Consider the following 67906-nt stretch of genomic DNA (forward strand, 5'->3'; position numbering starts at 1 on the left):
ACTTGCCCACGTAGCCCAAGATGAGGCAGGTGTAAAGGGGGATACGGGACAAATCCTTCACACAACACATCAAAAACCTGAGCTCCTGGCAGTCCTTGGACAGCTGAGTTTTGTTTGCAGAAAGGGTTTTCCCCTCTCAGGTCTAAATCCATTTGCGCTGTCATTATTTGGGATGCTGACTTCCCTGTCTTCTTAAATCGAATAAAAATGTTTGGGCTCCAAGACCTAGGGCCTTTCACCAGCTCAAAGGCCACCTCCTCTGGGAAGTCTGCCTTTTGTCTTCTGGGAGTTGCTCCCTCCTCTGTGTTCTTCAAGGCCCAGTTCATACCACCAGGACTTCACTTGTCTCTTGCCTTAGAATCAACTAGACTGTGAGCTCCTTGAGGGCAGAGATCATAACTTATTCCTAGACTGAAAAATTTTGAAAGCTGAGACAACATCTGCCTTGTTCACTGCTATATTCCCAGAGCCTGGCATAGAATACAGCCTTGGGCAAACATTCGATATATGATTAAAAAAAAAAAAAAAAAAAACATGATTAGGAATGAATAAATAAAGTTACTTAGTATAATTTAAACTTTTTTTTTTTTAAACCAGCATCACTGGGTGTCATGGATTGAATTATGTCCCCAAAAAATGTGTGTTAGCAGTTTGGCTGGGCCATGATTCCCAGTATTGTGTGATTTTCCTATATATTGTAAATCCTGCCTCTATGATGTTAATGAGGGAGGATGGGCAGCAGTTGTGTTAGTGAGGCAGGACTCAATCTATAAGATCTGATTGTGCCTTGAGACAATCTCTTGAGATATAAAAGAAAGAAGCTAGCCAAGAGACAGGGGGACCTCATACCAAAAAGAAAGCAGTGCTGGGAGCAGAGCACGTCCTTTGGACCCAGGGTCCCTGTGCAGAGAAGCCCCTAGTCCGGGGAAAGATTGGTGAGAAGGCCAACAGAGAGAAAGCCTTCCCCTGAAGCTGATGCCCGGAATTTGGACTTTTAGTCTACTTTACTGTGAGGAAATAAACTTTTTTTTTTGTTAAAGCCATCCACTTGTGGTATTTCTGTTATAGCAACACTAGATGACTAAGACACTTGTTGTGGGCAACTGGTTTATCATAAGAAAGGATTTGTTTTTAAGAAACTGAGTTCCCAATATTCTCATTTCTTGGTGGAGGGTTGTCATGGATTGAATTGTGTCCCCCAAAAATATCTGTCTATTTAGCTGGGCGGTGGGTCCCAGTATTGTGTGATTGTCCACCATTTTATGTGATTTCCTTTTGTATTGTAAATCCTATCACTATGATGAAATGAGATGGATTAGTGGCAGTTATATTGATGAGATATACTAGATTAGATAGCGTCTTAAGCCAATCTCTTTGAGATATAAAAGAGAGAGTCGAGCAGAGAGACAGGGGAACCTCATACTACCAAGAAAGCAGAGCTGGGAGCAGAGTGCGTCCTCTGGACCTGAGGTTCCTGTACTGAGATGCTCCCAGACCAAGGGACCATTGATGACAAGGACCTTCCTCCAGAGTCGACACAGAGAGAAAGCTTTCCCCTGGAGCTGACGCCCTGAATTTGGACTTGTAGCCTACTAGACAGTGAAAGAATAAATTTCTCTTTGTTAAAACCACCCATTGTGGTATTTCTGTTACAGCAGCACTAGATTACCAAGACAAGGGTGGAGGTAAGAAAGTTATTTTTAGCCTAGGTTTGTGACTGAGAGTTGAGAAAAGTAGAACATGAGATAGGACATAGCCTTTTTTGATGATATTAAGGGCAGCAGTTTTCCTGCCACCCTTTAATACAGTGGCTATGTTTAGGTGTGTAGGCCTAAGCATCTGTCATGGCTTGAATTGTGTCCCCCCAAAATATCTGTCAACTTGGCTAGGTCATGATTCCCTGTATTGTATGATTGTCTATCATTTTGTCATCTGATGTGATCTCCCTATGTGTAGTAAATCCCATCACTATGATGTAATAAGATGGATTGGAGGAAGTTATATTGATGAGATCTACAAGATTAGATAGTGTCGTAAGCCAATCTCTTCTGAGATATAAAAGAGAGAAGCGAGCAGAGAGACAGGGGAACCTCCTACCACCAAGGGAGCAGTGCTGGGAGCAGAGCATGTCCTTTGAACCTGAGGTTCCTGCGCAGAGAAGCTCCTAGACCAATGGAAGATTGAGGACATGGACCTTCTTTCAGAGTTGACAGAGAGAAAAAGACTTCCCCTGGAGCTGATGATGCCTTGAATTTGGACTTGTGAGAGAATAAATTTCCCTTTGTTAAAGCCATCCACTTGTAGTATTTCTGTTATGGCGGCACTAGATGACTAAGACAACATCCCTAGACTAAATATTCTCAAATTACCATATTCTTTGAGTCTTCAGATTTTTCTAAAAATTTTGAAACTTAAAGAAAAGTTGTTAATCCAGTACAAAGAACTCTTTCCCCCAAACTGCATGAGAAAAACTTGCTGTCCTCATGCAACATTACCCTGAATACTTTAGTGTGCATTTCCTATAAACAAGGCCATTCTCCTATATAACCACACACACAAAAAAAAAAAAAAAATCAAAACCAGGAAATTAACTGCCACCAGAACATCACACGCTACTCAAGTTTGGCAATAAACCCAAAATGTCCTTCGCAGAAAAGGGATCTAATTCAGAACCATACATTGCATTTACCTATCATGTCTCTTTAGTCTTCACTATTCTAGAGCAGTTCCTCAGCGTTTTCTTGATGTTAATTACCGTATTACTTTTTTATTATTGAGGCGACACTGCTTCAAGGCCCTCCAGATCTAGGGAATGTATGGACATATATACACATGTGCATGCATCTACATATTTATAAAATTACATTTATGTTCATTTCTATATATAGCCATAAAACCCACTGCCGTGCATTTATTGAAATCCACAAGTTCACTTCAATACCTCCAATTCCAATCTAAAATCCCAGTTTTCTCCCTTTCCGTAATTGTGTTTCTCTTCTCTGACTGTGAGAAACCTGGCTCTCATTATCCTTAATATATGTACTTATTTGATCAATACCCAGCTGTTATGAATTGAATTGTGTCCTTCCAAAATATGTGTCAACTTGGCTAGGCCATGATTCCCAGTATTTTGTGACTATCCACCATTTTGTCATCCGATGTGATTTTTCTTTGTGTTGTAAACCCTGCCTCTATGATGTTAACGAGGCAGGATTAGAGGCAGTTACATTAACAAGGCAGGACTCAATCTACAAGATTAGGTTGTATTTTGAGCTAATCTCTTTTCAGATATTAAAGAGAGAAGCGAGCAGAGAGGGGCAGGCAGCCTCCTACCACCAAGAAAGCAAAGCCAAAAGCATAGCACGTCCTCTGGATGTGGGGTCCCTACGCTGAGAAGCTCCTCAACCAGGGGAAGATTGATGACAAGGATCTTCCCTCAGGGCTGACAGAGAAAGCCTTCCCCTAGAGCTTGCACCCTGAATGTGAACTTCTAGCTTCCTAAACTGTGAGAGAACAAATTTCTCTTTGTTAAAGCCATCCGCTTGTGGTATTTGTTATAGCAGCACTAGATAACTAAGATACCAGTGGAACGAGGCTCCTGTCTCCTCTTCCATCTCCTTTTTCTCATGGATGCCCTCCTAACCTTGTCAGGGTCTGACTCCCTGTGCTGTGTGTGCTAGGACACGCTCTCACATGGATGAATTCCTCACCCTGCAGGGCTCTGACACATTGCTCTGGTCTACTGTGTCTCACTCCCCTCCCCCACCAGGAGATTCCTACCTTATGCTGTCTCCTATAAAGTCTTAAAGACTTAATTTTTCAGGAAGGGGCAGAAAGGAAATGGGGAGTGGAAGGTGAAGAGCATCTTTGAAGAATTTTTCTTTTTCTTTCCTTTTTCCTTTCTTGCTTATTCCTTGGAAACCCTGGTGGTGTAGCGGTTAAGTGCTACAGCTGCTAACTAAAAGGTCAGCAGTTTGAATCCACCACATGCTCCTTGGAAACTCTTTGGGGCAGTTCTACTCTGTCCTATAGGGTTGCCAGGAGTCAGAATTGACTTGATGGCACTGGGTTTTGGGTAATCCTAGCAACATTCTTTCCTTCTTCTAATTTGCTGTTTCTAGTAAGTCACTGGCTTAGAAACCAGCATCATTAATTCATTCATTTACTCTTTCATGATACAAGGCTTTTTGTTATTCAGTAAACTTAGAAGCCCTAGGTTCTGAGAGAGGCCTTTCCTGTGAGTTGAGTGCATGAGCTTTGGTGCATATGAAATCACCAATCAACACTCCTTTCCCTCCTTTCTTTGTCTTGCCAACCATGAGCTTGTTTTGAGAAACATTTTTCAGGAAGTCGCAGCAGGTAGTGGCTCTGTCCACTAAACTGGCCTGAGGTAGACCTTGGAGCATGCACAGATTGAGGAGATCGTGACCTTCACTGGACCTCAGACTCATTTGCCACTGGAAAGAAAGATACTTCCCAGCCCACAGTTTCACCTGAGCCCATTTGAAAAGCAAGGGGTCCCACCACACAGACATCCAACAGAAGATGATTCAACATCCGGACCTTCAAATGTGGATATGGGAGGGCTAAGGGTAGAGGGTTCTGGGTACCAAACCCAACCGTCTGGAAGCCACTGGAAATATAAAGCTCCCAACCCCCTTAGACGGGGAGCACATGGTCTTATGGTCACCAGACCCTGAGTTGTTCCTTGTCTGTGCAGACAGTAAACTTGCCTGGCAATTAGAGTCCGTCTTATTTAGATCAGCTAACAGGACAAGACAAGAACTGGAGCGGCGTTCAGTTACACGTGGATTTGGAGATATCTGTTTTCAACTCCCAGAGGTCCTCGTTACTTTACTCCTAGAACTCAGCTGGATTCTGAATGGGGGAGATAGGCAAGCCTAGGAAGGGTCACATGTGGCAAACATAATGTTGGTCCCTCTCTTTATCCCATCATTCCAGAAGAACCTAGGATCAGTCTCAGAGAGTCTGTGGTTAGATGGCACTGGTGGAGAGTGGTAGATGATCTGCTGGGTGTGAGCCCTGTGGTGCAGGAGAGAAGCCTGGCATTCTCTGGTGGCAGGTGTCCTCCACTAAGGATGCTGAAATACTAATCTTGGCTTCTTCCAGCCAACCCTGGGGGAATACATTATACAAATCTGGGTCAGAATTTTTGCTTGGAGATGATAACTGGAGTTCCTTCTCCTCCATCATGATTAATGAAACTTCTCCATCCCAGAATTTCTCACAGTCACAGCCCCAGATGGAGCCTCTGTCTCCTCCCTCCTCCCTTCCAATTCTTAGTAGTGGCAGCACAGGGGATGAGCAGGTCTAGGGTCAATAGAGGTGAGAAGCAGCATGTCCATGACTTGGAACAGTGTGTGGGGGGAGCCAGGGTGCAAGCCATGGAAGAAGGGAAGGACAGAGACTCCATAAGTATTTCCCAGGACTCAGGGATTCTTAAGCCAGGATCTAGTTTGGATGTTCCCAGAGATCTTTGCATCCCTGGAATCAAAGCTGGCCAGAAGACAGGTTGGGGAGGAGAGTGTCCCATTATGCTAGAAGGGGTTGTCATACTCCTGGATCTTTTGCCCCTTCTCCCCAGCACTGGGCAAAAAGTCAGCAAGCCCTACTGTGACACCCCAAAGTCCATTGGTAGCCAAGGTCAGGGAATCCGAGCCCTCCCTTTTGCAGACTTTGATCTGGCCAAATATCCCTCTACCATCTGACTCCCAAATGGCCCCTTAGTCTTTGTTCCTATTCAGGGATTCACCCTCAGAAGTTAACAGCCCTGGGACCTTCAGCCCCGCAGCTGGGCTGGGATGGGGGAGGGGAGGGAACAGAAAGTGGGCAGGTTTGCCCAGAGCTGGCCTACCCTCCTCAGCCCTTCCTGTGACAATCTCTCCTTCTTCTCTGGGTCCACCCAAGGGTGTGGACCCTTAGGCATGAACCCCGTGGGAAACTGTCACCCAGGCAGTGAATGGACCTTCCTCAAAGCTTTCTGTGCCTGTCCTGTGTCGGATACTGGGGACTCAGCAGGAACAGTGCATTGTCCCTATCTTTCTGGAAGATGCCTATGTGGATGTCCGGAAAAAAGAAGGGACCTCAGCTGGGGGGAAGGGGCTTTTCCAGTAGCCCCATGTCTCTCCCAAAGCACCTGTTACACCACAGTGCGAGCTTACAGGTAGCCAAGACTCCACTTCCCAAATCATAGCCATAGCCACTGAGCAGCGCCAGCCTGTGCATGGCTATCAGGCTTGGTGGGGTGGAAGGCCGTGTCCCTGGGCTGGGTGAGATCAGTGATAAAACGGCCTGTATTGGAATCAGTCTCATGTACATAACTAGGCAGGAGGAGGGCTTGCCCAAGGGAGACAATATTACCCACCCCCAACCCCTCCTTAGTGTTTTACAAAGCACTTCTACATTTGCTTGCTCCCATGTTTGATCCAATAGCCCTTTGAGGAATGTATACCGGGGACTGTCTCGAGGCCCACAGAGGCAGGGCCCCAACACTCTGACTTCGGCTTATGGTACACAGAGGATTGCCTTCCCTAGCTGGGCCTGTACGCTCTGCCTTCACACCCTTTGGCAGGAGAAGCTGCTTCAAAATTAAGGGATGATATCTAGGTGGGGGAAACCCTGGTGGCATAGCGGTTAAGCAGTTGAAACCCACCAGGCGCTCCTTGGAAACCCTACGGTGCAGTTCTACTCTGTCCTATAGGGTCACTGAGTCGGAATCCACTCAACGGGAACGTATTTCTTTTTTTTTAATCTAGGTGGGGAGTAGAGGCAGGCAGGCTCAGGGAGGGAGGCAGGTCTGTCACTGGGAAGGGGAAGGCAAATAACAGGCTAGGGGGCAGGAAGGGGCAAGGGGAAATTGGGGACACTTGGGCTCCACTGTATGGAGGGGTAGCATCTCAGTCCATAGCCCCCAGTGTAGTACTGAGGGGTGAGGGCTCCACCCAGTTGCGCTGTCTGGAATACCCACTCATTTCCTCACCAGCCTAGCTCATGTTCATCTGGTAAGGTCCAACCTAAGGATCCACTCTTTCAGGCAGCCTCCCCTGGCCCCAGGGTGGGCTTCTACAGTCCCCCCATCACAGCCTCTCCCCTACCAGCCCTGCCCCTTCAGGTCAGCAGCTGGGTCTGAATTCCCAATGACCCTAAGTGCTAGAAGGACTGGACCCAGAAAAGGCCTCAAGACTTTATGAATGAATGAAATGAGGAAGGTGCTCCTTCCTTTAGGTCAGCACAGACTTGGAAAGGCATAGTCTAAATGCTACAGGAAGCATGCCTTTCTCACAAACACCCACAGGGATAGGGGCAGCTGAAGGAACCAGAGAAAAACAACCCTCATCAGCTGAGGGATACAGACCCCCAGGGTAAAGGATTTCTAAGCAGAGCCATTCTGGTGAGTAGTCTCTGCACCACTGATACTGGAATGTTCGGAGTCCTGTGTCCCAGTGACCTCTTAGAGGTCAAAGCCATTTTCCTGGATGGATCAAGCCCAAAGTTGGCTGAGACTTACCTGGTGAGGTGCTGGCAGAGTCACGTGTGCCTGATCTTAAGTCCTTCCATCCTCCTGACTGAGCTTAGGGGGAGACTGAGGGAGAATCATCTAATCATCTCCCTACTCCACCACTTCCCACCGCATTTAACAATTCTGACGGTGTGTCAGATTAGCACATATCGCCCTACAGCAAGATGGTCCTTCTCACCCATGGCAGTGTAGGATCGGATTGTAACCCCAAATACCTTTCTGTAGGTATCAGGCAAGTAACAGAAATGAAACATGCTGAGTCAGGGATACAACAGGGTGATGGGGACTGTACAGGTCAGGGGCAGCCAGTATTCAGTTCTGGTCAACAAGGTGTTGCTATAAAGATCCAGTGTTGTTAAACCCTCTAATTAAAAAAAAAAAAATCTGGAAATCCAGATTGTGATGCGAAACCTCCCAATATGAATGCTGGCTCAATTGTTTAAACACACACACACCACGAGGGCCAAGCAGATGTGTTTGCAACCTCTGGCCTAAGCTCTGGTCACGCGCTTGGACAGTGAGGTTGTCTCTCCTCCCAGCTCAGGGCACAGTGAAGGCTGGAAAAACACCTGCTGCATTAAACCCACCTCTCCTGCTTCCACCGTCTGGCCTGCCCTTCTGCTCTGGGGAGGACCGGTTTCTGCAGTTTGGGAGAAAATGGGTATTTGCCTTAATGTGAGAAATTAGCTTCCAGCCCTCTGCAAAGGACAGTGCAAACAAATCCTCCTTCCACCCCCATCTCCACCATGGACCCACCATCTGTACACGGTTTCAGATTTTTCAGAGTACGTTTGTAACATGTGACATTCAGTGCAGCTGTGCAGGGGAGGGAGAGCAAGAATTATCCTCTAATGAAGAAACCGAGGCCCAAAGGCCACTAGTAAGCACTATAATCAGGACCGGATCACAACAATTATTTATTGAGTGCCTACTATGTGCTAGGCTCAGGCCTACAATTTCAAAACCCTGGTTTGTGTTATTTGAAGTGCTGTTGATGGGGAACATGGTATGAACCCTTTCCTCCACGGCTGATTTCCTGCCCAGGGATGTTTGTTGTGCCCCAGCTTGAGTAGACAAGTGCTATCCATTGGATGGTACCTCCAAACTCGCTCCAGGTGAGGCGAGCATTGCTCCACTGCCAGCATTGCTCTCTCTGTGCTGTTATTATTAGTCCTGAGTCCATCTCCTCCACAAGACCAGGCCTCTGTCTTGCTCATTTCTGTAATCTCAGGCAGGAGCTGGTGTGTGAGCTGACATAATAATTCTTGACTGACAGCAGCAGCCAGGGCTGTAGACTTGAAGGAGGAAAAGAGGGCAAGTGAGGTTTAGAGTTGCTCCCCTGACACAGATGATCCTGTGGAATTTTCACCATAACCTTGTGAGGTAGCTTATCATCATTCCTGTTTTACAGATGAAGAAACTGAAGCTCAGAAGAGGTAGACCTGTCCAAGGTCACACAGTTAGGAAGAGAGAAATCCAGGTATTGTACTAAAAACCGAGGAAGGGGTTACTTCACATTCCTTCCCTCTAGCTCCTACCCTATGTGGATACAGGCCTTTAAACCTGTAAAAGGTTGCAAAACTTGGGGGTACGGGACCAGACGCGTGGGGCTAATGGTGGAAGGACAGTCGTCCAAGGGTGATAATTAGGCCCTGGAAACAGACAGGTCCCTCTCCTGGCACCAAAAAGGCTACATGGCCTGTGTCTCTCCCAGGTACACAGAAAGCCGTGGGGAGGAAAGGAGAGGGCCCCACAGCTTGTACTCTCTGCTCTAGGCACAGATTATGAAGTCGTTTGGGAAGGCTCTCTCTGGCCCCCATATACCCTATGTTTTACCAGTAGAAATTCATTGTTTGGGGTGCACACACACCCCCAGGCCAAGCAAACAGGACATGATCAGTCCCCAGTGTCCTGGCGTGAATTAAACTTTTTTTCCCCTTTTGACACAGAAGCAGAGAAAAGGCCTAGGGAACCTGCAAGAAACAGGGCAAAGGAAGGGGATGACAAACCTTAGACCTTTTGGCTCAGCCTAGGAATGCCATAAAGCACCTCCTGAACTCAACAGACAGGTCTCCTGGTCCTTTGCTTTGGCTCTGGGCACCATGAGCCCTAGTAGCTTTATCCCATAAAGACAGTCCTCACGTGGGGAAAGGTCTTCCAAAGAGACCACACAGCCCAGAGCTCCCATAATGGTCCATGTTTAAATTCTCTAGTCCCTCTGTCAAACCACAGCCTTCCCTATGGTCCCTTCTGGAGATTAGGGATACCTTTTCTCACTGCATTTCTCAGGGGTTTGCCTAGCCTCTGGTCCCACTCCTCTGGGATGAGACAGTTGTTGCTTCTGGTACGATGACCCCATCACTCTTAGGCCTGTGAAGAGAACCTAGCCAGCAAGCTGTTGGAGGTGCCCTGCAGCTAGAGGTAGCTGGGCCAGCACATTGGAAAACTCCCCCTCCCACTGGTGGACTCACAGATCTAAACCCTCCCATCTGGGAAGGCTCTTTGAAGGCAGCGATCAACAGCTCTAGTGTTCCAATTTCTCCAGCCTGGAGTTCCTTCACTCAGCCCAGAGAAGGCCTAGGAAAGGATGTGGAAGCCCTCTCAAATACCCTTGTCAACTCACAGATCAACAGCCATAGAGGAGCAGAAAGGAGATTTGCTTAGAGAACACTAGTCCCCTCAGGCTTTCCAAGAACTGGGCCAATTCAGAGCTATAAAGTTTGGGCTGAAACTGAAGCCAAGGACATTTGCAAGGGCTACCACCCTAGAGCATCCGCTGGTGCTGCCCGAGGTTGGAGCTGCAGGCAAAGGCCCTGGCACACTGCAAGCAGACATAAGGCTTCTCGCCGCTGTGGGCCACCTGGTGGATGAGCAGGTAAGAGCTCTGGCTGAAGCTTTTGCTGCACTTGCTGCAAGTGTGAAGGCTTCTGGCCCATGTGAGTGTGTCAGTGCTGCAGCAGATTTGAGCTGTCCACAAAACTCTTGCTGCAATCAAGGCACTTACAGGGCGTCTTACCCTTTGTGAGTGTTGGTGTTTAAGGAGCTTAGAAGCTTAGAACCGTGCTAGAAGCTTTTGCCACATTCTAGACAGACATAAGGTCACTCACTTGAGTGAATGTGCTGGTGCTCAGTGAACTGAGTGGGCTCACTAAAACCGAGGCTGCATTCAGACATTTGAAGGGCCGCTCCCCTTGTGGGTGCGATGGTGCCATGGGCAGTCTGAGCTGTTGGTGAAGTTCTTGCCACACTCACAGCAACTGTGGGGTTCTCGCCAGTGAGCGAACACTAGTGCTTGAGCAGATAGGAGCCTCACCCAAAGCTGTCACCACACCAGGCGCAGCAGTAGGGCTTCTCACCGGTGTGACTACAGGTGCTGCAACAGGTCAGAGCTGAGGCTGAAGTTCTTGCTGCAGTCCCAACAATGGTAGGGGACTGAACGCTGAAAGTCTTGCCACACTCATCCCAGGTGTAGGGTTTTTCATCCATGTGCACCGGTTGGAGTTTAGCCAGGTCCAAGCTGCGTCCAAAGGCCTCTCCACACTCTGGGCACTTGTGAGGCCGATGGCCTGAGTGGGAAAGACGGTGTTGGATGAGATTGGGGCTGAAGCAGCCGCCACAGTTGTGCGGGAGTACGTTTCTTGCCAGTGCGTTTCCAGTGGTGCTTAATCAGATCTGGGCCACGTCGGATGTCTTTACCACACTCCGGACAACAGTAAGGTTCGTCATCTGCGTAGCCTGCTTTGGTGGTGAATAAGATCAAGGAGGCAGGCTGCGGTCAGCCCACACTCCCAGCACCCGAAAGCTTTGAAGAGTGAGGACAGCAGGTCTTGGCAAGAGCTTCTTCCTCCCCAGGGCCAGAGCCTTACCTGCACCGGCACTGCGGCCGGCTGCCCCAGCCACACCAGGAAGGGCCGCTCCGGCGGAACAACCCCGCAATGGAAGGGACACGGTAGGGTTCCCCGGGATCCTGATGTCCGGTTCTTCCGCCGCTCCGCTCCGTCCGGGCTCTCCTTCAACATCTTCTGGAGCCACCCACGCCATTGCGAGCGAAGAGCGCCCTGCTTCCGGGACATAAGTCACTCCACAAGCACCAAGCAGAAAAGCAACCACCACCCAGACCCGGGAGTCAGTACCGGAAACGGAAACGCCCAAACGCCCGTGCCGCTCTAGGAAGCGGCGGCAAACGGTCTCGGTAGGCTTAACCCTCTCATTCACCTAGCCGAGCGAGAGCACCCCATCTGCGGCCTGTCAGGACCTTGACACTGTCAGCCTAGGTCGGGGTTCTCAGAGTCCATCACGCTGAATATCTGGGCAAGGGCACCGATGGGGATCGGAGAAGTGATCCTGGAAGAGGAAAGGCGGTCGCTGCCGGGGACACACCAGAGGCGGAGTAGTCGAATCACCTGGAGCAGCACCGTAGGGAGACTTCATGGTCGTATGTCTGGGTTCTCCAGGGGCACCAGCCCATTTGGAGGCCTCTAGGAGAGTTTCCCATTCGTCCTAAACTAGGCGTGTTAAGCTTGGCATGGACGACATATCCTAGCACGCACCGCGCGCCCCTCTTGGACTCGCACAACGCTTAGTGAACCACGACGTGCTCCCTGCGACTGTGCAAGAATCAGAGTTCCGGCATCGAGAACTACAAATTCCGACTTGCTTGATAATCGCGGCGACGCTATTTAAAAAGCGTCAGAGAGGAGGTGCCTGGCCACGCCCTCTCTTTCAGTCTCGCTCTTCAGATGAGCGGCGGAGGGGGGCGGAGCCTCGGCCCGAGCCAAGATGGCGGCTGCAAGGCCAGCCCCCACGGACTCGCTCTCGTTCTGCCTCGCGCAGCTCACGGCGGCGGCCGGGGAGGGTCTGGGTGGGGGAAAGGACACGGCTACCAACGAGACACCCTTAGGCCGTGCGCTTTTAGCCCTCCGCACGCGCCACGTCAAGGCAGCAGGGGGAATCGAACGCTTCCGGGCACGCGGCGGGCTCCGCCCCCTTCTTGCGCTGCTACGGCGAGCGGCTACGGCGGACCCCGCCCCGCCCCAGGCAAGCCCTGGCTCCGCCCCTTCGGCGATTTCTGCTGGTCCCGCCTCCCCGTCGGGCTCCGCCCCTTCTGCGTCCTCATCGACGTCTTCACTGCCAGCGCGCCTGCGCAAGACGCTGGACTTGGGCCTCAGCATCCTAGCCAACTGCTGTACGGAAGGGGCGTGCCGGACGGAAGTGCGCAGACTCGGAGGCATTCTCCCTTTGGGTAAGTGCTCTGCTTCCACTTCCTAGAACGGCCTTACCCGCCCTCCGCTCCCTCTCTGAGCCTGGGCGGGGCCTTGAGTCCTTTGTGTGCCAGGGAGAACTTGCTTTGTGACGTGGCAGTGCTCCAGCTCTCACGCTGTCATGCCCCTTGGCGTCACGCTCACTCTGTTACACCCGACCCTCCCAGACCTCAAAAAATCCCAGACCCCGACCGCTTAATTATCTGGATATGGTTTGTTGAGCTTCTCTCGCATCTGGGCTAGTGGAGACCAGAGGATAACTTGGTGACTTTTTCAGATGATTCCTATTCTCCATTTATGATGTTCGTTCGTAAGCAGACACGGAGTGCTTACTGTGTGTACGACCCTGTGCTGGGCTTTGACACCCCACTTGATGAGCTAGAGGCTAGAGGATGTAGCGGTTCAGAAAGGTGGGCTCTGCAGCCAGCCGGACATGGGTTGCCTTGCCTCCACCTGGCCAACTCACCTAGCCCCTCCGATGCTAGGATTCCTTGTTGTAAAATGAAATAGTAATAATTACCTCTCAAAATTGGAGTGGGGAGAAAATGGAATACAAACACAGAACACAGGTACTCTTAAGCGTGAGCTGGGTGCCTCGAGTTATTAAGAACTAGCGCAGAAGAACAAATCCTAACAATAAGCGTTTTTTTTTCTGTTTACCAGCTTAATTGGCGCCTCCTAGTGGCAACGATGGAAACCCTGGTGGTAGAGTGGTTAAGTGCTAAGGCTGCTAACCAAGAGGTCGGCAGCTGGAATCTGCCAGGCGCTCCTTGGAAACGATGTGGGGCAGTTGTCTGTCCTGTAGAGTCGCTGTAAGTCGGAATTGACTCGGCGGCATTGGGTTTTTTTTTTTTTTTTTTTTTTTTGGTGGAGTGGCAACGATGCAGACACAATACACATCATTGCCGTATGCCCGTTTCGAGAAAATTTTAATGTTTTGGATAAAGTGAAGTACTAATATATTTCAAATTTGCATAAAATGCATCTGGATCCTAATTTGTTTGACAAGGGGCCTAGCACATTAATTAAAACCAGTTGTCCAATTGATTGCAACTCATGGTGACCCATATGTGTCACAGTAGAACTGTGCTCCATAGAGCTTTCAATGCCTGATTTTTCAGAACTAGATTGCCAGGCCTTTCTTCCGAGGCACCTCTGGGTGGACTCAAACTTGCATGTTAACCGTTTGCCCCCCGCAGGGATTCTGGCACATTAATTAACAAAAAAACGAAACCCACTGCTGTTGAATCAATTCCGACTCACAGCAACCCTATAGTACAAAGTAGAACTGCCCCACAGGGTTTCCAAGGAGTGCCTGGTGGATTCGAAATGACGACCTTTTGGTTAGCACCTGAACTCTTAACCACTACACCACCAGGGCTTCGAGCACATTAATTAGTCCTCGATAAATTATAGGTTTTGTTACTACACTATAACCCCCACATCATTCAGTTTATCTGTTCTGCATTTTAAATATCTGCTGAATCCATCTACTTTTTTCTATCGCCACTTCCACCATATGCCCAGGAACTGGTACCAGTGTGCTGAGAGTGCTGGTAGCTGACTTGGTTCGGGCTGTTGTCATTTCTCACCTGGACTAGTACAGCAGCCTCCTCACTGCTCCCCCCCACCACCCCCCGCCACCCCTATTCCTTTCTCCACATGGCTGCTGGATTGTATCATGCCACTCCTCATCTGAAAACCTTGTGTACCTCCCAGTGTCCTCACCTGACCCCTTGGCCTGGCATATGAGGCCCTAGCACAGACACTAGCCTCACCTCTGGGCCTTTTCGTAGACTGCTTCCAAGCCTGAAATGTCTTGTAACACGCCACCCCTCCAATGTTTCTAGCAAATTCTTACCTATTTAGCCTTCCAGACCTAGCTCAAGTATTATTGTCTTCTGGAGGCCTTCCCTGAGCCTCTCAGGCTACGTTCCTGAGGTGATTGATGAGAGAGAAAATAGGTGGCCACACTCTCCTTGCAGTGACCATTCTTCAGTGTGTGAAGACAGACAGCATCCAGAACCGAACAGCCCGTGCTCTGGGGAACTTAGCCATGGAACCTGAGAGCTGTAGGGACATCCACTCTGCTGGTGAGAAGGCTGAGAGGATGGGGTTAGGGCTGGGGCTTGGGGTAGGAGAAGGGCTTGGGTGCCTGGCCTTGCTGACCCTCTCACTTCCCCTTTCCCTCTCTAGGTGCTGTTCCCCTGCTCCTTGAGAGCCTGACGGCCTGCCAGGACTCTCAGTGCTTGCAGAGCGTGGTGCGTGCCCTCCGCAACCTTGCAGACTCCCCCCAGCACCGCTTGGCCCTGGCACAGCAGGGAGCAGTGCGTCCACTGGCTGAGCTCTTGGCCGCTGCCCCAGACCCTGCACTGACTTCAGCCCTAGTCCGTGCCCTCCTGGAGCTGAGCCGAGGCTGTTCCCGGGCCTGTGCTGAGCAGCTAAGTCTGGGCGGCGGGCTGGGCCCACTTGTCAGCCTGGCCTCTCACCCCAAACGAGCCGTGCGTGAGGCAACCATCCTGACCCTTGCCAACCTGTGTGCCCAGGGCCTGGTCCGGCCTGCACTGGGCAATGCTGGTGGCGTGGAGGTGCTGCTAGGAGAGCTCCGGCGGCGCCGGGGCCCTAATGGGGCCAATCCGGCCTCCCAGCAGCCCCTGGTGCGGGCTGTCTGCCTGCTGTGCAGGGAGGCCATCAACCGGGCCCGGCTGCGCGACGCTGGTGGTCTGGAGCTGCTGATGGGCCTGCTTCGTGACTCTCGTGCCAGAGCCTGGCACCCTCGTGTTGTTGCTGCCCTCGTGGGCTTCCTCTATGATACTGGGGCCCTGGGCCGGCTGCAGGCTCTGGGACTTGTTCCCCTCCTGGCTGGGCAGCTGTGTGGTGAGGCTGGTGATGAAGAAGAAGAGGGTAGAGAAGCTGCTTCCTGGGACTTCCCTGAGGAGCGGACCCCCGAGCGGACAGAGGCTGGAAGCTTCCGAAGCCTCAGGTGAGCCCTACCTCAGGGCTTGGGAGGGTGGGCCATGCTGGGGGGTGTGGTTTTGCATCTGCCCTGGTCCCCTTCACTATTCCCACGCACACCCAATTTTGCCTAGTATGACTTTTATTTATTTATTTTTTAAAATACCTTTCTGTGTTTTGGGGGAAAGTTTATGACTTTTATTGGCTGTCGGCTAATTCATTATTCTCTGACATGACTTCTTTTCAGTCTCCATTAAATATGTCCCCTTTCCCATGGATTCATCTTTTGTCCTTGGTCCTACCCCAGTACCTCGAACTTTGGGCCCCAGACAGGTTCACTGGAAGGCAGTATGTTCACCGGCTCTGAGTCCAAGTTCTTACTGTGGATTCTCAAGCTGAGACATTATGGGAAAGTTAATTCACTTTTCTGAGCCTTTTAATTTCTCATCTGTAAAATGGAGTCTGTAACATATCTACCCCACAGGGTGGTTGTAAGGATTAAATGAGGGTATTTTGCACCTTGCCTGGCACTTAGTAGTGCTCAGTGAACGTCAGCCTTCTTGTCAGCTCTGACTTCATCTCCCACCGCTCTCCCCAGTGACCACGACATTCTTCTGCACTGGTCTCCTGGCTAGTTTATAAACGGAACAGGTTGGTTACCACGTCAGGGCCTCTTTGCTTGTTGTTCCCTCCACCTAGAACACTGTTTCTCCTACATACCTTGGTCTCTTACATCCCTGTATGACTTGATCCTTTTCCGTGGGAGCTACCATTACCACCCTATTTACAATTTTAGATCCCTCTTCCCTTTAAACCAAAAAAAACCAAACCCATTGCCGTGGAGTCGATTCCCGCTCATAGCAGCCCCGTAGGACAGAGTAGAATTGCCCCATAGCGTTTCCAAGGCTGTGATCTTTACGGAAGTAGGTTGCCACATCTTTCTCTTGGCTGGTGGATTCGAACTGCTCACCTTTCAGTTATCAGCTGAGCACTTAAACACTGTGCCACCAGGGCTCCTTTCCCCTCCCCTAGCTCTTTCTGTTCCTCATTTTTCTCCATGTCGTTTTATGCCACCTAAACCAAACCAAAACCTCATGCTGTCGAGTCGATTCCAACTCATAGCGACCCTAGAGGACAGAGTAGAACTGCCCCATAGGGTTTCCAAGGAGCGCCTGGTGGATTCAAACTGCTGACCTTTTGGTTAGCAGCTGTAGCTCTTAATCACTATGCCACCAGGGTTTCCTTATTCTATCTAACATGTTATATAATTTCCTTACATATTTTGTTGTCTGTTTTCCCTCACTAGACTGTAGCTGCTTATAAGCTCCAGGTGGAGTTCTGCTCAGCACCTAGAATAGGGCTTGGCACATAATGTTGTTAGAGGTATTTATTTTGCTAACTCTCTTTCTCCCCTGCCCCTGTGGGCCCACCTCCTCTCCCTTGGCTTCACCTCCTTTCTACTGCTCTATTGATTGAGCTCTGGACCCATCTCCTCTTTTCCCTATTTTCTCACCCTCTGCAGGTCATGGCTCATTTCAGAGGGCTATGCTGCTGGCCCTGGAGACATCTCTCCCGACTGGTCCCCTGAGCGCTGCCCGCCACTGGAGCCCTCTGAGCCATCCAGCCCTACCCCAGGCCCGACCCAACTGCAGACACCACGTGTAGTGTGCACCCCCAGACGCAGCTCTGCCACCAGCACAGAGGAGCCTTGGGGTCGTGAGGGGCCAGCGCTTCTGCTGCTGTCACGCTTCTCCCAGGTGCCCGACCCAAGTGGGGCGCTTGTGACAGGCCCAGCGCTGTGCGGCCTGCTAGCCTACGTGACAGGTGCACCTGGCCCACCAAACCCGCGCGCCCTGCGCATCCTGGCGCGCCTCACCTGCAACCCTGCTTGCCTGGAGGCCTTTGTGCGTAGCTATGGTGCAGCGCTACTGCGAGCCTGGCTTGTGCTCGGTGTCGCTCCTGATGACTGGCCTGCACCGTGTGCCCGGCCTGCCCTCCGCAGTCAGCACCGGGAACTAGGTGTGTCCTTACTCCTCCCCATCCACACTTGAGGCCCCTCAGCCCAGAACCTTGCTTTACCACTCACAGGCATTCTCACTGTCTTCTCCAGCCCACTATTCCCACAGCCCCAGCCACAGGGGGTGGGGGGAAGGAAAGGCTTCACACTCCCTACTGCTCTGTGGCCCCAGCATGCAGAATTCTGCCCCTTCTTCTCCTCCAGCCATGGAGTCCACATACCCTGACTCCAGGCTTGGACCCCACGACTAGAATCTTGCCTGTCTGTACTTCTTTTCACACTCTGACTCTTGGTCGTGCATTGTCCTGACTACCCTCTCCATAGGCACATTGTGAACCCAGGTGCAGGAACCATGTTGTCCCCACTGTTCCCCTTCCAATGCTTCAGGGACTTCCCCGTCTTCTGTGCTCTAACCACAGACCTTTCAGGCCTGAGGTCCCAGACTTGTACCCTGACTACCCACTTTCTATTCTTGCCTTTGACCTCTAGTTCCTAGCATCCTAACTCTACCCCTCCAGAACCTGCAGTCAGCTCCCTCTTCTGCACCATGATTTCTTGCCCTGAAGTTTTGCTTTCCTTCCTTTCGGGGGTTTGGAGTTCTGTCCTGCCCATCCCACCCCAATCTTGCCCTGGACACCAGCTCCCAACCTGACCTGCTCTACCCATCCCTGCAGGCGAGATGCTGCTGCAGAACCTGACCGTACAGGCCGAATCTCCCTTTGGAGTGGGTGCCCTCACCCATCTGCTGCTCTCTGGGAGCCCTGAGGACCGTGTGGCCTGCGCACTGACCCTCCCCTTCATCTGCCGGTGAGGGGGATGGGCCTGCCTTGTGGGCGTCAGGGTAGCAACATTGCCGTTTCCCAATCCCATCCCTTTTGCCCTCCTGAAAGGCACTCCTTCTCCCTGTAGGAAACCCTCTCTGTGGCGTCGGCTACTTCTGGACCAGGGCGGCCTCCGTCTCCTCCTCGCAGCACTGACTCGGCCGGCCCCACACCCACTCTTCCTCTTCTTTGCCGCGGACTCTCTTTCCTGCCTCCAAGGCCTGTTGTCTCCCACTGTGAGCCCAGTCCTCCCACCTGCAATCCCTGTGGACCTAGACCTGCCCTCCCCTTGCCTCTATGAATCTCTGCTGGGTCCGGCCCCTGTCCCAGCCCCTGACTTGCACTTCCTACTGGACTCAGGCCTACGACTCCCTGCCCAGCGGGCCACCTCAGCTACCGCCTCCCCATTCTTCCGGGCCCTGCTTGCTGGCAGCTTTGTTGAAGCTCAGATGGACCTGGTGCCACTTCGAGGCCTGTCACCCAGTGCAGCCTGGCCTGTCCTGCATCATTTGCATGGCTGCCGGGGCTGCGGGGCTGCTCTAGGGCCTGTGCCCTCACTGGGCCAGCCCTTGCTCGGCTCAGAGGCTGAGGAGGCCCTGGAGGCTGCTGGTCGTTTCCTGCTGCCCGGGCTGGAGGAGGAGCTGGAAGAGGCTGTGGGCCGTATTCACCTGGGGCCCCAGGGTGGCCCAGAGTCGGTGGGTGAGGTGTTCCGCCTGGGACGGCCCCGGCTGGCTGCCCACTGTGCTCGCTGGACACTGGGGCCGGGCCAGTGCCCACGGAAGCGGGCTCTGGCCCTGGTGGGGCTTGTGGAGGCAGCGGGTGAGGAGGCAGGGCCTCTGACTGAGGCTTTACTGGCTGTGGTGATGGGGGCTGAGGCAGGGGGCAAGAGTCCCGGTGTAGACTATTGATGCCCCCTGGGAGGGGATCTGCAGCTGGATCAGCTGGGAGGGAGGCCTCCCTCTGTGGTGACATTGAAGGGCTCCTGGCATGGGAGGAGGTTGAGCAGAAGGAGTCACCATCAAGGACCAAGGAGAGGATGGAACCAGACACCAGGATATGAAGACCCAGGAGTGAGAAGCATGGCCAGAGCCTGGTAATGGGGCCCAAGAGATGAAGAGTGGCCCAGGGCCCCAGAAACCTGGCCTGACCCAACCCTCTAGAGTTGAGATTAAAAGACTCTGGAGTTGGTCACCCCCATTGTGTGATGTCTCTGCTTACTTTCCTGTGGGAGTCCCTCCACCCTTTAACCATCAAGCAGGGTCTTGTCCTGGTCTCTTGTGGTTGGACATAGTCCATTCTTGACATGTAGAAGTTTAATAAGTAATTGTCCGTTGGTTCCTTGAGTCCTGGGATAGGATACAGTTCACAGGCATCTCCCAAGGATATGGTTTTGAGCCCCGGGCAAGTCTGCTTCCTGCTCATGGGACTTCATTGCTCAGACACAGCTACCAGAGGATACAGCCATTGGTCAGGACTGAGACGGTCATGCAGAAGAGATGCTGAGAGTGTGTAGGCATGTGTGTCTGAGACCTTGGTATTAACATTTCCTGACTGTACTTTGTCCTTGGGCATTCAAGTGTCTAGGTCTATTTCCATCTCTTGGGCCAAGTGTTCTGGCATCTGCCAGAGGGGAGACCTGCTGTGCTCCTGGTGTCTCTAATGCCCTGTCTTGGTCATGCTCAGAGAGAGCCAAAGCTCTGGGCTGGTACTCAGATGAGGGAGGACTCACAATGCTTTGATTTCCAAGGTAGGGTCTCCATCACCCGGTTCCCACATCCCCTTGAACCCTCAAGGGACAATCTCTGACTTTCAGAATGCTGGACTGCACTGGCTGGGCTTTGCCTCTAGGGGGCTAAGGTTGGCACTTGCTATCTCTATGCTTCTGTGGGTATTTGTCTAGGTCTCTGGTTTTCAGGTTGTACATTAGAACCACCCAGAGAACTTTGAAAAATTACAAATGCACTTAACAAAAAGACAACCTAATCATAAGGTGGGCAAAGAACTTGAGTAGACATTTCACCAAAGAGGACATTCAAATGGCCACCAAACACATGAAAAGATGCTCAATGTCATTGGTCATCAGCGAGATGTAAACCAAAACCACAAAGAGAAACCATTTCACTCCCACTAGGATGGCTAAGATAAAAAAAAAAAAAATGCTGGCAAGGATGTAGGGAAATTGGAAACTTTATCCATGGCTGGTGGAAATGCACAGTGATACAGTCTTTGTGGAAAATAGTGTGATGATTTCTCAAAAACCTAAAAATAGAACTACCATATGTCCCAGCAATTCCACTCCTAGGTATATACCCAAAAGACTTGAAAGAGACTCAAACAGATACTTGTACACCAATGTTTATTGCAGCACTATTCACAATAGCCAAAAGATGAAAACTGCCTTAATGCCCATCAACAGATGAATGGATAAACAAAATGTGGTATATACATGCAATGGAATACTAGGTAGCCAGTAAGAGAAACAAAGTCTTGATACATGCTACAATGTGTGGAGGTTGACTACATTATGCTGAGTGAGGGAAGTCAATCACAAAAGACAAATATTGCATGTCCTCACATTTAAAAAGAACAGGCAAGCATATAGAGACCAAAGTTTCTTGGTTACCAGGGGCAGGAGGGAGGGGGAAGGAGGGGTTATTGCTTACAGAGTACTGCGGTTCAGTTTACAGTGATGGAAAAATGGCATTTATCAAGGCTAGGGTTGCACAGCTGATGAATGTAATTGTTGTTAAGAAGTACACCTGTAAAAAGTTGAATTGGCAAATTTTGTGTGGTAGACATATTTACAATGACAAAAAAAAAAGTTGCTGAGGCTGCTTATGTACAAACACACCTCATGGGATTCGGTTCCTTGTTTTGGAGGTTTAGGGTCATGGTTTCATGGGACATCCCAGTTAATTGGCCTGATAACATATTGAGTGCTTCTATTCTACCTCCTAAAGCTTGCTGGTGGCCATCCAAGACACAGTAATTCTCTCTATTCACCTTGAGCATCAGAGGAAAAAAGAGAATGAGGAACAGGAAGAGAAAACAGAACATGTGACTAATTCCCTCCATGAACAACTGCTTCCTTTGCCATGAGACCAGAAGAACTGGATGGTGCCCAGCTACCATCACCAAACGTTTTGATTAAAGATCCTGTGGAAGACTCATGATCAAAAGGGGGAAGATGTAGAACAGAATTTCAAATTTTCATGGACTCCAGACTTTCTAGAGCCATGGAGGCTGGATGTATCCCTGAAACTACTGCCCTGAGATAATCTTTAAACCTTAAACCAAAAATATCCCCTGAAGTCTTCTTAAGACCAAAAATAGTTTAACTTATCTACTAGAGTACAAGGTCAGCGGAAAAGAGGAAGACCCTCAAGAGGCAGATTGACACAGTAGCTGCAACAATGGGCTCAAGCATAACGATTATAAGGATGGTGCAGGACTGGGCAGTCTCATTCTGTTGTGCATAGGGTCTCTCTGAGTCAGTACCAACTCGACAGCACCCACCAACAACAAAACTACTAAAGAATGTCTGCCTTGAGCATTGTCTTTTAAGATGTATCTATATGGGATCAAACTGACAACAGCAATTCAAAAGATTAGCTAGGAAACTTAGGGAGCAGTGAGTTTATGTTAATGGAGGAGGAAAAACTCACAGGAGTGTGAGAATGGTTGCACAACTCGAAGAATTTAATCAATGTAACTGAATTATAGAAACTTGAATTGGTGTAGGTTCTGCTGTGTATACTCTCAACAACCCACAGTCCAGCGCTCAGGACTATCTGACAGACTGACTACAGCACAACCGTGTGTATCCAAAAAAAAAAAAAAATACCTATCCCTAAAAAAAATTTCCACTTTGTTTCTCAGGGTTTGAGTCCAGGAGGCCCTCTTTTGCCTGGCGTCTGTGTCTGGCTTTCTTCACTGTGTTCAGGATCTTGGGAAAGAGCTGGAATGGGTCTGGGTCACCTCAGTGTTGGGAAAGCGCTTTGCCTTGAAGACTGCCTGGGACTTGGGTCTGGGTTTCAGTTTACCTGTGTCTGTATGCCTGTTTCCAAGTCTTGGAAGAAAGGTCCCAGCTTAGAGTCTGTGGGTGGGTTTACTCAGTCTGTCTGGGTCTCTGAGAGACTTCTTTGTATCCAGTATGTGTGCTTTTTGAGATCTGTGTTTACACATGGTTGTCTGTCAGGGTCTCTGAGGGAAGGTCTCTGAACCTGGGATCTGACTGCTCCTTAGAACATCACTCCTGCCCTGCACCTAAAAATTGTCTCTGGGACAGATCTCTCAGGAGTGATCTGGGTGGCAGGAGGCTCTTTCTAGGTGCTGGCTTTGGGGTGGTGTCTGCTCAGGCATCTCTGTGTCTATGAGTCTCACAGGGCAGGGGCTTCGAGGCTTGTCTGGAAGAGCCGCTTCTCTGACTTCTCCGACTCCGGCCGGTCGCCTGGGGCTCCCCGCAGCTGAGGCCAAGGCTGGGGTGTGGCCGCCTCTCTTGGCAGGCCAAGGCTGGGTCTGGGTGGGCCGCGGCCGCCCCTTCCTTCCACGCCCCCACCCCGGGTTCCCCCGTTCATGCCCCCCCCTTCATCCCTATCCCAGCGGGTCCCCACTTCCTTACATGGTCACAGCCGGGCCTCCAGCTCCCGGACGTCCCCCCGCCCCCGCCCCCACCGGACACGGCCCCCGCCCTGCTCGCCCCGCGCCGCCGGCCCGCGCCCCGCCATGGAGGACCTGGGTGAGTGGGGCCCGGGTCCCCGCGTCCCCAGTTTCTCACCCTCCGCCTGGACCCGCTTCCCCACCCCAGAGCCCCCTTGCATCCCCCGTATCTCCCCATCACGGCTTCTAGTCTTCTCACTCCTGCTCTGGTCTCTGCTCGCGCCTCCTTCCCGACTCCACGTCTCCCTTCCTGCCTCTCCTTTCCTGCCTTTCGCGGCCGGCCGCTCCCTCCCTCCTTTCCTCGCTCTGCTCCTCCACCCTTGGCTGCAGGCGAATGGGCAGGGAGGTGCACCGCCCCGTGGGCGCCTCCGCTTGAGGTCTCTGGGATGGGAGTGTTCACAAGGGTCTGGGTCTGGGGACTGGGAAAGTGGAGGAGGGAGGGATGGAAGAGTATGACATCGAGTTCTATAGGACTTGGGGAAGGGAAGAGTTAAGGGCTCCTAAGTATGGGTAGGGGTCAAGTCCTTCAGGCAAGAACCCAGTGCAACCAAACCCAGTGCCGTCGAGTCGATTCCGAGAAAGAGAATAATAAAGACTGCCAAGATGCCAGAGAGAGGTTCGGGGTTTCACCATGGTGAAGTTTCACCATGGTGACCGGAGATGAAGAGTCAAGGGTGTGGACTTCTAGGCTCTGGAAGGGAAATGGTTAAAAGAACTCAGCTCTGGGGTAAGGAGGAGGAGGTCTTGGGGCCTGAAAGAGGGCCGGGGCATCTTGTCCTCCTTGTCTGATGGGGCTGGGGCTGGAACGCTGTGCCCTCTGTGGAAGGGGTTCCGATACCCGCCAATAGAGGGCGCGCCTCTGTAAGGGTAATGGGCAATGGCATTGTGGAGCAGTAACCAGTCAGGACGCAGGTCTGGCAGACTCGCCAATGAGGACTCAGTGGGGCCTGGAGGTGGGCCAGGGCTAGGAGGGAACTGATTTGGTAGAGGGAGCAATTAATGGGCGTGGCAAGGAGAGCATCCAATCACAGACCTGGGTACCAGGCATCCAGCCAACTGAGCAGTTTGGGGTGGAGCCAAACTTGGCTTGAGAAAGCCAGTTTTGACTGCATGGGGAAGATGGGGAGAATAAAAGAATTAGGCGGCTGAGTTTGTGCTTGACTCCCAGGATGAGCCAGTCAGGGTGTTCTTGTCATAAGTATTCATTGCTGTCCTTGCACTTCTCTGCGTTGGTTTGACGCTGCGTTTCTTTCTGATTCTTGACCTCTGCTCTTAATACTGACTTCTGTCTTTCTCAAGTACTACCCATTAGGAACCCTTATCCTCTGATCTCTTAAGGCCCTGTCTCAGCCCTCTAATTCCTGGTGACTTTAAACGCAGCCTCTAACTCCAGATGGCCCTAATCTTGACCCCTCAACCTCTCATCCTGGCTTCTTCCCCTGCAGATGCTCTGCTTTCTGACCTGGAGACCACTACCTCACACATGCCAAGGTCAGGGGCTGCAAAAGAGCGGCCCCCAGAGCCGCTCACACCTCCCCTGCCCTATGACCACCAGACACAGGTGAGATCAAATGCTGGGGGCTGGGCCAGCCACTGGCCAAGGCTAAGGAAATCTGGGCCTGAGTGAGGCAAATTATAGGCCTGGCATTCCACAGGTGCACCTCTTCTCTCTGTAGACAGGGTCTGGGGAGTCTTCAGGAGCATCTGGGGACAAAGACCATCTGTACAGGTGAGGAGCCTGGGAGCTGGGGGGTGGGGAACCCACTTCAGGCTGAGCTGAGGGGGCTTGGATTCCCCACCCCTGAGCCCAGGCTCCCACCCTATTTCCCAGTACGGTATGCAAGCCTCGGTCCCCGAAGCCTGCGGCCTCTGCGGCCCCTCCATTCTCCTCTTCCAGTGGTGTCTTGGGCACTGGGCTCTGTGAGCTAGACCGATTGCTCCAGGAACTTAATGCCACCCAGTTCAACATCACAGGTAACAGGGTTAATGAGACAGGCCTCGATGGGCTGAGGGGTGGACAAGGAAGGACAGAGACTAAGGGTCATAGACATCCCAGAGTAGCTACTAAAGCATTACCTGGGAGGGTGGTTGAGCATGGCCCCATGTCCAGGTGCCCTTTCTCTCCTCTCTCCAGATGAAATAATGTCTCAGTTCCCATCTAGCAAGGCGGCCACAGGGGAGCAGAAGGAGGACCAATCTGAGGAGAAGAAAAGGCCCAACATGTGAGTTTGGCATAGTTGTTAAGGCTGAGAGAGAGGTGACAGGGGCCCTGGATACCTGGGTTACTGCAGGGAGCATCTGGAGGCTGTGAGCTGACTTAAGCTGTGTCTTCACAGCTCTCCCAGTCCCTCCCCTGTCCCCACAAAGCCTTCAGCCACCTCAGCCACCCTGGAGCTGGATAGACTGATGGCATCACTCTCTGATTTCCGTGTCCAGAACCATGTGAGTCGGGCGGGTGGGGGGGGGGCAAGTCAATGTCAATTTGGGGCTCTCCAACCTATTCTAGGCCCTTCCATATCTGCCTCCTTGCTGATTCAACTCTCATGTCCTCCCTCATGCAGCTTCCAGCCTCTGGGCCAACACAGCCTCCAGTGTCAAGTGCAGTGAATGAGGGCTCCCCATCACCACCAGGGTCAACTAGCAAAGGCAGCCTAGATACCATGCTGGGGCTGCTGCAGTCAGACCTCAGCCGCCGTGGTGTTCCCACCCAGGCCAAGGGCCTCTGCGGCTCCTGCAATAAACCCATTGCCGGGCAAGTAAGTGGAGCCCCACGAATGTGGGCAGGTATTTACAGACCCATCTTTACTGAGAGCTGGACTTTGTGCTGTTCCCTTTTAATGAATAACTCTGAAGTGGGTACTACTGTTATTTAGTGTCATCACTAGGGGGTCCAGGGGGTGCAGACTTCACCAGGTGACACTAGTCCCTCCTTGAGCCATCCATGGAGCGTACAAGCCTCCTCTGGGCCCAGCCCAGCCCCATGTACCTGGCAGCACCAGAGGACACGCATACATGCGTGCTCCTGCACACACCCCCACTGGAGCTTGGAAAACAGGAACACAGCCCAAGAGGGAAGAAAACTCCCAATTACATCCCAAGCAGCTCGGGCCTCTGGAGCCCTGGACTGAGCAGTTCAACTTAGAGAACAACTCCCTCCTCTCCTCCTCTCCCCCTCTCCAGCAGCACAGGTCCCTGGACCTTCCAGCTGGTAGAAACCCTCCAAGAGAGGAGAGTTTGATTTAAAAATTTTAAAAGTCCTCCCAAGGAGAAAAGTAACCAGACTTTAAAAAAAAAAAAGTCAATACCAACCTGGGTAGCAAGGAACATAGAGGAGGAGAAAGCATATGACCTGAGAGCAGAAACTGCTCAGTCAGATTGCAGGGCTCACTCTGTTTCACTGTCTCTCAGTCTAGCTTTCCAAACCTAATCAAAAGCAGATTATCCAATAAGCAAGGTAAGCATGGTGCTTACCTTGCTTACAAGATCAGCTGTAGTGAACAATTTCACATGGGGTGGAACCCACGTGAAATTGTTCACTACAGATTATTAAGTAAGCACGAGTAAGCCAGTGCTTACCTTGCTTACTGGGTCAACTGCCCCAGTCAGGGATTTTAAATTTGAATACAGGCTTTGATTCTGTAGGAAGGTGCTGTGGGGTTGGGAGAGAGACAGATGCCAGCTATACGTAGAAGCAGCATCTTTGATGTGGTGAAAAAAAATGTGAAATTGTTCACTACAGAAGATCTGGTAAGCTAAGTAAGCACTGTGCTTAACTTGCTTACTGAGTAATCTGCCCCTGATTACCTAACCCATTAATGTACCTCATGTAATGGTAAAATTTAATATAAAATGAACATAAATTTGATGTACTTCTTAAATGTTTTCGCTTCGAATTCTATCGTTTTTGTACCAAATTTTCACTTTAACCACATGAAACTATGTAAATATAAATACATTTAGGCCATGCGTGTGATATTGTAATTTAAAGATGTAATTTAATTTTGCTAGTTGTTTATGTCACTACTATTCCCATTACATTCAGTGATATGTGAGAATTTACAGGTAACAATTAGTACAAAAAACATTATAAGGATTCCGTACGGTCTGGTACGGGGGGAGGTCCATGGGGGGGGGGAGGAGGTGACACCATGGGCTATGGCACTGGGTGACACCAACCCTCTTGACACCACTGTTGTTATTCATATTTTATGGATAAGGAAACTGAGGCTTTGAGTCACATGCAAGTATGTGACAGGGTGAGAATTTCAACCCAGTGACTATTTATTGTGGTCCTACTCTGTACCAGGCACTGTGCTAGCCCCTCTAAAAAAATAAAACCCATCCCATTTAATCTTCACAAAAGCTTTGTTGGCTCCACTCGGCACATCCACAAAGACTGCCCCTCCTCCACCAGAGCCTGGTCTGGGAAAACTGGTCCTGGGCTTAACTGAACAGATGTGATTGACAACAGCCGTTGTAGCCAAAAGTTGACTATATCAGTGCCCATTCCAGAATTCCTAATGTTAGCAAAGCAGGGCAACATTATGACTTTCGTGGGCCTTAGGCACTTTTGCCTTCATGGGTCCCTTTCTCCATAAATACATATATTTTATTACTGCATTAGCATAAAGATGAATATATTAATATTAAATATTTTTAAATATTTTCTCTAGTTCATTTTTTCTTCTGATTTTAAAAGAAATTAAAACATTTACCTAGGCCCCTAAAACTATTGCGTGCCGTAACACCGCCTGCTGTGCCTAAGGGATGAGTCAGCTCTGTAGCAAAGCTTGAAGACCTGGCTGAATCTCCATCACTTATAATTTGCATAAGCTTCAGTCTTTTCCCACCATGGGCATAAGATTCTTCATCCTGACCTGTCAGAGATAAGATTGGGAAAGCACCATGTAAACCTTAGCTCAGTGGGCATGTGGCAGCCCTAGGGCCACTCTGACCCCGGCCTCACCCCAACCCGCAGGTGGTGACAGCTCTGGGCCGCGCCTGGCACCCGGAGCACTTCGTTTGCGGTGGCTGTTCCACGCCCCTAGGAGGCAGCAGCTTCTTTGAGAAGGACGGAGCCCCCTTTTGCCCCGAGTGCTACTTTGAGCGCTTCTCGCCAAGATGTGGCCTCTGCAACCAACCCATCCAACACGTGAGCCCCACCTGGCCTCACAGGCCCCACCTCTATCTCAAGGCACCTGCGGGGTGGGCCTCATCCTGATTGGGCCCGCCAGCCCATCAGGCCCTCGCTTCTGTGATCTGCGCCACTCACAATCCTGCTCCCCCTCGCACCCTCCCCCCTGTATCCCTAGACCAGTCTACCGGCCCCCTCGGACGACTTCACCTCTTCTTGACTCGCAAGATCCCTGTTAGTTCTTGAGCACCTTAGCGTCTACCTCAGCCCGCTCACCTAGTCCCAGTTGGAGAGGGAGGGAAGAAGGGAAGGAGGACCACACCGCGTGTCCTCTTTCATTCTCTGCAGAAAATGGTTACCGCCTTGGGCACGCACTGGCACCCGGAGCATTTCTGCTGCGTCAGTTGCAGGGAGCCTTTCGGGGATGAGGGTGAGAGTTTGACTCCCGCCTTAAAAGCTGCGGGTTCGCTAGATGTCCTGCACCGTCCCTCTAGTCGGCCTGACCCGGTCCCCCTCTTGTTCCGCGGGCTCGGACCTCCCGAGTCCTTGCTGGGGAATTTTCTCCGAGTCTCTTCTAACCCCACCCCCTTCCGCCCTTGGGCTCCCAGGCCCCACCCATTCCCTCCCTACCCGTTGTACCCGCGCCAGACCCTGCTCCTGCCTACTGCTCACTGCCGGGTCCCTCTGGCCCCACAGTCTCAGATCTGGAGGTCCCCAGTCCGGCTGCGCCCCCTTTTCTTCCAGCCCACTCTGTTCCCGCCCCTAGGTTTCCACGAGCGCGAGGGCCGCCCCTACTGTCGCCGGGACTTCCTGCAGCTGTTCGCCCCCCGCTGCCAGGGCTGCCAAGGCCCCATTCTGGATAACTACATCTCGGCGCTCAGCGCGCTCTGGCACCCAGACTGCTTCGTCTGCAGGGTGCGCTGCGCGGGTGGGGGGCCTTGGAGGGATGGGTCAATGGGAGGCGGGACTATGAGCCTAGGTGTCCTTTCCCAGGCAGGGCTTCCTGTCTGCGGAGGGGCTACGGGGTCACCGTGGGTCACTCAAGGCTAGTTCTCTGCATTGAGCTTTGGTCGCTGACTTTCCCTTTCGCGACCGCCCTCCCCCAGGAATGCTTCGCGCCCTTCTCAGGAGGCAGCTTTTTCGAGCACGAGGGTCGCCCGCTGTGTGAGAACCATTTCCACGCGCGGCGCGGGTCGCTGTGCGCCACGTGTGGCCTCCCAGTCACGGGTCGCTGCGTGTCGGCCCTGGGCCGCCGCTTCCACCCGGACCACTTCACCTGCACCTTCTGCCTGCGCCCGCTCACCAAGGGCTCCTTCCAGGAGCGCGCCGGCAAGCCCTACTGCCAGCCCTGCTTCCTCAAGCTCTTCGGCTGACCGCCCACCGGACTCTGGGTTCCGGGGACCACGCCCCCATAGGCGCCGGCGTTCGCGGGGGCCACGTCCTCCTCACCGCGAGGCCCTGCTCTCTGAGCTTGGGGCTGCCCCCAAACCCCCGCTCTGTAAGACCCCACCCACTGGAGAGACCCGGCCCCTCAGGTACTCTGGGTTCTGTCAAGTTCAGAAAAGGCTCCGCCAAGCCTAAGGCCAAACACCCTAAAAGTGAGTTGTACACTGAAGATAGATTCCGCGCGAGCCCTTCACTCTCTTCCTGCCCTTGTGGGAGCCCCCGACCGAGGGTGGGGGAGTTTGCAATTCCGACGAATCAGAGGCCAGGAGGGGACGTCCCTGCTCCTTCACCGTTTTGTGCACCTTTTTCTACCTACATAAACACCTTCCACACCTCCCTGGTGCTGTGTCTCCGACTCTGCTATGGAGAGCCCTTGGTCTGGACGCCCCACCCCGTGGGCTGGCTCAGTCCCCCGCGGGCTGTCTAGGCCACCGTCTGTGGCGGGAGCGGAACCTGCAGCGACAGCCTCGCAGGCAGCCACTCGCGGCTTTCGAGTATCACTTGAGCGAGCTCGAGGCTGGAGAAGGCCGCGACCCAAGCGGGATTGTACAGATAGTGGAGAAGGCAGGACGGCTCAGGCTAGGGTCCCGCCGAACCTTTACTACCACCTTCCCTACCACTCTTGCTCCTCGGCTTCCTATATTCTTAAAACAAGCAGTTAATCTCTTTTTTCTCTCTCCCCTTCCTTAATGGCCGGAACTATTTTTTCTTTAAAGGACCCTGGGAGATGGGGCTCCATCCAGAAGTGCCCATTTACTCACTCTTTGGACCTGGGCACTAAGACGATAGTAGTGACCCATACCATCTCCAATAGCCTGTAGGCTTCATGTAGATGTGGCCCCAGCTTACTGCCTTCTCTTCCCCACCCTTCAAACACCCACATCATTATGACATCCTCCAGACTGTTGAGCACCAGCCAAATGTGTAGGAATTACCCAGAATACGGAAGAAGGCAGGAAGTTGGCATGTCCAGAGTCATTATTTACTTTCCCTGTTGGTTTATCAGTTACTTCCTGAGGCCTCCCCTGGCTCGGCCCTGTGCTCCACCGTGCTGGGTCCACAGAGAGAGTCAGGTCAGAGCAATCCTGCCTGGAGGGACACAGATACCTAAGCAGAGGGTGACACCTGATGTGGTCAGGGCAGGAAATGAGGGAAGCACTGGGCACTGTAGTAGCCCGAAGGAGGCTCCTGACCCAGATGGGGAGTCAAGGAAAGCTCCCTGGAAGAGTTGATGCCTGAGCTAAGTCCCAGCAGAGAAGGGTGGAACCAGAGGTTTCAGGTGTAGAGTTCAGGATCCATCTGAGTCCTCAAACCGCAGGGGCTTTCCTGAACTCCCAAACCTTCACCTTGGGCCCTGCAGCTCCCTGAGGAGAGGGCCTGGATTCCTGGGTCCAGATTACAGGGACCTTTGGTGCTGAAAACGATGGACCCACAGAGGCCCTTCCAGCTCATCAGGGGGATCTGCTAGTCAAGGAAAGCATGTGTGGGCAGGGGTCAAAGGTGAGGTGCCCTGGCCTCAGGCAGACCCCTTGGACCTTTTCCGCTCTGAGGTTCCTTTCCCTGGGTCTTCACTGGCCTCCTGCTCTTCTTCCATCCTGGGGGATGTCTTCCATCCTCTGGCTTGTAACTACCTCCCTGTCTTGAGGATGCCCCAAATGGCCATCTCCAGTCTTGATTCATTCATTCACTAAGTGTTTACTGAGCACTTACTGTGCCAGGCTCCATGCCAGGTGCTAGGGGAAAAAATGGGGAACCCAGTGGATGTGCTCCTTGCCCTCATGGAGCTGATAGTCTGATTGGGGAAACAGATACACAGGTGACAAGTGTGATGAAGGAATGGGGTCTTCCCTGACCATCTAGGTAAAGTTGCTCTTCTCCCTTATTTTCACCCCAAAGTACCTCTCTAGTCCCTTCAGAGCACTTATCACTATTGTAAATAGGCGTTTCTTGCTTATTTATGTCTGATTTTGGCACTGGGATGCAAGCTTCCTGACCATTGTCTCCAGTGTCTGGAATAGCACGCTAAGTGCTCAGAAAATGTTTGTTAAATGAAAGAAGAAATGGGAAAGAAAGAAAAGGAGGGAGGGTGAGAAGGAAAAAACAGAGCACTAAGACAAGGTGGGGAAGGGCTCACTTGAACCTGGTAGTCAGGGAAGGCCTCTGTGAAAACGTGATGTTTAAGCTGAGAGTTGAAGGTTGAGAAGGAGCCGGCCAGGCAAAGAACCTGGCGAGAACATTCCAGGCAGAGGGAACAGCAAGTGCAAAGACTAGGAGGCAGGGAAATATTTGGCATATTGTAAGCAAGGAAAGAAGACAGTATAGAAGATGAAGTCAAAGGGGAAGCAGGCGTCACATCATGAAGCGCCTTTTAGGTCATGGGGAGGGCATATAGATTTTAAGTGCCTATGAACCAAATGTGTCCTCCAACCTTTGCCCATGAGTTTCTCTTAGGCACTTCAAACTCATCACTCACTGACGCACACACTGTGGATGGCTTGTCCATATTCGCTTGACTCACCTAGGAAGTCATATGCAGACAGTGCCCAGACTCCCCAACTGCTCCCCAAACTTGTTACCTGAGGGCATTCTCTGGGGGAGGAAATGTGCTTTATGTATTGGAGAGGCCTGAAGTGTGTGGGGGAGGTTTCTGCAACCTTCAGCCGGTGAGACGGGAATTGGTAAATAAATAACCCAGCTTCCTGGCCCCTTGAGGGTCAGTTCCAAGTTGTGTTCTTCATTCTCCCAGAGGGTCCCCATTGGGACTGAGTCCCAATTGCCCTCAGGGATAACCTGCTAACCAAACCACACTTTATTGGCTTTTCTGCATTCTTTGTCTCACTTCCCCACTCCTTCACAGTCCTTCCTGGGATCATCTCCCAAATAAAGTCCCTGCACCCAAGTTCTTGTCTCAGGGTCTGCTTCTGAAGGAACTCAAACTAAAATAGTCCCTAAGAAGAACTCACCATATTCCCTTAAAATATGTTTCTGTGTTCCCTATCTCAGGGACGACCCTAGCTTCCATAATCAGACACGAGTCCCCCTTGACAGTCCGCCCACACTCAAAGATAATCAGTATAGAGAGGCAAAAACCAAAAACCAAACCTGCTGCCATTGAGTCGATTCGGACTCAGAGCAACCCTATGAGACAGAGTAGAACTGCCCCATAGTTTCCAAGGAGCACCCAGTGGATTTGAACTGCTGACCTTTTGGTTAGCAGCCATAGCACTTAACCACTACACCACCAGGGTTTTCATAGAAAGGCAGAGGGTCAGATATTCACCAGCCTCCTCCCTCTCTACACCTGGCCCTGTGCTGAGCAAAGGGGCTGCAGAAATGGATCAGACCAGTCCCTGCTCTTGAGGCGTTCCCACAGTCTGCTGGGGAGACAGACCTGGACCCACACAGGACCACACAGTGTACTCAGAACCGTATCAGAAAATTCAGAGCAACTTTCCCCAAAGAGGTGACACAGGCTGGATACTGAGGGTTGAGCAGGAGTTGGCTATGTGGGAGAGGGCCCTCTAAGCAGAAGACACAGATTTGGAGGGATGCAAATATACGGGCTGGGCAGGGAAATCAGAAAGGAATCATGGCTTCACTATAGGCTTGGTATGGAGGAGAAAGGAGAAGAGTAAGAAGTCAGGTTATGGTAGGCCTTGAATATCAGGCTGAGAACATGAACTTCCTCCTGAGGGTGGTAGGAAGCTATGGAGGGTTTCTGAGCAGGGAAATGATACTGTTAGATTTGGATTTGAAAATGATCCCTTTGAATTAGAACGAGGGGCCTGGCTCAGTCAGGCTCCCTAGGTAGACGCTGAGGGTGGGTGAAAGAGGTGATTTTGAGCCTGGGGGCACCGGGGAGCAGATGGGGACTAAGGCCTAGGAAGGAGTGCTCCTGAACTTGAAAAGGTCCAGCTCCCCAGGATCAGCTTTGGCCTTGATGTGACCTGATTCAGCTAAATGAAGCTAAGGCAGGGAGAGGGCGAGGCCTGGGGGACTTGCCGGCTCACTGCCTTTGAGGTAACCATTAATCCCTCCCCTGGGGGAATCCGGGAGCTGGTCCCTTGAGAGGCATATACTTGACGGAATGGAGCCACACAAAGAGGCAAGCTTGGCACCAGCACTGGAGGACCAGAGTGTCCTGATCGACAACACTTTGGACATTCTGGTCATTGCCGCGTATTTCCTGCTGGTCATTGGTGTCGGCTTGTGGGTGAGAGGTTAAGGGGTGCTGCTGGAGGCTAGGCCTCTGAGGTCTGGGGGGATGGTCTCAGGAAGACCCCATGGTAGGGAGAGGGGTAGGATGCCTGGATTTTTGAGGGATTAACCCAGGGCTGGAAGGCAAGCAAGCCGTTTGAGAGCCTCAGGGAGTCCCAGCCAACATTCAGTCCTTGTTTTCCCACCTTTGGATTGAGTTAATTGAAGGAGTTAGTGGATTTCCATCAGGGTGAGCATTCAAGATGTGGTCTTATTCCCCTGACCACATTTGCTACTGACCAGCAGCCCATATTCAAGGACTCCAGGAAGTCAGGCCAAATCCAGCCAAGCTGAGGGTGCCTGGGAGGAAGCAGGGTAGAGGGGGAGATCAGGGGAGCCAAGCACTGCTTAATCTTCACCCGGAAACAAGGCTAAGGAATGTGTTGAGGAGGCTAATGAGGTCCCAAGATGTGCCCTGAACCCAGGTGTCCCTCACTCCTGTCCCCCAGTCCATGTGTAGGACCAACAGAGGCACAGTCGGTGGCTACTTCCTGGCGGGACGAAGCATGCTGTGGTGGCCGGTAAGCAGAGGTGGGCTGTGGAGGGGGGAGGGGAGGCCTAGGGAGGCAGCCTGGCTCACTCCACCTCTGGCCCCCCAGGTCGGGGCCTCTCTCTTTGCCAGCAACATTGGCAGCGGCCACTTTGTGGGCCTGGCAGGGACTGGTGCAGCAAGTGGCTTGGCTGTGGCTGGATTCGAGTGGAATGTGAGACCCTCTTTTCACCAATAACCCTGTCCCCAGTGGGAACTCCTGGGAGGGCCATACCTGGGAAAGCTCAAGGCAGGGGGATGTAAATGAGTCTGGAGGTGGGGCTTTCCAACTGTGGGCTGGGGTCGGGTTGGGAGCGAGTGTCACAATGTCCAGCTCAGAGGTGGGAGATGCAGGAGATGACTACTTTCAGGGGAAGGGTAGGTTTTGCCCCTGACTTGCTGTGTGACCCTGGACCAGCCACTACCCTCTGTGGACCTTGATTTTCTCCTCTCTGAAGCAGGGTGAGTGGCCTCAAATATAGGGCAGATCTCGTTAGTTCTCATGTTCTCTGAAGCTGTAACCTGTGAAGATGAAGATCCCTGGGCCAAATTAAAGCCCCTCGCTTGGAAGAGGAGGCAAAGCTCTGGGTCTGAGATGCCCCTTGGAGGCTTGGGGAGATAGGGGCTTTGAGCTCAGGGCTTCCTGGAGGAGGAGGCCTCTGAGCTGAGCCTTGAAGGACAGAAGTCTTGGGAGGGTGGAAAGGAGAAGGGAGGTAACACTGCCTGACAGAGACTGGGGTCAGGCTGAGGAGTCTGTTCTTAGTTTCACGTGCTAGAGATGGGGCGGGGGGCGGGCAGGGCCAGGAGAAGTGGGGTAGAAAAGGTCCTGGGAGGGACTGGCCACGGGCCATGGAGGCAAAGCTCTGATTAAGGGCCCAGGAAGGGGTCAAGATCCTGCCTCTTAATGTCCAGGACTCAGGACCATCGTCTGCAGTTGTGCCCTCCGGGCCCTAGGCGCGACCCTTTCCAGGGCCACTTTCCCTGGAGTGTAGCACGTTCACGAAGAGAAGGTCTCTCAGACCCTTCAGATGGGGAGCGCTGGGGCACTTTCTTGCCGGGATCTCAGGAACGGAGCCTTCCTCAGCTGCCGCGCTGTGCCCGCAGGCGCTGTTCGTGGTGCTGCTGCTGGGCTGGCTCTTCGCGCCCGTGTACCTGACCGCGGGCGTCATTACGATGCCTCAGTACCTGCGCAAGCGCTTCGGCGGCCACCGCATCCGCCTCTACCTGTCAGTGCTCTCGCTTTTTCTGTACATATTCACCAAGATCTCGGTGAGCCTGCGCGGGGCGCGGGGCGCGGGGCGGGACCCTGGAAGGGAGGGGCCACTGAAAGGAGGTCTCTAGAGAGTCCTGACAGAGCCCTGTTGGTGCAGTGGTTAAGCGCTTGGGGCTACTGAAAGGTCGACGGTTCGATTCCACCAGTCGCTCTGACGGAGAAAAGGCAATCTGCTCTCGTAAAGATTTCAGGCTCGGAAACTATAGGACAGTTCTACTCTATCCAACAGGATCTCTATGAGTCGGAGTCTACCCAAGAGCACAGAACAGGGAGACCTGGAGAGGGCGGGGCAAAAGAACCGTGATGGCGGCGGGGCCTGGAAGGAACGGGTCTCTGGGGCCAGAGCAACAGGGGTGGGGCCCTGGGAAGGCCAAGAAGTTGAAAAATGAGGGAGCCTTCCAGAGCGTCGACCCGTACGGACGTGGCCTTGGCAGAAAGTGGATCCCTGCCCTGGCCCCTGAATCCTGACCTGAGCCCTGGCTCCTTCCCCCAAGGTGGACATGTTCTCCGGAGCGGTGTTCATCCAGCAGGCTCTGGGCTGGAATATCTACGCCTCAGTCATCGCACTTCTGGGTATTACCATGGTCTACACGGTGACAGGTAGCCGCAGAAGGGGCTTAGGGAAGGGAACAGGGTTGGGAGACGTGCTTGGAGTCGTGGAGCTGTGGGCAGGTTTTAGGGGAGTCACCAGAGGAAAGCGGGGAGGAGAGGTTCTAAGGCGTGATGCGGACCACATAGGAAAGGGACCTAAACCTTTGGAAAGCAAACCCCCCTCTCTCCACACTTGGATTTGGATTGGTAGCTCGGAGCCCTGAGGGGGAAGGAAGATTCAGCAGGCTTTGAACGTCTGGGAGGGGAGTGGACTTAGCCAGTCCCTAGGATCTCCTGCCAAACCCAGTGCGGTCTGAGGGTTCCAGGGTGGAGCCTGAGGCCAGACTCTGGACAAGAGTGGACAGGGCCTGGTGCCAGCGGTGGGTTTGAGGGGTCTGGCCTGGGAATGGGGTGGAACTGAGAATTTGGACCTCAGAGTGTCACTCTCTCCTGTTACATACATGAGAAAAGTGGGGCCCAGAGAGCGACCTGCAGTGGGGGTCCTGCACATGGGTTCCTGGCCAAGGGGGCATCGCTGGAACCTAAAACTCAGCCCACACTCTGCTCATCAGCCTCTTGGTGCCCGGGTGCATTAACCCAGAGAATGGACCACCATTTTGATATTCGTTCTCCAGGAAGGGGCATGTTTTTCAAATTCACACCAAGACACCGTATGTGCTAGGGGCGGCCTGTCTGTGAGATCGCGAGCTGGGCTGTCCCCACTGACGCAGGCCTGTTGCAGGAGGGCTGGCAGCGCTGATGTACACGGATACAGTGCAGACCTTCGTCATCCTCGGGGGGGCCTTCATCCTCATGGGCTACGGTATGGGGCTCAGCCAGTGGTGGGGGGAGGAGATGGAGGTCGAGGCTGGCAGAGCTCTCAACGCTGGAGAAGGGATATCGCATGTCTCCTGCACCTGAGTCCCAGGGAGGGCCTTGGCCTGGGCTCCGGCTCCCCTGACGACCTTGCTCACACACAGCCTTCCACGAAGTGGGCGGGTATTCAGGGCTCTTCGACAAATACTTGGGGGCAGTGCCGTCGCTGACAGTCTCCGAGGACCCTGCCTTGGGCAACATCTCCAGCTCCTGCTACCGACCCCGGCCTGACTCCTACCACTTGCTTCGGGACCCTGTGACGGGGGACCTGCCATGGCCTGCACTGCTTCTGGGGCTTACCATTGTCTCGGGCTGGTACTGGTGCAGTGACCAGGTGCGGGATCAGGCACAGCCAGAACCCCTGAGTGGAGCTGAGACGGGTGCCTGGCTAGTTCCAAGGTGTGGTCTGAGCCGGCGGACCCCAGGCCCTGGGAAGCACACTAACGGTGGAGTTAAACCAGATCCAAGGGCCAGGGTCTGAGGGTGGAAATGAACTGGGGGCTCACCTGAGCCAGAGGTGCAGCCCGAATCCTCAGGGCAAGTTGAGGCAAAGTGTGAAGAGGGGAAATCTCAGGGACTGCACACAGGTGGTTGAACGCCCCTCCTTGCAGGTCATAGTGCAGCGCTGCCTGGCTGGGAAAAATCTGACCCACATCAAGGCGGGCTGTATCCTGTGCGGCTACCTGAAACTAATGCCCATGTTCCTCATGGTCATGCCAGGCATGATCAGCCGCATTCTTTACCCGGGTAAGGTCTGCATCCCCGTCCTGACCCAAGATTTCTGTACTCCACCCAGCCTCTTTCTTGTGCAACGAGCCAGGTGCCCGTCTCCCATTTCCGTAACTGCCCTAAGATACAGGAATTCATCTGGTCTCCTGGCCCCTCTGCCTTCTCATAGGCTTCCCAGCTCCCACTTCAGGGATCCTAATCCCCAACTTGGTCTCACCCTAGCCACGCTGTGGCCTCTTTCCCACAGATGAGGTGGCATGTGTGGTGCCCGAGGTGTGTAAGCGCGTGTGTGGCACCGAGGTAGGCTGCTCCAACATCGCCTACCCGCGGCTTGTCGTGAAGCTCATGCCCAATGGTAAGGGGCATGGGTACGCTGCAAAGACTGCCATCGGGAAGGGACACCCCTTGCGAAGCCCACACCACCAGGGTGTCCCAGGCCTCACCGCTCCCCTTCGCCTTCAGGTATGCGTGGACTCATGCTGGCAGTCATGCTGGCAGCACTCATGTCCTCGCTGGCCTCAATCTTCAACAGCAGCAGCACACTTTTCACCATGGACATCTACACACGCCTGCGGCCCTGCGCCAGCGACCGCGAACTGCTGCTAGTAGGACGGTGTGGCCTGGGTTCCCTCCTCTTCTGCCCCACAGGCATCCCAGGACAGAGGATGTGGGAAGGTGGGAGTCATGAGTGAAGTCTCCTGATGGCTACTGTACCGCAGGCTCTGGGTGGTGTTCATCGTGGCTGTGTCAGTGGCCTGGCTACCCGTGGTGCAGGCGGCACAGGGCGGGCAGCTCTTTGATTATATCCAGGCAGTCTCCAGCTACCTGGCTCCGCCAGTGTCCGCCGTCTTCATGCTGGCGCTCTTTGTGCCCCGCGTCAATGAAAAGGTGAGCCTTCGTGTATATCGTCAGCTTGGGGCAGAGCTTGGGCATTGTGAGGAGGCTGACTCTTTCTTCCCTGCAGGGTGCCTTCTGGGGACTGATTGGGGGCCTGCTGATGGGCCTGGCACGTCTTATTCCTGAGTTTTCCTTTGGCTCGGGCAGCTGTGTGAGACCTTCCAAGTGTCCAGCGCTCCTCTGTGGCGTGCACTACCTCTACTTTGCCATCGTGCTCTTCGTCTGCTCCGGCCTCCTCACCCTCATAGTCTCCCTGTGCACTGCACCCATCCCGCGTAAACATGTAAGTGCTGGCCTCTGGGCCGCCTCCTGTCCCAGACTTGCAAGGCTCAGGTCTGTGCAGCTCCCTCTCCTCCCTGGGCCCGCTTGCCTGCAGGAAGGCCCGGTGGCGGCAGAGCTGGAGAATTTCTGTACTGAGGGTTGGCTGGGAGTCCTGCCTGAAGTTTCATATGCAGAGCCACCACAATGTGTTACTTTAAATGACATTTATTTAAAGTGGTTTTGGGAGAGGTGGGCTGAAGAAGATTGTGGGGAAGGTTACAATCTTCTTTGGGGATTAAAGTGCCTCAAAGCCAATTCTTGGCATGGCCTTTGGGACTCAAAACACAGGATCTGATTGGTGGCTGAGAGGGCTAGAGTGCCATCTTAAAAGCCCACATGAGGGTTTGGCCTTGTGCTGCTACTGGGCAGGTACCTAAGGGAAGGGCTGATGGGGCAGGGGCGGACAAAAGAGCTCGGCCTGGAAGGATGGGCGGGGTTCCACAGTTGGAGAAGGGAGGAGAGGCAGTAGGAAGAAACTGTGAGCAAATACCACAGGAAGGAAAATCGTGTAAGACTATACACTAGTCTCAAATGCTACTACAATTCTGGGTGTAGACAGGGCTCTTGGGGTGATGAAACGAGGGGAGAACAGGTCCAGCATTTTTAAATACCCCGCTGAGGTGCTTCAGTTTAGCCTGAAGACTAAGGGAAGCCTTGGAAGGTTGTTAAAATGAGCTGAGCCTAGGCTAGGTGTGCAAGCTGCACAGAGGGAGGCTAGGGCGGACACTGAGGGGGTTGTTTGGCCAGTGTGGACAAGAGACTAGGGCCTACGGCGGGGAAACAGAACTCCCACCTGGTCCCTGCTCCTACCCCTCCCCAGCTCCACCGCCTGGTCTTCAGTCTCCGGCACAGCAAGGAGGATCGAGAGGACCTGGATGTGGATGAGGGGCTGCAAGGCCCAACCTCACTCCCTCTACAGAATGGGCGCCCAGAGCACGCAGTGGAGATGGAGGGTAAGGCACTGCCGAGGAGGCGGGGCTAGGGAGCCACGTTCCCTCCCACTAACTGCAGGGCCTTAATTTCTCCCAGAGCCCCAGCCCCTGGCAACAGGTCTATTCCGCCAGTGCCTGTTTTGGTTCTGTGGAATGAGCAGGGGTGGGGCAGGCAGTTCCCCACCCCCTACTCAGGAAGAGACTGCTGCAGCAGCCAGGCGGCTGGAGGACATCAGTGAGGACCCAAGTTGGGCCCGTGTGGTCAACCTCAATGCCCTGCTCATGATGGCTGTGGCCATTTTCCTCTGGGGCTTTTATGCCTGAGGCAACTATGTTGGATACCATGAGCCACAACCAGGCCAGGGCTCAGCTTTACAAGGAGTGGGGTGGGGGCCCTATAAGAAGAGGGTGGGGCAGGAGCAGGGACGGCCCTAGTTCCCCCTCTCTCAATCTTGTCGCTGCCTGGGGCCCAGTCCACCCAACTGACAGTCACTTCCCACGGGACCCTGGCCAACCTGCCGCAGCACTTCGCCTAAGCAAAAATAAAGTAGCCTTTCACACATTCTGCTGTGGCCAGTATCCTTGCTCTTGGCTCCTGGGCCTCATTCTGGACTGCTCACAACATCTTCTTTTCTGGAGACAGGGGCCATGTGGCTCTCCACTCATCCACCTCTAGCTGGTGCTTCTCAGTCTTCCAGCCAGCGTCCTGTAGTCCTGGGAAGAGATCATGGGGTCCTACTGGGACTGCTGGAGAGGAGACTCTGGGCTGACTCTGGGGAGGGGGATTAGGAGAGGCATAGGCCAGGTACAGGTTCTGTGAACTACCTGGGCTCCACGTTCCTCTATGGGGTTTCTTCCCGCAAGTTCTTTACCCACTCTGAGCTCATAAAATGAGGCTAAAACCTCATCTGGTTTCAACAGAATTCACTGAGATACCACATGGAAAAGGGCATGGAGTAGGTGCTAAATAAAAGATTATCATCAGTAAGTGCGCCAACCATGATTACACAGACTGTCAACAATGATGCAGCCTGAGAGACCACTCTAAGCTCCCTACCCTAGAGGCAGGGAAACTGAGCCCAGAGCTAAGGTCACAGAGAGAACCAAGGTCTTTTATCTCCCAGGTGGAAAGTGAGGTATGCGTAGCCAGGGCCCCTGGGGAGAGGGTTGAGGAATGTTACCTTTCAAGAACTTTGGGAACAGCTTGTCCAGTACTTGGTGTGTCTCCTTGACAATGGCCCAGCTGTCTTTCTCAGGACCTGGGGGGAGGTGGTTAGCAGAATCAGAAGCTCTCTGATCCCCAAGCAGGAAAGAAGGTCCTCCTCCCCCAGACCCCCCAGTCATCAGTGGCTCAGACTGAAAGGATACCTGCCCACATCTGGTTCCTCAGCTCCTCCAGCTCTCCTGGGAGAGGCCCATCTCCCTGCAGGGCTCCAAGCACCAGCCCGTGCGTGGCAGCTCTTAGGACTGTCTCAGGGCCTGCTGTCTGGCTCAGAACTACCTGTACCTGGTCTGGAGAGACCCAGGGAGAGACTGATGGTAGGGAAGGGCTATTTCCGCAAACATCCTCAACCCTACCATTTTGCTCACCCATCTGCCCCTACAGGCCTTAGCCTGGCATGGAAGGCCATCTCCTTACCCTTTCCTTTCTAACTTCATCTCCTGTTGATCCCCAATGCTCTGGCCAAACTGAAATGCTCAGTTTCCAAATACAGCCTTATAGCAGCTCACTGAGGTGGAATGCTACTTAGAAGCAAGGACGGTGAGACTGTGTCTTACATACTTTGCACATATTGTCGGGAGGGATCAGTCCCTGGAGAGGACATCATGCTTGGTAAAGTACAGGGTCAGCGGAAAAGAGGAAGACCCTCAACGAGATGGATTGACACAGCGGCTGCAACAATGGGCTCAAGCATAACAATGACTGTTAAGGATGGCGCAGGACCAGGCAGTGTTGCGTTGTTGTACACAGGGTCAGTATGAGTCGGAACCGACTCAACAGCATCTAACAACAACAACAACGAGGTGGGTTTATTTTGCATTTCTTTAATGGTTAGTGAGAACAAGCAACTTTAAATACATGACCGACCATTTACTACCTGTGTTTCCTTTTAATAGGCAGGCCTTCTCTTCTAGCTCTGTGTGGGTTTGGCTTTATATGTGGGCATATCCTCATATAACAATCTCAAGAGAGAATATTGTATTTACTTCCCAGGGCAGACAGTAAGCTCATGGGGCTTGTCTCCCCAAGAGGTGATCCAGGATGGGAGAGAAAAGTGGTTCCCAGAGATAACCAAAGATCATTATGTTATTTGAGTGTGTTGTAACATACAAAGTACTTTTACTTGATCCTCATAAAAACACTGGAAGCTAATAAGGTAGGTATTGTTAGCTCCATTTTACAGAGGGGTAAAATGAATTTCATTGGGGTATGCAGTTAGTAAAGAAGCCATAATTTGCACGTATCAAAGTCTTAGTCTAGAGCTTCCCCTAAGATACCAGGCAGCCTCCAAACTGCAGCCAGCTTGTCCAGGGCTTGGGGCCCTAGAGCTGGAGAAATGAGAAGCTAATCCCAGGAGGGTGGGTCTAAGGCTGGGAGAAGACACACTCACTTCGTGACTGGTCCCAGTGAAGGAGGTAGGGTTCTTGGTGCCCCCCAATCAGCTGCTGCAGCTCAGAGACACTGGAAGAGAGAATGGAATGCAGTGGGGGAGGGGGAAAGCAGAGGCAGAACCAACCATCCAATCAACTGAAGAGCCACCTAACCATCCTTCACCCATTACCAACGATCCCACATCCATCCTTCCTTTCTTTCTGCATCCAGTCATCCATTCTCAACATCAACCACCCAACCACCTATCCTTTCACCAAACACACATATCACTTTTTTATCTACTCTGTATTAGCACTGTCTATTACCCTGAAGCATCACTGCTGCTCCCCAAGTCTGTTCAGTGGAAATAAAGAACTTAGAACACAGAAGTGGGGCCTGGTGATGGGAGGGCAGTGTGTAACCACAATAAAAAGCATGTGTGTAGGGAGTGGGGGTGGCAGTGGTGAGGAGTGTGGAGGTGAGGGACACTGGGCCACTTACGTGGAAATCAAGCAGTGCAGGGGGACCCCAAGAGACAGAGACAAAGATGGCCAGAAACCTGTGGGAAGCTGGAGTTAGGATGCCCAGGCTCAGGGGGAGGCTGGGAGACACAGACTTGAGAACATTGGGTTGGGTCACCTGTCCACAGTGGCTCCATCTGATTGGCTGAAGTGGGGCTGAGCACCTCTCCTTTCTGAAGGAAGTGCTTTAGGATCAGCCAGAGCCGGCCTTCATTCAAGGTCTCCATGACAAGGGCTCGGACTGCCCGGTAGTTGGCATAGATGTGGAGGGCAGTGAGGAAAAAGAAACATCCGAGGCTGACGCTGGGGTGAGAGAGCAAAGTGGTCAACAGGGTCAGAGGCCCAGCTGGGTGTTTCCTCCCCACCCTTGATCCCACCTCACCTAGGACAATCTGACACCAGGGGAAGCATCAAGAGGCTGACCAGGAGCCCTGCCAGGTTCACCAGTGTCTCCTGAAAAATGGCAGAGGAGTCAGGAGCTGAAGACATCTCTTCCAGATCAGACTGAATGTCCTTGAGTGTCTTTCACATTCTTCCCTGCTCCAGAACCTCCCAGGGATCCCAACTCTGATGAGGTACCTAGTAAATTTTTAACATTTTTGATGAGTAAGCTGTCATTTAAAAGATGCCAGCTGCTTTTCTGCCCAGGTAGACACAATACCCTTGGAATAAGTCTTTTTATTTTGCAAGAGTCATCTGAGTAGCCCCACACTCAGGCAAGTAAACGTCTACAAAGTGGGGAACTACTTTTATGTAGTGGGTTAAAAAAGGCCAATATCCCCTAAATCCCTTTGTATGCAGCAGCTGGGGAAGGGGCAGACAAAATTGCAAAAGGATCGAGGAACCACACAGGATGAAAAACAACAAGATTTAAACCTTTTCTCTTGAAACTCAATATTATTAGAACCCATTTGGTGGCCTGAGACGGCCTAACTGTGGTCCCCCTATGGGAAAAGACCCCAGGCCATCTGCTAATCCATGAGAGAGGAGTCTGGATTGGTGCCCCTGACTACTGGTGTCCCAAGGAGAGTTGATCTTGGCACAGAGGGGTCCTGAGGCTTCAGAGCTCGTCTGACCCAGCCCTCCTGGCAAGGGGGTAGGCTGTGGGAATGATGGCTGTGGGTGTGACAGTACACAGGGGATCAGAAGCTTTGGGAGCTCAGGAGCAGAGGGACATCCTCTCTCCCAGGTGGGAACAGTCATTTCCAGCAGACAAACCAAGTGGCAACAAAAGCAACATCAGCAGAAACCAAGGGCCTGCTATGGGACTGAGCACATGTCCCAGGTTGGCCCGTGATGCATCACTGCTTCTGCAGATGGAGGAACCCTGGGGGCCTTGGAAAACACTGCCGGGGAGAAGCTGAGGGGGAGGGAGGGGGGGCTGTGAGAGAGCAGGGATCAAGTGGGAGATCCTGAAGAGCAGGGCCTGGATGGTACGTATTTCTCCCGCTCTAACAACTCATGGATTTAGAGCCGGAACAGACAGTGAGGGAGAACTAGTCCATTCATGTCCAGAGAGAAGGGACTTGCCCAAGGTCACCCAGGGAGATTAGACTTCTCTATGCCTTGTTTCCTCATCTGTAAAATGGTGACAAGTACTTACTGCACAAGACCGTTTTAAAGATCTAATGAGTTCACGCAAATGAAATACTTGGCACATGGTTAATGCTTAATAAATGTTGTTGTTAGCTGCAGTCAAGTCACTTCCTGACTTACAGCAACTCCATGCAGAACAAAACTCTGCCCCATCCTGAGATAATCCCATGATCTACTGCAGATCGGACCATTGTGATCTACAGGGTTTTCATTGGCTAATTTTCAGAAGGAGATCACCAGGTGTTTCTTCCTGGTCCATCTTAATTTGGAAGCTCTGCTGAAACCTATTCAGCATCATAGCAACATCCAAGCGTCCACTGACAGATGGGTGGTGGCTGCAAGTGAGGTACATCCGCCAGGATCAGAGCCCACGTCTCCTGCATGGAAGGTGGAAAAAACCACCAATGCCCCCACTAATAAATACTAGCATGTGTTAATATTATTAATGGGTGTTAGTTTTTTTTTAATGAAATTCTGTTTATAAACTGAGCAAAAAGAATGCAAGGGAAGGCCAGAAAGTAGGAGTAGGCAGAGCAGAGGTTTATAAATTGTTTCAGTGTGAAAGAAAAGCAGCATGCACGTCTGGGACCTCCCTGGGCCTCACTTTCCTCACCTGTAAGAATTACAGGATCTACCTCATAGCACTGGTGCAAGAGTTAAATGGTATCATGCCCACAAGCACTTGGCACAGAAGTTTGGGGAGATCGATACATGTGGGATTTAGTATTAGGGATATTTCCACCCTTACTACAGGCTCCCTTGGGCAGGTGGAGGGGCTGGGCCAGAAAGGCCTGTTAAACTGCTGAATGAAGAACTTCGGCCAACGACCCTGGGCACCCCACATGCCAAGTGCTTTTGAACTTCTTAACTACTTTCACACGTGGAGCCTCACTTACCCAGAACATCCACCTTCCAGGGTGGGGCTATGGCCTAGGGAGGGCAGGGCTCACTCATGGCCACACAGGCAGGGGCAGAGATGCTCAAATTGGACTCGCTGCACCCAGAGCCCATGCCCTCACACCTGACATGTGTCCTGCAAGTCAGAGCAGGGAGCACCCACATTTCTTTCTCCATGCTTCCCACCCCCGTGCCCAAGGGTACTCAGGTGCTTCCCTCCATACTCCCAAACTGTGGCCTGGCCTAGACCCCTCTCCCCCATGTCAGTCCCCCCAGTCTCTGCTGCTCACCTGGCTGCTATCCTTGGCTGACACATCAGCCATGTTGTTTCTCCGGGCCTGGTGCATGGTCAGTGCAGCCCGAGTAGCCCCGCCAGCCACGCTCACAATGCACTGGATGGGGGGAGGAAAGGATGAAGGTCAGAGAGATCACATGATGTGGCAACGGAAGCCTTCTGTGGCTGCGCCAAGTAAATGGCTCAAATCAGCTTGAGAAAACCAGGCCTCTGGCTACCCCACAGCAGAACCCTGAATGCTCTCCTCAATCTAGTTCTTATCCCGAACTTCCCCTAGGCCCACCTCCCCGGTCTTATTTCAGGAGAAAACAAAAGTCCTGCCTACCACCATCCTGTGGACCTGGCCCCTGGAAACCCAATTTCGTTTCCCAAGATGGAGGCCCAAAGACCCTTATTGGCCCAGAAATTCCCCATCCTCCAACTGTTACTTCAACTGTACCCTCCCCCGTGCTGAGCTCCCAGGAGTCTGGTTTCCAGCTTTTTGCTTTTGTTCACAACGTTCTGCCTGCCTGTTAATTCCTCTTCTCTCTTCCTGCCCCAGCCTAGTCCTATTAAGCCATTCAGGTACAAAACTCACATCGGTGGCCCTTACCTCCCAGGGCACCAGGATTTCGCCCTCTGAGATCCCAAGATGTAAAGCTCACTGATAAGGGTCATTGGTCAGCTTCACTTATCCTGTATTTATCAAGTCTCTTCTAGATAGCACAGATCTAGACGCTGTGATACAAGTCATAGATGGCCCCCGCCCTCATGAAGCTTATGAATTAATAAATGATAAACAAGTTGTTCAAAGGCAAGAGGAATGTGGTACAAAAGGAGACTGAAGTGACCATCAGGGACTTGCAAGCCTTATTAAGGTCTTTGTTCTAAGAGTAATGGGGAATCGTGGTGGGTTCTGGCCAGGGAAGTGACCTGATATGATCTCCATTTTTACAGGATTATCTGGCTGCTCTGAGAAAGCCTGAAGAAGGGTGAGAATGGAAGGAGACTAGCTAGGAGGCAAACTGATTTTTTCAGCAACAAGATGGTGGTGATAGGGGTATGGAGTAGGTAAATGGATTATAGAGATTTAGGGGGAAAAGTAACAATTAAGGGAAGGTTTAGCTGAGGCCAATAGGTGATGGGGAAGAGGAGGAGGCATGGATGATGACCAGGCCTCTTGTTGGTATAGCTGGGGGTGAAGGTGTTGGTCACTGAGACAGGGAACCCTAAAAGAGGTCTGGAGGGCCAGAGTTCATGGTCCTGTTCTATTCCCTTATTAGACAGACAATGAGACCGAAGCCCCAAGGGTGAAGTTTAGTAGCAGAATCTGGAGCAAATGTCAGAGGTCACAATCCTTGGTCCACTACAGCAGTGATTCTCTCTAGGGTGATCCTGTCCTTGAGGAGTGCACGTGTGCCCACGGCATTTAGTGGCTGGGCCAGGGGGGCTAAATGCTCTTCATCACAAAGAACTGTTGCACCCCAGATGCCAGCAGTGCCCTGTGGAGAAACACTGCTTTAAAGTGATTTTCAACAGATAAACAGGTCTTTGAAATGGGTCTTACATGTCTGCTTGAGTCTTTACTCTGTGCCGGGCCCTTAACCCTGTGGTGGAGACAGGTGAGCTCTTTAATGAACTTCACCCGGCCTCAATTTCTCATCTGGATGAGGCCAGGTGAGCAGCCTGCAGAGAGGAAAAGCTCACGCTTATGCTGCTTGTCCCTCCATCTTCACCGTTACTGTCTGTTCCTCATACCCACTGTGTTCCTTCTTGCCTCTGGACTTGACCCGCGCTATTCCTTCTGCCCAGAACACATTCACCACACCTTGAACTCACACTTCATGACCCAAATGAAACATTACTGTCCCAGGGAAGGCCTTCCTGCATCTCCTGACCAGGTTGGATTCCCCACCGACCCTCCCTCAGGTCCCTAAATTTCTCCTCTGGAATACCTGTACTTATAATTCTAGAAATATTTGTACAATTGCCTGTGTACTGTGCTAAACATGCTAGACACTCAATATATGTATTTTTTGAAAGAATGAAGGTTCTTGTCAAGATACTGACATTGGACCACTCCAGTGGAAGTGCCTCTCACTTCCAAGCTCCTCCACCAGTCCTGTGGCTCCAGACACTACCTTAGACGGACTGTCAGAGGCACTACAGCCTGCCTGGCAAGAGGACAATCAGAAAACACGGCTGATGCTAGGTCCCAATAAAAATGTCAAAACTCTCTCACCCTTCTAAGAGGTGCCTTGAGAGCAGGGCCCAGGCTAGGCTCACCTGGGGGCCCCAGGTGAGCCCAAGCACAGACAGTATCACCAAAGGCAGGTACCTTAGGGATGGGGGTGCCCCAGCGGTGGGTACCTTGGCCAGGTTGCTGGTGCAGACAGTTATGGTGAAGCAGATTGGGAGTACAGGAGCCATAATCTCAAGGAACATGGCTACATCATTGAGGATGTCAGCAAAAAGCCTGGGGGAAGGGATCAGAGGTTAGAGGTCAGGGGGAAGAGACCTTCATAAAAGAGGGCTCCCTTCCCCTCCGCCTCAGCCCCTCCTTACCTCCACTGCTTGGCATTACAGTCCAGTTTGCTCCTGTTGGGAGGATAAGAATATTGTGATTTTGACTTAAGGAGAAAACATTCCGTGGGCAGTACGGGGAGTCCCAAGCTGTGGTAAGGTCTGAGGGGCTCTGGAAAACCCATACCCCCAGCCAGATTATCTGTCCCACAGCCTGTCACTGCAGCCTGAAATGCCACCATTAGCTGGGAGGACCACCTAGTGTTCCTTCCTTACTAAGCGGTGACTTACCAAGGGAAAAACTGCCTTGTAGCTGCTCCCTACCCTCTGGCCCTCTGAGAGGCTAGACCTGGGTTCCTCTGCCATCTGCCCTCCTCCTCCTCCTGCTTCACTGAAAATACCCAAAAAGAAGTCCATATATTTTGGTGTAACCAAATTAGTGTAACCCCTCATGGTATAGACAATTAGCTCAAGAGGAGACAGGACTTCTCTTGGATCATCTGGAGAGTGGCGGGAAAGGCCAAGAGAGACCCAGGCTGAAAACCCGGCCTCAGATTTTTCTACTACACAGCACTGCAGATGGCTGCCTCTGTTGCATCAGGCGGAGTGGCTGCCTGGCCTGTGTACAAACACCTGGGGACCACTCCTCCAAGATCCCAGTGGCAGATGTTGTAGCCCTCAGTTTAGCTCGGGATTTGCAGTATCAGCCCTGACGCTTAATTTGAAATCTCCTGGAGGGAAAGGGAGCATTCCTAGTGGGGTACGGGATGCACAGTGGGGAGCAGAAGCAGGACTAGAACCCAGGAGTAAAACCTGTGGCCTGGTCCAGGGCTCTGCTCACTAAACCAGCTGGCTACCACGGAAAAAGTACAGGCTTTGGGCTCAAATCCCATCTTACTAGTTATATACTATGTGACTTTGGGCAAGTAACTTCTTTCTCCTAGGTCTGTTTCACATCTCTAAAATGGACACATTCAACCCTATCTTAAGAAGTTCTTAGAAGAGCTAGAGACGATGTACAGAAAGTTTCTGGGGCAGAGTTAGAGCTCACTGTTAACTGCAGCTAGTTTAATGAGCGCTTATTATGTGCCACGTGATGCACTGAATCCTCACAACCACAATCTATGGCCCAGCCCAGACTATGGCAGATACTATTATTACCACTGCCACTGCTAAATCACTCCTGACACTGCCCGGTACTGCCTGGGGGAGGAAGTTGGCAGCACAGGATTCTTAACCCCTTCCATTATATATTTTATATATAATGTGATAAAACTATTTACAAAAATAGACATGACCCTTGTTTGGGGGGAGCAGCCAGAAGTCTGCTGACTGGGAAGACAAACTCACCCCTTCCACCAAGCAAAGATGATGCGGCCCAGCATGCCAGTCGAATCTGGGGGAGAGAAGAGGGCGCTGATTGGGAAGGAACAAGGAAGAGCCTTGAGGGCAGTGAGGCCTGGCAGACCCTGGGACTGAATCGCCTGAGTCACACTGGGTCACTGACTTTGGGAGCTGAGTCTTGTGTGTCAAGTTATGGACAGACATACCTAGACTCTGGGTCATCAGCAAGAGTCCAGACCCAGCAGTTCCTTGGAACGTACCCGAGAAAAACATGTACCATGCACACTGAAAGTCATAAACAAGAACATTCTCCACAGCATTGCTCATACCAGCAAAAACAAACAAAAAACTGGGAATGATGCCAATGCCCGTCAATGGGAAAATGCATAAATAAATTCTGGTATATTCACTCAATGGCATATCGAGCAGCGAATAACAATTACCTACATCAACATACATAAATCCTATATTCCAAAAATCTTGCAGAAAAATCATGAAGCAACTCAGTTCTGCTGTCATGTCACAAAAACAGCCAGGCATGGCTATGTTACAATAAAACTATTTACAAAATCAGAAAGTGGAGCCGTTCCTGGTCTAAATCAGTGTATATTATACTGATTGCAGTCAGCTCCTTACATTAGATTTTGAGGCTAAGCTACATATATCATGACAAACTTCCCATAAAGCTCTAAAACAACTAAAACTAAACTATACAGTGTCTAAATATACATATCTATGTGGTAAAACTATTAAAAAAAAAGCAGAGAATCCTAAGTGAAAAGTTTAGAGGTTATTGTTAATATCTAACTCTTAGGCTGGGCAGTGGGTTCACAGGTGGTCACTAAGAGTGTAAATAAATTAAAAAAGGGACTTTAACTACAGGCTGGTAACTGAGCATGCTGGCCGGTTAAAGGCACAGAGAAAGGACGCCTCAGGCTGGAGAAGGTCAGAGAAGTCTCTGGAATCCACTGGATCTTCCCTTCCACACAAATGCAAACTGGTTATCTACTTTGTGCCAGGTACTATGTGAAGCAGGGGCTTGCTGCAGTGAACCAGTCATGGTGCTAGCCTCAAAATCTAACGTAAAGAGCTGACTGCAATCAGTATGATATATACTGATTTAGACCAGGAACAGCTCCACTCTCTGATTTTGTAAATAGTTTTATTGTAACATAGCCGTGCCTGGCTGTTTTTGTGACACGACAGCAGAACTGAGTTGCTGCAAAAGAGACTGTATGGCCTGGAATGTTTATCACCCTGCCCTTTACAGAAGAAGTTTGCCAGGCCCTACTTTAGACCATTCGTTATGCTGGGGGTACCAACCATTAAGCCTAGCAGGCAGAGCACAAGGAATACTTTAGAACCAGACAACTGGGATGGACTCACACTGTGGGCAGGGGGCTCCAACTTGTTTGAGCTTGAGGGCTTGGACCCTTCAGCTGGGGATGCAAGGAGAAGACAGCTAGGCTGTGGAAAGGAGGGTTGCGAGCTTCCCACAATATATAAAGATGGTGACACACGCCAGCCCTCCCCATTCTCCACTGGAAAAAGATATACTCACTCCTCGTCACAGCTTCTGTTCTTGGCCACTGAGGTCTTCTAACTAGAGATCTGACCAGACATCCTTACGCCACCCTGCACACTCTGGTGGACACCTAAAATACCTATACCTTTCATTTTTACAACAATCCTATGGGCTTGAGAGGGACCATCCTCTTTCACAGATGAAGCAACTAATGCTAGAGATGGTGTTCCCCACTGCTATGTCCAGCAAGACTGCCTGGGTGGCCAGGGATAAGCAAAGGCCTGGAAAAGTGAGATGAGGCATAGCAGCAGGAGCATGGAGGTCTAAGTTCTCTCACCGGCTCTTCTTGGTTGCATGTCTAGCTTTTCTGGAAGAATCTGAAGCTATGGCAACACTGGGCCCATCTTTCCTCACCACAGTTGGCTGGGGCTGAGCAGCAGCTGCCTCATTCAGAAGTGGTATGTGTACAACACAGTTCCTGTCCCACCAGCTCTGCTCCTCCCATTTGTGCCCCCTGCTGGGCTCTGGAAGTAATACCCACCATGGTGGCTTTACAAAGATTGCTTACGTTTACCCTCTTCCCTTCAGGTTTTATTCTACACAAATTGTTCATTATCCTATTTAATATTCTCATATTAGAACAACAAATCCACCACTAATGACAGAAACAAGCTTGTAAAATCCTTTCTAATTAAGAGGGCTTCTTTTAACATCAGTAACAGGCTCTAAGGAAACCCTGGTGGCGTACTGGTTAAGTGCTACGGCTGCTAACCAAAAAGTCAGCAGTTCAAATCTGCCAGGTGCTCCTTGGAAACTCTATGGGGTAGTTCTACTCTGTCCTGTAGGGTCGCTATGAGTCAGAATCAACTCGACGGCACTGGGTTTGGTTTGGTTAACAGGCTCTAAAGTAAATGGATATTCTTTCAAATCTTAAAATTGTCTTATTTTTTCTTAACCTGTTTGAGCTGAAGAAATATATAGGCAACATGTGGGTGATAGGACTGGGATGCTCAGACATGGCATGAAAACACCAACCACTGACCCACACACTCCAACTATATTCCAAAAACTCAGCCAACAGGAGAGGAACTAAAAAGACCCAAATTTAGCACAGTGTAGTAGTATGCAAATTGACCCTGGAGCTAGACCACCTAGGTTCAAATCCACGCCCTACCATTTACTGGCTGTGTGACCCTGGGCAAGTTACTTTTCTTCATCTGTAAAATGGGAATGGCAGTACCTATCTCAGAGTTGGCGTCTTCAGTTTGTGCAAACAGTTAAGCGCTCAGCTGCTAAATGGAAGGTTACTGGGTTTGAGTCTGGCCAGAGATGCCTTGGAAAAAAGGCCTGGCAATCTACTTCAGAAAAATCAGCCACTGAAACCCTATGAAGCACATACTCAGAACTGATTCAAAGACAACTGGTTACCGGTTATCTCAGAGTTGCTGTGAAGACTGAGTCAATAAATAAATATAAAGCCTGGCACATAAGCACCGTTTGTGTGAACTATTATTCTTACTAAAGAGACAGGTCAACAAGCCACTTGCACTATTAGAGAATGGACATCTTTCCAGAGTCACCTTTGGCCAGTTTGCTCATGCCTTAATGGCAAAAGTGTTAAGCAGGAGCCTTCTGAGTCTTCAAAAGATCTAGGGGTGTTCACCAGGGATGCGGCCAGGATGATGCTAGAAGCAGAATGATCTTCGCCTTGGGTCTGATTTAAATATCCACTGCGAACAGTAATGAAAGAGAAAGGACGGTGGGGAAAGCCATGGGCCTTCCTGACGCAGAACACATGGCAGCTGGCCATTTCCCTTTTCTCTGTTTTGCTCTGTACATGGCATGGTACCAAACTGTTATCTTTTTTTTCTCTTAGTGGTTTCAAAATAAGCTGTAAACACTCAACAGATGGTTACAATTATTTATAGCATCATCTAACATGTAGAGGCTCTAGAATGCCTTTCATCTTTTCTGGAACGTCCTCTCTTTCATTCAGGACCACCTACTACCATTATTTTCTCTGGAACTAAGGAGTTTTCCATATTCCAGGCAGCTGGTAGTTTTATTCAGTAACTACACTCTAATGACTAGTGGTGAAGGGGAGAGCATGATTAACTTAGGGATCTGGGATGGCACAGTAGTTAAGAGCTACAGCTGCTAACAAAAAGGTGGGCAGTTCAAATCCACAAGGTGTTTGCTGGAAACCCCATGGGGCAGTTCTACTCTGTCCTATAGGGTCGCTATGAGTCGGAACCAACTCGACAGCGTCGGGTTCGGATTAAAGCAGTCTGTATGGTGAACAGGATGTGGCTGCTGGGGTGGTGTGTGCGGGATGAGGGTATCCCAGCTGTGGGTGATGAGGTTTCGATGCAAGGCGCTATTCTAGGCACTGGGGAAACTTGGCTCCTGCAAGTCCAAAAAGGGGAGCCACAGGAAAAGCTGGGCGGAGAGCAGCGATAGGTGAGGCTCCAGGGGCCCATCTCACCTTTCACAAGCCAGGTGGCCGTGGCAGCTGAAACAGAGGCTTTTGCATCCCCCACCCCTATGCCCAGCAAGACTGCCTGGGTGGCCAGGGCGCCCGAGAGGCTGGAAGCAAAGGCCTGGAGAAAAGAAGAAGTGGGGTGAGAAGTCGGAGCAAGAGCATGAAGGTCTAAGTTCTATTATCGGCTCTTCTTCGTGGTGTGTGACCTGGGCCATGTTATTCCCGCTCTCTGGGCCTGTCTTCCCGCTGTAAATGAAGGGTAGGTGACCCGGGACTCTGACCCCACCCCACACCCCCGGCCATATGCCGCCTCCAGCTTCAGACGCCTGGGCTGACCTGCACGGAGTCCCACAACTGGTACGGCAGATAGTCGGGGCTGACGCTGTCAGGGAAGCCCTGCGGCAGGAACACAGCCAGGAGACCGGAGAGAGGTGAAGAGGCGGTCCCAGGAGTTCCCCCTCTGCCCCCATCTCGTCCTGCGAGTTTCACCGAGAAGGCCCCGGAGAGCCCCCACCAGCGCCACGCCCCGGCCTCCCACTGCAGGCTCCCGTCAGCGGCGGCGCGGCACCCCCGGGCCGTCCCGGAGCCAAACCGCTCCGAGCACAGCGTGACGGCAAGCCCCCTGCCCTCGGCCATCCCGGCTCTCTTCGCCCGCGTCCAGCCAGATGAACGACGTGGCCAAGCGGCGCTTCCTGATCGGCGACGGCGGCTGCAGAGGGGCAATCTTCCTTCGCGAAACGGCGTGCGGGCTCTGTGTCCCACTTTGTCCTGTCTTGGAACCAGACTATCCGCTTCCAACCTCCAGGTTTCCCGCTTCAGACAGCCTTGGGCGGGTCCCAGCCCCTGTTCGTTGTAGCACTTTGTAGCTGGGCCCGCCAAGTCCGGGAAGAACCAGAATTCCTGTGACCTGGGACCGTCAGCTTTAGGGGAGAAGGAAAGAGCGCGTCCCTAGGGAAAAATTGTGTTCAAGACTCAGTTCAGCCACAAAATCTTTAGCTGTGTGACTTTGGGCGACTCAGTGTTCCTCTCTAGGCCACAGGTGCCTTGTTTGTCGCGAGGCCAGGGGCTACATCTATTTTTACTCCTTATTTTCCCCCACTACCCAACACAAAGTAGGTGCTCAAAGATATTTATGAATGAATTATCCCCCAGAAGATCCCCGAGGCCATGTGGAGCTGCCCAGTGTTTCTTCTTTTTCTTCAGGGTGTCTCTGGCCTCTACTAGAAATTCTTTGCCTTTCTGCCTTCCCTGAGACTGGAAGATTATTATTTCTGAAAGGGCGTTGAGGACATCTGAGGGATGGGAAAACAGAGGGGTTGCAATAATAGTGTCAGAAAACAAGTAAAACAGGTAGGGAAATGCCCGAGAGTGTGTGGGGAATGTCCACGAAGTTAGGGAGAGTCCAAAGACAGTGCTGCCCTCCCTACCTCTGAACATACCTCTTTTTCTTTTTCCCTCCCTCCCTTTCTCTTTCCCATGCAGTGCAGTATACTGCATCCAAATTAGAAATTTGCCAAAAGAATACTCTTTCATTCAGAAAATAAAATAACCTGGTTCCATAGCCTGACCTTCTTAGCGCTACCCACTCCCCTCACCCCCCACTCCCACCCCAACAGTTTGGCCTTAACTGATCCGTTCCCTACTGGAAACTTCTGATTGTCTCAAACTATCTCCTGCTTCATGGACCTCAGCCTGGGCTGTCCTTCCACCCCGTCTCGCATTATCAGAGACTTACTTAGAGTCTCTGAGGTCAGGATAACCTGGGACACTTTTTTTTTTTTTTTAAGTTTCCTGATAGAGTGAAAAATTAAAGTGTTCCAAACATTGTGTTATATTTTAAGTGTTAGCCTCTGTTAAAAAATAATCAAAATAAAAGAAGTTGAAACATATGGTTTATTCTGAGCAGTCAGTCTATATGCATATAGAGAGACCGTTCTGATTTCAAAAAAGCAAATGGCTGGAAGAAGGCTAGTTACAATGATGCTTATAAAGAGGAGGGAGAAGAATAGAAGACCAACCATTGGCTAATCTTAACATGACTGATTGAACCCTGCCTTCCACCTGTTACTGAGATCAATTGATATATCACTAGGTGGCCTCTGGTCTGGCAGCTAAAAATTTGGTTTTGTGGGTATGAAAAAACCTTAAAATCAAAGATGTCTGTTTTTAACTTTTCTCTTTGAAACTTCTGTGTGTCTTTGTGGTAACAGCTTAGTGGTTATGAGAACTCTGAGGCCAACCTATTTTACTTCAGAGGTCCTGAGTTTGAATCCAGATTCTGTCTCTTAGTAGCTGTGAGATCTTGGTCAAGTTACTTGCTTAGTTTCTTTATCTGTAAAATGGGAGTAATACTAGTATTTCCCACATAGGGTTGCGATGACAAATGAGTCATACGTATGAAGCTCTTAAACTATGTTTGGAACATAGTAGGTGCTATTTAAGGAACCCTGATGGTGCAATGGTTAAGTGCTCAGCTGCTAACCAAAAGGTCAGTTGTTCAAAGCCACCAGCTGCTCCACAGGAGAAAAGACCTGGTGATCTGATCCTGTAAAGTTTTCAGCCTGGGAAACCCTATGGTGGAGTATTACTCCTGTAGGGTCATTATGATTTGGAATCGACTCAACAGCACACAACAACAGGTGCTATTTAGGTGTTCATCATTATTATTTAGAGATGTCAAGTGTCCAAATTTGAGGTCCTTTGCTCTAACTAAGGCAGGTCAAATGACCTTCATGACTAGTGTTACCATTTATTGCCCAAACCAGGACTTCTGAGTAGCACTAAAGAAGGCACCGTTAGTAATGACACTGGGATTGTTGTTCTTCGGTGCCGTAAGGTGGGTTCTGACTCAGCAACCCTATGTATGGCAGAATGAAATGTTACCCTGTCCTGCATCATGCTCATAGTTGCATCGTGCTCACAATTGTTGCTGTTTGACCCCCTTGTTACAGCCACTGTGTCAATCCATATTGTTGAGGTTCTTTTTTTTCTCTGACCCTCTACCTAGCATGATGTCCTTCCCCAGGGACTGGTTCCTCCTGATAACATGTCCAATGTACTGAGACAAAATTTCGCCATCCTTGCTTCCAAGGAGCATTCTGGCTGTATTTCTTCCAGGACAGATTTGATTGTTCTTCTGGCAGTCCATGAAAAAAAAAAAAAAAATTTTTTTTCTACATTTAATATTCTTTACCAACACCATAATTTGAATGCACCAGTTCTTCTTAAAAGGTCTTCCTTATTCATTGTCCAGCTTTCCCATGCATATGAAGCAACTGAAAATACCATGGCTTGGGTCAGGCGCACCTTAGTCCTCAAGGTGACATCTTTCTTTTTAACACTTTAAAAAGGTCTTTTGCAACAGATTTGCCCAATGCAATACGGCGTTTGATTTCTTGACTGCTGCTTCTACGGTCATCGATTGTGGATCTAAGTAAAATGAAATCCTCGACAACTTTATCTTTTCTCTGTTTATCGTGATGTTGCTTATTGGTCTAGTTGTGAGGATTTCTGTCTTCTCTATGTTGAGGTGTAATCCATACTGCTGGCTGTAGTCTTGGATCTTCATTAGTAAGTGCTTCAGGCCTTCTTCACTTTCAGCAAGCAAAATTGTGTTATCTGCCTATGACAGGTTGTTAGTGAGTCTTCCTCCAATCCTAATGCAGCATTCTTCATATAGTCCAGCTTCTCAGATTATTTGCTCAGCATACAGATTGAATAGGTATGGTGAAAGGAGAAAACCCTGACGCACACCTTTTCTGATTTTAAACCATATGGTATCCCCTTGTTCTGTCTGAACAACTGCCTCTTGATCTATGTACAGGTTCTGCATGAGCACAAATAAGTGTTCTGGAATTCCCATTCTTCACAATGTTATCCACAATTTGTTATGATCCACACAGTCAAAAAGCCTTTTTGCATAGTCCATAAAACACAGGTAAACATCTTTCTGGTAATCTCTGACATCAGCAACAATGTCCCTTGTTCCATGTCCTCTTCTGAATCCAGCTTGAATTTCTGGCTGTTCTCTGTTGATACACTGCTGCAACCATTTTTGAATTATTTTCTGCAAAACTTTACTTGCATGTGATATTGATGATATTGTTAGATAATTGCCATCTTCCATTGGATCACCTTTCTTTGGAATGGGTACGAATATGGATGTCTTCCAGTCGGTTGACCAGGTTACTGTCTTCCAAATTTCTTGGCATAGATGAGTGAGCAACTCCAGTGTTGCATCCATTTGCTGAAGCATCTAAAGTGGTATTCTCTCAATTCCTGGAGCCTTGTTTTTTTTTGCCATTCCCTTCAGTGAAGCTTGGACTTCTTCCTTTAGTACCATTGGTTTTTGCTGGTATGCTACCTCCTGAAATGGTTAAATGTTGACCAATTGTTTTTGGGACAGTGACTGTGTTTATTTCTTCCACCTTCTTTTGATGCTTCCTGGGTCATTCAGTTTTTTGCCCATAGAATCCTTCAATATTTTAACTCAAGGCTTGAATTTTTAGTTCAGTTCTTTCAGCTTGAGAAATGCCATACGTGTCCTTCCCTTTTGGTTTACCTAACTCCAGATCTTCGCACATTTCATTATAATACTTTACTTTGTCTTCTTGAGCCAACCTTTGAAATCCTCTTTTCAACTCTTTTTACTTCATCATTTCTTCAGTTCGCTTTAGGTAGTCTGCTTTCAAGAGTAAGTTTCAGAGTCTTTTCTGACACCCATTTTGGCCTTTTGTTTCTTTCCTGTCTTTTTAATGACCCTTTGCTTTCTTCATACATGATGTCCTTGATATCATCCCACAACACTTCTGGTCTTTAGTCATTAGTACTCAATGCATCAAATCTATTCTTGAGATGGTCTCTGAATTCAGGCGGGATACTCGAGGTTGAACTTTGGCTCTTGGGGACTTGTTCTAATTTTCCTCAGTTTTGACTTGACCTTGCATATAAGCAATAGATGATCTGTTCCACGGTCGGCCCCTAGCCTTGTTCTGACTGATGATATTGAGCTTCTCTTCGTCTCTTTCCACAGATGTAGTTGATTTCATTTCTGTGTATTCCATCCAGTAAGGTGCACATGTATACCCACACCCAGTGCCGTTGAGTCGGTTCCGACTCACAGCGACCCTATAGGACAGGGTAGAACTGCACATGTATAGTTATTGTTTTTGTTGGAAAAAGGTATTCCTGATGAATAAGTTGTTGGTCTTGCAAAATTCTATCATGCAATCTCTGGATCATTTCTATCACCAAGGCCACATTTTCCAACTACTGATCCTTCTTCTTTGTTTCTAACTTTTGCATTCCAGTCACCAGTAATTATCATCCATCTTGATTGCGTATTTGACCAATTTCAGACTGCATAAGTTGGTAAAAATCTTCAATTTTTTTATCTTTGGCATCAGTGGTCAGTGCATAAATTTGAATAGTGGTTGTATTAACTGGTCTTCCTTGTAGGCATATGGATGTTATCCTATCAGTGACAGTGTTGTACTTCAGGATAGATCTTGAAATGTTCTTTTTGAAAATGAATCCAACATCGTTCCTATTCATTTTGTCATTCCCAGCATAGTAGACTATATTGTATAATCCGAAATGGCCAATACCAGTGTATTTCAGCTCACTAAGCCCAGAATATCAATTTGCTATTGTCAAATTTATCCCCTGTAGATCTTTAAAAAGCACAATGGTCAAGGCAGATATTCTTCACTAGTTAAGCTAAACTATTGTTTGGTTTTAAGATGACCTCAGGGGATACTTTTTGTTTAAGGTTTAAAGATCATCTCAGGGCAATGGTTTTGGGGATTCATCTAGCTCCGTGGCTCCAGAAAGTCTGGAGCCCACGAGAATTAGAAATTCTGCTTTTTCCCCCTTTTGGTCATGATTCTTCTATAGAATCTTTGATCAAAATGTTCAGTAATGATAGCTGGGCACCATCCAGTTCTTCTGGTCTCATGGCAAAGGAAGCAGTTGTTCATGGAGGCAGTTAGCAACACATTTCATTTCCTCCTATTTTTGACTCTGCTTCCTCTATTTCTCCAGGCAAATAGAGACAAATTGTTGTTGTGCCTTGGATGGCCACTGGCAAGCTTTTAAGACCCCAAGCGCTACTCAATGAACTAGAAGGTACAACAGAATCATTTCACATGTTATTAGGCCAATTAACTGGGATGCCCATGAAACCATGGCTCTAAACCTTTAAACCAAGGAACCAAATTCCATGAGGTGTTTGGTTGTACATAAGCAGCCTCGGCAGCTGCTCTCTGTCTCTCTTTTTTTGTCATTGTTGTAAATATATCTATCTCACAATGTTTGCCAATTCAACTTTTTGCAGGTGTACAACTTATTAACAGTGCTTAAAATAATCAGCTGTGCAAGCCTACCCTTAATCAATGTGATTTTTCCATCACCATAAATGGAAACTCAGTACTCCATACGCGATAACCCCCTTTTTCCTCTTCCTCCTGCCCCTGGTAACCACTAGCAACCTTTGATCTGTATACATTTACCTTTTCTTGCCTTTTTATATAAGTGAAGTCATACATTTGTCCTTTTGTGGTTGACTTATTTTACTCAGCATACTGTCTTCAAGCTCCATCTATACTGTAGCATATAAAAAAAATAAATATGAAGGCTTTATTTCTCCTACCAGCTGAGTAATATTCCATTGTATAGATGTACCACATTTTGTTTATCCATTCATCTCTTAGTGGGCATTTAGATTGTTTCTACCTTTTGGCTATTGTGAATAGTGCCACAGTGAACATTGGTGTACAAGTATCTGAGTCTCTGGTTTCAAGTCTTTTGAATATTAGTTATCTAGTGCTGCTATAAATACCACAAGTGGATGGCTTTAACAAACAGACATTTATTCTCTCACAGTCTAGGAGGCTAGAAGTCCAAATTCAGGGTGCCAGTTCCACAGGAAATCTTTCTTTCTGTGTCGGCTCTGGGGGAAGGTCCTTGTCTTCAATCTTCCCTTGGTCAAGGAGCTTCTCCGTGCAGGGACTCCAGGTCCAAAAGACGTGCTATTCTCCTGGCTCTTGTTTTTTGGTGGTACAAGGTCCCCATGTCTCTCTGCTTGCTTCTCTCTTTTATATCCCAAATAAGATTGACTTAACACACAACCTAATCTTGCAGATTGAGTCCTGCCTCATTAACATAACTGCCAGTAATCCCCCTACCTTAACATTATAGAGGTAGGATTTACAACACATAGGAAAATCACATCAGATAACAAAATGGTGGACAATCACTCAATACTGGGAATCATGGACTAGCCAAATTGACACACATTTTATGGGGGCACAATTCAATCCATGACAGGTATATACCTAGAAGTGGAATTGCTGTGTAATATGGTAGTTATTTTATTTATTTATTTTTTTTTTTTGGTAGTTATTTTTAGTTTTTTGAGGAAGCACCACACTATTTTCCACAAGGGCTGTAGGATTTTACATTCCCACCAGCAATGGATAAGGGTTCCAATTTCCCCCATATTCCCTGTAACATTTATTTTCTTCTTTTTAATTTTAGCTATTTTAGTGGGAGTGAAACGGCATCTCATTGTGGTTTTGATTTGCATCTCTCTGATCGCTAATAATGTTGAGTATCTTTTCATGTGTTTGGTACCCATTTGAATGTCCTCTTTGGTGAAATGTCTATTCAAGTTCTTTGCCTATATTATGATTGCATTGTCTTTTTTTTGTTAGGTTATTGAAGTTTTGTATATATCTTGGTTATTAGATTCTTGTTGGATGTGTGATTTCCGAAGATATTTTCCCAGTCAGTAGCTTGTCTTTTCACTTTTTTGGTAGAGACTTTTGATGACCAAGTTTTTAATTTATATGAGTTCTCATTATTTATTTTGTCTTTTGCCGTTTGTGCTTTTGCTATTGTATTAGATAATCCATTGTTAAAACTAGGCCCAACAACATTGCCCTGCATTTTCTTTTAAGAATTTTATGGTTTTAGTTTGCACATTTAGGTCTCCAATCCATTCTGAATTTGTTTTTGTGTACAATGTGAAGCATGGATACTATTTCATTTTTTTCATGTGGAAATTCAATTTTTGCAACACCATTTATTGAAGAAACTCTTCTTTCCCCATAGAATGGACTTAACACTGGTCAAAAGTCAGTTGACCATAGATGGGAGGGGTTATTTCTGGACTCTCAAATTTATTCCGTTGGCCTATGTGACTATTGGTATACCAGTATCAGCTTATTTTGATTACTATAGCTGTATAATATGTTTTAAAATCAGGCAGTGTGAGGCCTCCTACTTTGTTCTTCTCTTTCAACATTGCTGTAGCTATTTGGGGCTTTTTGCCATTCTGTACTAAGTTTAGGGCTGGGTTTTCCATTTCTGTAAAGGAGTCTGTTGGAATTTTGATTGGGATTGCATTGAATCTATAGATCACTTTGGCTAGTACTGACATCTTAACAATACGAATTTTTCCAGTCCATGAACGTGGGACATCTTTCCATTTATTTAAGTCTTCTTTAATCTCTTTAAGGAGTGTTTTATAATTTTCATTGTATAAGTCCTTCACATCTGTGGTTAAATTTATGCCTAGATATTTTATTCTCTTCCCCCACGTGTCTGTCAGTTTGTTGTACTGTGGAGGCTTGTGTGTTGCTATGATGCTGGAAGCTATGCCACCAGTATTCAGATACCAGCAGGGTCACCCATGGAGGACGGGTTTCAGCTGAGCTTCCAGACTAAGACAGATGAGGAAGAAGGACCCGGCAGTCTACTTCTGAAAAGCATTAGCCAGTGAGAACCTTATGAATAGCAGCAGAACATTGTCTGATATAGTGCTGGAACATGAGCACCCCATGTTGGAAGGCACTCAAAAGATGACCGGGGAAGAGCTGCCTCCTCAAAGTAGAGTCGACCTTAATGACGTGGATGGAGTAAAGCTTTCGGGACCTTCATTTGCAGATGTGGCACGACTCAAAGTGAGAAGAAACAGCTGCAAACATCCATTAATAATCAGAACCTGGAATGTATGAAGTATGAATCTAGGAAAATTGGAAATCATCAAAAATGAAGTGGAACACATAAACATCGATATCCTAGGCATTAGTGAGCTGAAGTGGACTGGTATTGGCCATTTTGAATTGGGCAATCATATAGTCTACTATGCTGGGAATGACAACTTGAAGAGGAATGGTGTTGCATTCATCGTCAAAAAGAATGTTTCAAGGTCTATCCTGAAGTACTACACTGTCAGTGATAGGATAATATCCATACACCTACAAGGAAGACCAGTTAATACGACTATTATTCAAATTTACGCACCAACCACTAGGGCCAAAGATGAACAAATAGAAGACTTTTATCAGCTGCTGCAGTCTGAAATTGATCAAACATACAATCAAGATGCATTGATAATTACTGGCGATTGGAATGCAAAAGTTGGAAACAAAGAAGAAGGAGCAGTAGTTGGAAAATATGGCCTTGGTGATAGAAACAATGCCAGAGATCAAATGATAGAGTTTTGCAAGACCAACGACTTCTTCATTGCAAATACCTTCTTTCACCAACATAAACAGTGACTATACACATGGACCTCGCCAGATGGAACACACAGAAATCAAATTGACTACATCTGTGGAAAGAGACGATGGAAAAGCTCAATATCACCAGTCAGAACAAGGCCAGGGGCCGACTGTGGAACAGACCATCAATTGCTCATATGCAAGTTCAAGCTGAAACTGAAGAAAATCAGAGCAAGTCCACAAGAGCCAAAATATGACCTTGAGTATATTCCACCTGAATTTAGAGACCATCTCAAGAATAGATTTGACGCATTGAACACTAGTGACTGAAGACCAGACGAGTTGTGGGATGACATCAAGGACATGATCCATGAAGAAAGCAAGAGGTCACTGAAAAGACAGGAAAGAAAAGACCAAGACGGATGTCAGAGGAGACTCTGAAACTTGCTCTTGAGCGTCGAGCAGCTAAAGCAAAAGGAAGAATTTGATGAAGTAAAAGAACTGAACAAAAGATTTCAAAGGGCCTCTTGAGAAGACAAAGTGAAGTATTACAATGACATGCGCAAAGAGCTGGCGAGGGAAAACCAAAAGGGAAGAACACGCTTGGCGTTTCTCAGGCTGAAAGAAACTGAAGAAAAATTCAAGCCTCGAGTTGCAATAGTGAAGGATTCCATGGGGAAAATATTAAATGACGCAGGAATCATCAAAAGAAGATGGAAGGAACACACAGAGTCATTATACCAAAAAGAATTAGTCGATATTCAACTATTTCAAGAGGTGGCATATAATCAGGAACCGGTGGTACTGAAGGAAGAAGTCCAAGCTGCTCTGAAGGCATTGGCAAAAAACAAGGCTCCAGGAATTGATGGAATTGAGATGTTTCAAACAAACAGATGCAGTGCTGGGGGTGCTCACTCGTCTATGCCAAGAAATATGGAAGACAGCTTCCTGGCCAACTGACTAGAAGAGATCTATATTTATGCCTATTCCCAAGAAAGGTGATCCAACCGAATGTACAAATTATAGAACAATATCATTAATATCACACGCAAGCAAAATTCTGCTGAAGATAATTCAAAAATGGCTGGAGCAGTATATCGACAGGGAACGGCCAGAAATTCAGGCCGGTTTCAGAAGAGGACATGGAACCAGTGATATCACTGCTGATGTCAGATGGGTCCTGGCTGAAAGCAGAGAACACCAGAAGGATGTTTACCTGTGTTTTATTGACTATGCAAAGGCATTCGACTGTGTGGATCATAACAAACTATGGATAACAGTGCAAAGAATGGGAATTCCAGAACACTTAATTGTGCTCATGAGGAACCTTTACATAGATCAATGGGCAGTTGTTCGGACAGAACAAGGGGGTACTGATTGGTTCAAAGTCAGAAAAGGTGTGTGTCAGGGTTGTATTCTTTCACCATACCTACTTAATCTGTATGCTGAACAAATAATCCGAGGAGCTGGACTATATGAAGAAGAATGGGGCAACAGGATTGGAGGAAGGCTCATTAACAACCTGCGTTATGCAGATGACACAACCTTGCTTGCTGAATGTGAGGAGGACTTGAAGCACTCACTGATGAAGTGCAAAGACCACAGCCTTCAGTGTGGATTGCACCTCAACATAAAGAAAACAGAATCCTCACAACTGGACCGATGAGCAACCTCATGATAAATGGAGAAAAGATTGAAGTTGTCAAGGATTTCATTTTACTTGGATCCACAATCAACAGCCATGGAAGCAGCAGTCAAGAATTCAAAAGACCCATTGCATTAGGCAAATCTGCTGCAAAGGACCTCTTCAAAGTGTTGAAGAGCAAAGATGTCACCCTGACGACTAAGGTGCGCTTGACCCAAGCCATGGTATTTTCAATCACATCATATCCATGTGAAAGCTGGACAATGAATAAGGAAAACCGAAGAAGAGTTGATGCCTTTGAATTGTGGCGTTGGTGAAGAATATTGAATATACCATGGACTGCCAAAAGAACAAACAAATCTGTCTTTGAAGAAGTGCGGCCCGAATGCTCCTTGGAGGCAAGGATGGCAAGACTGCATCTTACATGCTTTGGACATGTTGTCAGGAGGGATCAGTCCCTGGAGAAGGACCTCATGCTTGGCAGAGTACAGGGTCAGCAGAAAAGAGGAAGACCCTCAACGAGGTGGATTGACACAGTGGCTGCAACAATGAGCTCAAGCGTAACGATTGTAAGGATGGCGCAGAACGGGGCAGTGTTTCGTTCTGTTGTGCATAGGGCTGCTATGAGTCGGAACCGACTTGACGGCACCTAACAACAACATTTTATTCTCTTAGATGGTATTGTAAATGGAATTGTTTCCTTAATTTCCCTATTAGATCTCTCATTGTTGGTGTATATAATTCAACAGATTTTTGTTTGTTGACCTTGTAAGTGAGTAATTTCTTTTATAAGGATCAGCACAAAGCTGGTTCTTATGAGGCGGAGGTTAAAGATGTCCCAAATGTCCAACTTTTCCAAACTGCTCCACCACTCCATTGTCCCTAACATCAACTACTCCCTGCTCCTCAGTACTCTCATTCCTGTCTTTGGGTTCAGTAATTCACTGCAATGTCTCACAGAACTCACAGACTGTACTTAGAGTTAAGTGGTTTATTAGGGAAGTAACAGGGCACAACTTGGGATCAGGATAAACTTGGAAGCAACAGGAACAACTCAGGACACAGTTCCTGGATCAGAACAGCATCTTCTCGTCCTCTGTCGCCAGCTCTCCTGAGGCCTTGCTGCCACCAAGCTATGCTGGGGGCCTTCTTGGGCAAGTGTTATAACTCTTAGCTCTGTTATAACTCCTAGCCCCACTGCGGCTGTGTTGCACTGTTCTCTGGTTCCTGCTGTCTCATGCCACTCTCTCTTGCTGTCTTCCATGTTACAGCTCCACTCTCTCTCTCTCTCTCTCTCTCTCTGTCTCCCCTTAAGCCTAGTAAAACCCAGAAAAAACAAAAAAAAATTTTTTTTTTGCAAAGCTGTCCAATCCCCTCATTAGGGTTCCATACACCTTATTTGCATGGTCCCACCCCTACAAGGGTGCCATGCAGCTTATTTTCATTATTAGCAAGCAATCCAATCCCCTTGGTGGGCCACAAGCACCTCATTTGCATAGTTCCAGCCAGTCATTTGGTAGGACTTATAAAGACTATGGCTAGAAAGGCCATATTAAGTAATTCATTGCACTGCATCTTGTATCTTGCAACTTTGCTAAATTCTTTTATTAGCTCTAGAAATTTTCTCATGGACTCTTTGAGTTTTGGCTTCTTTAAAAAATAGGATTTTTTGTGTCATTGAGTGGTAAGAGTTTGTTATAAATTCTGTATACATCTCCTTTGTCAGACTGTATTGTAAATATTTTTCCCAGTGGTAGCAAATATTTTCTGCCTTAGATAAATGAAAACATGTTCACACGAAAACCTATACATAAATGTTTATAGCAGCTCTATTCATAGTTGCCATAAACTGCAAACAATCCAATGTCCTTCAATGGGTGAATGAATAAACAAACTGTGGTACACCCATGCAATGGAATGCTACTCAGCAATGAAAATGGCTGTCTTACTGATACTCATAACAACTTAGATGAACCTCAAAGGCATCATGCTGAGCGAAAGAAGTCAGTCTCAAAAGGTTGCATACTGTGTGATTCCATTTATATGACATTCTCAAAAATACTAAACTATAGTGATTTTTTTGATGGATCAGTGGTTGTTAGGGCTTTGAGCCAGTTGGGAAGGGTTCAGGAATTGTTCAGTAACTGCCTACATAAATGAAGGCAGTGTAAGCACTGCATAGCAACCAAATCTGTTGCCTGGCAGATTTTGACCTGAATGGGAAACAGGGCAGTGCTCCACTCAAAGATGGCAGCTGACTGCCTACTTTGAATATCTGTTCCTCTCCACAGTCCTGCCAATAATCCAATCTTCTGTATGGATCCCTAAAGTTTCAGGAGCCTGATGCAGTAGACCGGATTGTTGGCAGGACTCTGGAGAGTGATACACATTCAAAGCAGTGTTGATTGCCATCTTTGAGCAAACCACAGCTGTTTGTTTCTGGTTGTTGTTGTTGTGTGCCGTAGAGTCATTTCCGACACACAGCAACCCTCTAGGACAGAGTAGAACTGCCACATAGGGTATCCAAGGAGCAGCTGGTGGATTTGAACTGCCAACCTTTTGGTTAGCGGCCTGGGCTCTTAGTTTCCTACTCAGGTCAAAATCCGCTGGCTAACAGATTTGGTTGCTATGCAACTCCTATGCTGCTCTCCTTTGTGTCTGTTCCAAACTGGCTAGAAACCCTGATTTAGGGGTGGGTGTGGGTGTGACATGGAAACCCTGGTGGCCTACTGGTTAAGTGCTACGGCTGCTAACCAAAGGGT

At 49.8% G+C, this 67906-nt stretch overlaps 4 protein-coding genes, 1 long non-coding RNA gene and 1 pseudogene across 12 annotated transcripts; 3 read left to right on the top strand and 3 right to left on the bottom strand.

The window, feature by feature from the left end:
* Positions 1 to 7202: 7202 nt before the first annotated feature.
* LOC135232900 (zinc finger protein 436-like) lies at positions 7203 to 11613 on the bottom strand (annotated as a pseudogene).
* Positions 11614 to 12173: 560 nt separating this feature from the next.
* On the top strand, positions 12174 to 22469 carry ARMC5 (armadillo repeat containing 5). Its single transcript, XM_064294840.1, has 6 exons — positions 12174 to 12782; positions 14787 to 14894; positions 14998 to 15784; positions 17279 to 17775; positions 18448 to 18580; positions 18683 to 22469. Exons 1-6 carry the CDS (start codon positions 12320 to 12322, stop codon positions 19500 to 19502), a joined length of 2808 nt encoding a protein of 935 aa, XP_064150910.1. The 5' UTR covers positions 12174 to 12319; the 3' UTR covers positions 19503 to 22469.
* An 801-nt stretch (positions 22470 to 23270) lies between these two features.
* TGFB1I1 (transforming growth factor beta 1 induced transcript 1) lies at positions 23271 to 30174 on the top strand. 3 transcript variants are annotated; one of them, XM_064294869.1, is made up of 11 exons: positions 23271 to 23332; positions 24699 to 24814; positions 24930 to 24982; positions 25085 to 25227; positions 25388 to 25475; positions 25590 to 25695; positions 25815 to 26009; positions 28232 to 28405; positions 28736 to 28817; positions 29154 to 29302; positions 29494 to 30174. In XM_064294869.1, the coding sequence occupies exons 1-11, from the start codon at positions 23320 to 23322 to the stop codon at positions 29758 to 29760; spliced, it is 1386 nt and encodes a 461-aa protein (XP_064150939.1). In that variant the 5' UTR covers positions 23271 to 23319; the 3' UTR covers positions 29761 to 30174. The 3 variants fall into 3 exon arrangements, with proteins under 3 accessions (XP_064150939.1, XP_064150938.1, XP_064150940.1); XM_064294868.1 differs by lacking the exon at positions 23271 to 23332 and having other exon boundaries at positions 24382 to 24814; XM_064294870.1 differs by lacking the exon at positions 23271 to 23332 and having other exon boundaries at positions 24382 to 24814; positions 25151 to 25227.
* Positions 24796 to 28776, bottom strand: LOC111753056 (uncharacterized). 2 transcript variants are annotated; one of them, XR_010323525.1, is made up of 5 exons: positions 28664 to 28776; positions 27969 to 28130; positions 26563 to 26676; positions 25330 to 25450; positions 24796 to 24957 (listed from the first exon to the last, which is right to left on the bottom strand). It is a non-coding gene; the product is annotated as an uncharacterized LOC111753056 (long non-coding RNA). The 2 variants fall into 2 exon arrangements; XR_010323526.1 differs by lacking the exon at positions 26563 to 26676.
* Positions 30175 to 33348: 3174 nt separating the features above from the next.
* Positions 33349 to 40562, top strand: SLC5A2 (solute carrier family 5 member 2). Its single transcript, XM_023558992.2, has 13 exons — positions 33349 to 34046; positions 34540 to 34794; positions 35724 to 35888; positions 36387 to 36492; positions 37226 to 37306; positions 37464 to 37693; positions 37971 to 38106; positions 38336 to 38443; positions 38551 to 38701; positions 38808 to 38976; positions 39053 to 39268; positions 40127 to 40259; positions 40336 to 40562. The coding sequence occupies exons 1-13, from the start codon at positions 33921 to 33923 to the stop codon at positions 40560 to 40562; spliced, it is 2103 nt and encodes a 700-aa protein (XP_023414760.1). The 5' UTR covers positions 33349 to 33920.
* On the bottom strand, positions 39456 to 54658 carry RUSF1 (RUS family member 1). Of its 5 annotated transcripts, XM_003418873.4 has the most exons (13): positions 54330 to 54653; positions 53997 to 54111; positions 49993 to 50038; positions 48685 to 48717; positions 48490 to 48595; positions 46136 to 46237; positions 43735 to 43805; positions 43471 to 43655; positions 43333 to 43390; positions 42851 to 42921; positions 41607 to 41750; positions 41420 to 41497; positions 39456 to 40952 (listed from the first exon to the last, which is right to left on the bottom strand). In XM_003418873.4, exons 1-13 carry the CDS (start codon positions 54627 to 54629, stop codon positions 40855 to 40857), a joined length of 1407 nt encoding a protein of 468 aa, XP_003418921.1. In that variant the 5' UTR covers positions 54630 to 54653; the 3' UTR covers positions 39456 to 40854. The 5 variants fall into 5 exon arrangements, 3 of the variants coding, with proteins under 3 accessions (XP_003418921.1, XP_010596843.1, XP_064150941.1); XR_010323516.1 differs by lacking the exons at positions 39456 to 40952; positions 41420 to 41497 and adding an exon at positions 41878 to 42243 and having other exon boundaries at positions 41639 to 41750; positions 54330 to 54657; XR_010323517.1 differs by lacking the exons at positions 39456 to 40952; positions 41420 to 41497 and adding an exon at positions 42022 to 42243 and having other exon boundaries at positions 41642 to 41750; positions 54330 to 54658.
* Positions 54659 to 67906: the final 13248 nt, after the last annotated feature.

The sequence above is a fragment of the Loxodonta africana genome, chromosome 12 (assembly GCF_030014295.1).
Source record: "Loxodonta africana isolate mLoxAfr1 chromosome 12, mLoxAfr1.hap2, whole genome shotgun sequence".
NCBI classification, from domain to species: Eukaryota; Metazoa; Chordata; class Mammalia; order Proboscidea; family Elephantidae; genus Loxodonta; species Loxodonta africana.

Coding starts and splice junctions, on each gene's coding strand:
- ARMC5 (XM_064294840.1), top strand. CDS start 12,320: ATGGCGGCTGCAAGGCCAGCCCCCACGGACTCGCTCTCGTTCTGCCTC. Junction 14,895..14,997: donor TAGGGACATCCACTCTGCTG/GTGAGAAGGCTG, acceptor TTCCCTCTCTAG/GTGCTGTTCCCCTGCTCCTT. Junction 15,785..17,278: donor GGAAGCTTCCGAAGCCTCAG/GTGAGCCCTACC, acceptor CACCCTCTGCAG/GTCATGGCTCATTTCAGAGG.
- RUSF1 (XM_003418873.4), bottom strand. CDS start 54,629: ATGGCCGAGGGCAGGGGGCTTGCCGTCACGCTGTGCTCGGAGCGGTTT. Junction 43,656..43,734: donor CTGGTGTCAGATTGTCCTAG/GTGAGGTGGGAT, acceptor CTCTCACCCCAG/CGTCAGCCTCGGATGTTTCT. Junction 41,498..41,606: donor GAGGAACCAGATGTGGGCAG/GTATCCTTTCAG, acceptor ACCTCCCCCCAG/GTCCTGAGAAAGACAGCTGG.
- TGFB1I1 (XM_064294868.1), top strand. CDS start 24,647: ATGGCCCTAATCTTGACCCCTCAACCTCTCATCCTGGCTTCTTCCCCT. Junction 25,228..25,387: donor CACCCAGTTCAACATCACAG/GTAACAGGGTTA, acceptor TCCTCTCTCCAG/ATGAAATAATGTCTCAGTTC. Junction 28,818..29,153: donor GGAGCCTTTCGGGGATGAGG/GTGAGAGTTTGA, acceptor TCCCGCCCCTAG/GTTTCCACGAGCGCGAGGGC.
- SLC5A2 (XM_023558992.2), top strand. CDS start 33,921: ATGGAGCCACACAAAGAGGCAAGCTTGGCACCAGCACTGGAGGACCAG. Junction 37,307..37,463: donor CTTCATCCTCATGGGCTACG/GTATGGGGCTCA, acceptor GCTCACACACAG/CCTTCCACGAAGTGGGCGGG. Junction 38,702..38,807: donor GAACTGCTGCTAGTAGGACG/GTGTGGCCTGGG, acceptor ACTGTACCGCAG/GCTCTGGGTGGTGTTCATCG.